Here is a 72,089-nt window from a genome sequence, read left to right on the forward strand (position 1 = left end):
GTGGGAATGGGCACAGTGGACAAGTACGGTTATACTAGCTGTAGCAGAATGACATGGTGGGAATGGGCACAGGGGACAAGTACGGTTATAATAGCTGTAGCAGCATGACATGGTGGGAATGGGCACAGGGGACAAGTACGGTTATACTAGCTGTAACAGAATGACATGGTGGGAATGGGCACAGGGGTCAAGTTTGATTATACTAGCTGTAGCAGCATGACATGGTGGGAATGGGCACAGGGGACAAGTACGGTTATACTAGATGTAGCAGCATGACATGGTGGGAATGGGCACAGGGGACAAGTACGGTTATACTAGATGTAGCAGCATGACATGGTGGGAATGGGCACAGGGGACAAGTATGGTTATACTAGATGTAGCAGCATGACATGGTGGGAATGGGCACAGGGGGATAAGTACGGTTATACTAGCCATAGCAGCATAACATGGTGGGAATGGGCACATGGGACAAGTACGGTTATACTAGCTGTAGCAGCATGAAATGGTGGGAATGGGCACAGGGGACAAGTACGGTTATACTAGCTGTAGCAGCATGACATGGTGGGAATGGGCACAGGGGACAAGTACGGTTATAATAGCTGTAGCAGCATGACATGGTGGGAATGGGCACATGGGACAAGTACGGTTATACTAGCTGTAGCAGCATGACATGGTGGGAATGGGCACAGGGGACAAGTACGGTTATAATAGCTGTAGCAGCATGACATGGAGGGAATGGGCACAGGAGACAAGTACGGTTATACTAGCTGTAGCAGCATGACATGGTGGGAATGGGCACAGGGGACAAGTACGGTTATACTAGCTGTAGCAGCATGCCATGGTGGGAATGGGCACAGGGGACAAGTACGGTTATACTAGCTGTAGCAGCATGACATGACGGGAATGGGCACATGGGACAAGTACGGTTATACTAGCTGTAGCAGCGTGACATGGCGGGAATGGGCACAGGGGAGTAGTACGGTTATACTAGCTGTAGCAGCATGACAGGGTGGGAATGGGCACAGGGGACAAGTACGGTTATACTAGCTGTAGCAGCATGACATGGAGGGAATGGGCACAGGGGACAAGTACGGTTCTACTAGCTGTAGCAGCATGACATGGTGGGAATGGGCACAGGGGACAAGTACGGTTATACTAGCTGTAGCAGCATGACATGGTGGGAATGTGCACATGGGACAAGTACGGTTATACTAGCTGTAGCAGCATGACATGGTGGGAATGGGCACAGGGGACAAGTACGGTTATAATAGCTGTAGCAGCATGACTCGGAGGGAATGGGCACAGGGGACAAGTACGGTTATACTAGCTGTAGCAGCATGACATGGTGGGAATGGGCACAGGGGACAAGTACGGTTGTTATAGCTGTAGCAGCATGACATGGAGGGAATGGGCACAGGGGACAAGTACGGTTATACTAGCTGTAGCAGCATGACATGGTGGGAATGGGCACAGGGTACAAGTACGGTTATACTAGCTGTAGCAGCATGACATGGTGGGAATGGGCACAGGGGACAAGTACGGTTATACTAGCTGTAGCAGCATGACATGACGGGAATGGGAACATGGGACAAGTACAGTTATACTAGCTGTAGCAGCATGACATGGTGGGAATGAGCACAGGGGACAAGTACGATTATACTAGCTGTAGCAGCATGACATGGTGGGAATGGGCACAGAGAACAAGTACGGTTATACTAGCTGTAGCAGCATGACATTGTGGGAATGGGCACAGGGGGACAAGTACGGTTATACTAGCTGTAGCAGCATGACATGGTGGGAATGGGCACAGGGGACAAGTACGGTTATACTAGCTGTAGCAACATGACATGGTGGGAATGGGCACAGGGGACAAGTGCGGTTATAATAGCTGTAGCAGCATGACATGGTGGGAATGGGCACCGGGGACAAGTACAGTTATACTAGCTGTAGCAGCATGACATGGTGGGAATGGGCACAGGGGACAAGTACGGTTATACTAGCTGTAGCAGCATGACATGGTGGGAATGGGCACAGGGAACAAGTACGGTTATACTAGCTGTAGCAACATGATATGGTGGGAATGGGCACAGTGGACAAGTACGGTTATACTAGCTGTAGTAGCATGACATGGTGGGAATGGGCACAGGGGACAAGTACGGTTATACTAGCTGTAGCAGCATGACATGGTGGGAATGGGCACAGTGGACAAGTACGGTTATACTAGCTGTAGTAGCATGACATGGTGGGAATGTGCACAGGGGACAAGTACGGTTATACTAGCTGTAGCAGCATGACATGGTGGGAATGGGCACAGTGGACAAGTACGGTTATACTAGCTGTAGCAGCATGACATGGTGGGAATGGGCACAGGGGACAAGTACGGTTATACTAGCTGTAGCAGCATGACATGGTGGGAATTGGCACAGGGCACAGGTACGGTTATACTAGCTGTAGCAGCATGACATGGTGGGAATGGACGCAGGGGACAAGTACGGTTATACTAGCTGTAGCAGCATGACATGGTGGGAATGGGCACAGGGGACAAGTACGGTTATACTAGCTGTAGCAGCATGACATGGTGGGAATGGGCACAGAGGACAAGTACGGTTATACTAGCTGTAGCAGCATGACATGGCGGGAATGGGCACATGGGACAAGTACGATAATACTAGCTGTAGCAGCATGACATGGCGGGAATGGGCACAGGGGACAAGTACGGTTATACTAGCTGTAGCAGCATAACATGGAGGGAATGGGCACAGAGGACAAGTACGGTTATACTAGCTGTAGCAGCATGACATGGTGGGAATGGGCACATGGGAAAAGTACGGTTATACTAGCTGTAGCAGCATGACATGGTGGGAATGGGCACAGTGGACAAGTACGGTTAAACTAGCTGTAGCAGCATGACATGGTGGGAATGGGCACAGGGGACAAGTACGGTTATACTAGCTGTAGCAGCATGACATGGTGGGAATGGGCACAGGGGACAAGTACGGTTATACTAGCTGTAGCAGCATAACATGGAGGGAATGGGCACAGAGGACAAGTACGGTTATACTAGCTGTAGCAGCATGACATGGTGGGAATGGGCACATGGGAAAAGTACGGTTATACTAGCTGTAGCAGCATGACATGGTGGGAATGGGCACAGTGGACAAGTACGGTTATACTAGCTGTAGCAGAATGACATGGTGGGAATGGGCACAGGGGACAAGTACGGTTATAATAGCTGTAGCAGCATGACATGGTGGGAATGGGCACAGGGGACAAGTACGGTTATACTAGCTGTAGCAGCATGACATGGTGGGAATGGGCACAGAGGACAAGTACGGTTATACTAGCTGTAGCAGCATGACATGGTGGGAATGGGCACCGGGGACAAGAACGGTTATACTAGCTGTAACAGAATGACATGGTGGGAATGGGCACAGGGGTCAAGTTTGATTATACTAGCTGTAGCAGCATGACATGGTGGGAATGGGCACAGGGGACAAGTACGGCTATACTAGCTGTAGCAGCATGACATGTGGGAATGGGCACAGGGGACAAGTACGGTTATACTAGATGTAGCAGCATGACATGGTGGGAATGGGCACAGGGGGATAAGTACGGTTATACTAGCCATAGCAGCATGACATGGTGGGAATGGGCACATGGGACAAGTACGGTTATAATAGCTGTAGCAGCATGACATGGTGGGAATGGGCACAGGGGACAAGTACGGTTATACTAGCTGTAGCAGCATAACATGGAGGGAATGGGCACAGAGGACAAGTACGGTTATACTAGCTGTAGCAGCATGACATGGTGGGAATGGGCACAGGGGACAAGTACGGTTATAATAGCTGTAGCAGCATGACATGGAGGGAATGGGCACAGAGGACAAGTACGGTTATACTAGCTGTAGCAGCATGACATGGTGGGAATGGGCACATGGGACAAGTACGGTTATACTAGCTGTAGCAGCATGACATGGTGGGAATGGGCACAGAGGACAAGTACGGTTATACTAGCTGTAGCAGCATGACATGGTGGGAATGGGCACATGGGACAAGTACGGTTATACTAGCTGTAGCAGCATGACATTGTGGGAATGGGCACAGGGGGACAAGTACGGTTATACTAGCTGTAGCAGCATGACATGGTGGGAATGGGCACAGGGGACAAGTACGGTTATACTAGCTGTAGCAACATGACATGGTGGGAATGGGCACAGGGGACAAGTGCGGTTATAATAGCTGTAGCAGCATGACATGGTGGGAATGGGCACCGGGGACAAGTACAGTTATACTAGCTGTAGCAGCATGACATGGTGGGAATGGGCACAGGGGACAAGTACGGTTATACTAGCTGTAGCAGCATGACATGGTGGGAATGGGCACAGGGAACAAGTACGGTTATACTAGCTGTAGCAACATGATATGGTGGGAATGGGCACAGTGGACAAGTACGGTTATACTAGCTGTAGTAGCATGACATGGTGGGAATGGGCACAGGGGACAAGTATGGTTATACTAGCTGTAGCAGCATGACATGGTGGGAATGGGCACAGTGGACAAGTACGGTTATACTAGCTGTAGCAGCATGACATGGTGGGAATGGGCACAGGGGACAAGTACGGTTATACTAGCTGTAGCAGCATGACATGGTGGGAATTGGCACAGGGCACAGGTACGGTTATACTAGCTGTAGCAGCATGACATGGTGGGAATGGGCGCAGGGGACAAGTACGGTTATACTAGCTGTAGCAGCATGACATGGTGGGAATGGGCACAGGGGACAAGTACGGTTATACTAGCTGTAGCAGCATGACATGGTGGGAATGGGCACAGAGGACAAGTACGGTTATACTAGCTGTAGCAGCATGACATGGCGGGAATGGGCACATGGGACAAGTACGATAATACTAGCTGTAGCAGCATGACATGGCGGGAATGGGCACAGGGGACAAGTACGGTTATACTAGCTGTAGCAGCATAACATGGAGGGAATGGGCACAGAGGACAAGTACGGTTATACTAGCTGTAGCAGCATGACATGGTGGGAATGGGCACATGGGAAAAGTACGGTTATACTAGCTGTAGCAGCATGACATGGTGGGAATGGGCACAGTGGACAAGTACGGTTAAACTAGCTGTAGCAGCATGACATGGTGGGAATGGGCACAGGGGACAAGTACGGTTATACTAGCTGTAGCAGCATGACATGGTGGGAATGGGCACAGGGGACAAGTACGGTTATACTAGCTGTAGCAGCATAACATGGAGGGAATGGGCACAGAGGACAAGTACGGTTATACTAGCTGTAGCAGCATGACATGGTGGGAATGGGCACATGGGAAAAGTACGGTTATACTAGCTGTAGCAGCATGACATGGTGGGAATGGGCACAGTGGACAAGTACGGTTATACTAGCTGTAGCAGAATGACATGGTGGGAATGGGCACAGGGGACAAGTACGGTTATAATAGCTGTAGCAGCATGACATGGTGGGAATGGGCACAGGGGACAAGTACGGTTATACTAGCTGTAGCAGCATGACATGGTGGGAATGGGCACAGAGGACAAGTACGGTTATACTAGCTGTAGCAGCATGACATGGTGGGAATGGGCACCGGGGACAAGTACGGTTATACTAGCTGTAACAGAATGACATGGTGGGAATGGGCACAGGGGTCAAGTTTGATTATACTAGCTGTAGCAGCATGACATGGTGGGAATGGGCACAGGGGACAAGTACGGCTATACTAGCTGTAGCAGCATGACATGTGGGAATGGGCACAGGGGACAAGTACGGTTATACTAGATGTAGCAGCATGACATGGTGGGAATGGGCACAGGGGGATAAGTACGGTTATACTAGCCATAGCAGCATGACATGGTGGGAATGGGCACATGGGACAAGTACGGTTATAATAGCTGTAGCAGCATGACATGGTGGGAATGGGCACAGGGGACAAGTACGGTTATACTAGCTGTAGCAGCATAACATGGAGGGAATGGGCACAGAGGACAAGTACGGTTATACTAGCTGTAGCAGCATGACATGGTGGGAATGGGCACAGGGGACAAGTACGGTTATAATAGCTGTAGCAGCATGACATGGAGGGAATGGGCACAGAGGACAAGTACGGTTATACTAGCTGTAGCAGCATGACATGGTGGGAATGGGCACATGGGACAAGTACGGTTATACTAGCTGTAGCAGCATGACATGGTGGGAATGGGCACAGAGGACAAGTACGGTTATACTAGCTGTAGCAGCATGACATGGTGGGAATGGGCACATGGGACAAGTACGGTTATACTAGCTGTAGCAGCATGACATGGTGGGAATGGGCACAGGGGACAAGTACGGTTATACTAGCTGTAGCAGCATGACATGGTGGGAATGGGCACATGGGAAAAGTACGGTTATACTAGCTGTAGCAGCATGACATGGAGGGAATGGGACCAGGGGACATGTACGGTTATACTAGCTGTAGCAGCATGACATGGTGGGAATGGGCACAGGGGACAAGTACGGTTATACTAGCTGTAGCAGCATGACATGGTGGGAATGGGCACATGGGACAAGTACGGTTATACTAGCTGTAGCAGCATGACATGGTGGGAATGGGCACAGTGGACAAGTATGGTTATACTAGCTGTAGCAGAATGACATGGTGGGAATGGGCACAGGGGACAAGTACGGTTATACTAGCTGTAGCAGCATGACATGGTGGGAATGGGCACATGGGAAAAGTACGGTTATACTAGCTGTAGCAGCATGACATGGTGGGAATGGGCACAGTGGACAAGTACGGTTAAACTAGCTGTAGCAGCATGACATGGTGGGAATGGGCACAGGGGACAAGTACGGTTATACTAGCTGTAGCAGCATGACATGGTGGGAATGGGCACAGGGGACAAGTACGGTTATACTAGCTGTAGCAGCATAACATGGAGGGAATGGGCACAGAGGACAAGTACGGTTATACTAGCTGTAGCAGCATGACATGGTGGGAATGGGCACATGGGAAAAGTACGGTTATACTAGCTGTAGCAGCATGACATGGTGGGAATGGGCACAGTGGACAAGTACGGTTATACTAGCTGTAGCAGAATGACATGGTGGGAATGGGCACAGGGGACAAGTACGGTTATAATAGCTGTAGCAGCATGACATGGTGGGAATGGGCACAGGGGACAAGTACGGTTATACTAGCTGTAGCAGCATGACATGGTGGGAATGGGCACAGAGGACAAGTACGGTTATACTAGCTGTAGCAGCATGACATGGTGGGAATGGGCACCGGGGACAAGTACGGTTATACTAGCTGTAACAGAATGACATGGTGGGAATGGGCACAGGGGTCAAGTTTGATTATACTAGCTGTAGCAGCATGACATGGTGGGAATGGGCACAGGGGACAAGTACGGCTATACTAGCTGTAGCAGCATGACATGTGGGAATGGGCACAGGGGACAAGTACGGTTATACTAGATGTAGCAGCATGACATGGTGGGAATGGGCACAGGGGGATAAGTACGGTTATACTAGCCATAGCAGCATGACATGGTGGGAATGGGCACATGGGACAAGTACGGTTATAATAGCTGTAGCAGCATGACATGGTGGGAATGGGCACAGGGGACAAGTACGGTTATACTAGCTGTAGCAGCATAACATGGAGGGAATGGGCACAGAGGACAAGTACGGTTATACTAGCTGTAGCAGCATGACATGGTGGGAATGGGCACAGGGGACAAGTACGGTTATAATAGCTGTAGCAGCATGACATGGAGGGAATGGGCACAGAGGACAAGTACGGTTATACTAGCTGTAGCAGCATGACATGGTGGGAATGGGCACATGGGACAAGTACGGTTATACTAGCTGTAGCAGCATGACATGGTGGGAATGGGCACAGAGGACAAGTACGGTTATACTAGCTGTAGCAGCATGACATGGTGGGAATGGGCACATGGGACAAGTACGGTTATACTAGCTGTAGCAGCATGACATGGTGGGAATGGGCACAGGGGACAAGTACGGTTATACTAGCTGTAGCAGCATGACATGGTGGGAATGGGCACATGGGAAAAGTACGGTTATACTAGCTGTAGCAGCATGACATGGAGGGAATGGGACCAGGGGACATGTACGGTTATACTAGCTGTAGCAGCATGACATGGTGGGAATGGGCACAGGGGACAAGTACGGTTATACTAGCTGTAGCAGCATGACATGGTGGGAATGGGCACATGGGACAAGTACGGTTATACTAGCTGTAGCAGCATGACATGGTGGGAATGGGCACAGTGGACAAGTATGGTTATACTAGCTGTAGCAGAATGACATGGTGGGAATGGGCACAGGGGACAAGTACGGTTATACTAGCTGTAGCAGCATGACATGGTGGGAATGGGCACAGGGGACAAGTACGGCTATACTAGCTGTAGCAGCATGACATGTGGGAATGGGCACAGGGGACAAGTACGTTTTTTACTAGATGTAGCAGCATGACATGGTGGGAATGGGCACAGGGGGATAAGTACGGTTATACTAGCCATAGCAGCATGACATGGTGGGAATGGGCACATGGGACAAGTACGGTTATAATAGCTGTAGCAGCATGACATGGTGGGAATGGGCACAGGGGACAAGTACGGTTATACTAGCTGTAGCAGCATGACATGGTGGGAATGGGCACAGGGGACAAGTACGGTTATACTAGCTGTAGCAGCATGACATGGTGGGAATGGGCACAGGGGACAAGTACAGTTATACTAGCTGTAGCAGCATGACATGGTGGGAATGGGCACATGGGACAAGTACGGTTATACTAGCTGTAGCAGCATGACATGATGGGAATGGGCACAGGGGACAAGTACGGTTATACTAGCTGTAGCAGCATGACATGGTGGGAATGGGCACAGGGGACAAGTACGGTTATACTAGCTGTAGCAGCATGACATGGTGGGAATGGGTACCGGGGACAAGTACGGTTATACTAGCTGTAGCAGCATGACATGGAGGGAATGGGCACAGAGGACAAGTACGGTTATACTAGCTGTAGCAGCATGACATGGTGGGAATGGGCACATGGGACAAGTACGGTTACACTAGCTGTAGCATCATGACATGGTGGGAATGGGCACAGGGGACAAGTACGGTTATAATAGCTGTAGCAGCATGACATGGAGGGAATGGGCACAGGGGACAAGTACGGTTATACTAGCTGTAGCAGCATGACATGGTGGGAATGGGCACAGGGGACAAGTACGGTTATACTAGCTGTAGCAGCATGCCATGGTGGGAATGGGCACAGGGGACAAGTACGGTTATACTAGCTGTAGCAGCATGACATGACGGGAATGGGCACATGGGACAAGTACGGTTATACTAGCTGTAGCAGCGTGACATGGCGGGAATGGGCACAGGGGACAAGTACGGTTATACTAGCTGTAGCAGCATGACATGGTGGGAATGTGCACATGGGACAAGTACGGTTAGACTAGCTGTAGCAGCATGACATGGTGGGAATGGGCACATGGGACAAGTACGGTTATACTAGCTGTAGCAGCATGACATGGTGGGAATGGGCACAGGGGACAAGTACGGTTATACTAGCTGTAGCAGCATGACATGGTGGGAATGGGCACAGGGGACAAGTACGGTTATACTAGCTGTAGCAGCATGACATGGTGGGAATGGGCACATGGGACAAGTACGGTTATACTAGCTGTAGCAGCATGACATGGTGGGAATGGGCACAGGGGACAAGTACGGTTATAATAGCTGTAGCAGCATGACTCGGAGGGAATGGGCACAGGGGACAAGTACGGTTATACTAGCTGTAGCAGCATGACATGGTGGGAATGGGCACAGGGGACAAGTACGGTTATACTAGCTGTAGCAACATGATATGGTGGGAATGGGCACAGGGGACAACTACGGTTATACTAGCTGTAGTAGCATGACATGGTGGGAATGGGCACAGGGGACAAGTATGGTTATACTAGCTGTAGCAGCATGACATGGTGGGAATGGGCACAGTGGACAAGTACGGTTATACTAGCTGTAGCAGCATGACATGGTGGGAATGGGCACAGGGGACAAGTACGGTTATACTAGCTGTAGCAGCATGACATGGTGGGAATTGGCACAGGGCACAGGTACGGTTATACTAGCTGTAGCAGCATGACATGGTGGGAATGGGCGCAGGGGACAAGTACGGTTATACAAGCTGTAGCAGCATGACATGACGGGAATGGGCACATGGGACAAGTACGGTTATACTAGCTGTAGCAGCATGACATGGTGGGAATGGGCACAGGGGACAAGTACGGTTATACTAGCTGTAGCAGCATGACATGGTGGGAATGGGCACAGGGGACAAGTACGGTTATACTAGCTGTAGCAGCATGACATGGTGGGAATGGGCACCGGGGACAAGTACGGTTCTACTAGCTGTAGCAGCATGACATGGTAGGAATGGGCACAGGGGACAAGTGCGGTTATACTAGCTGTAGCAGCATGACATGGTGGGAATGTGCACATGGGACTAGTATGGTTATACTAGCTGTAGCAGCATGACATGGTGGGAATGGGCACAGGGGACAAGTACGGTTATAATAGCTGTAGCAGCATGACATGGAGGGAATGGGCACAGGGGACAAGTACGGTTATACTAGCTGTAGCAGCATGACATGGTGGGAATGGGCACAGGGGACAAGTACAGTTATACTAGCTGTAGCAGCATGACATGGTGGGAATGGGCACAGAGAACAAGTACGGTTATACTAGCTGTAGCAGCATGACATGGTGGGAATGGGCACAGGGGACAAGTACGGTTATAATAGCTGTAGCAGCATGACATGGAGGGAATGGGCACAGGGGACAAGTACGGTTATACTAGCTGTAGCAGCATGACATGGTGGGAATGGGCACAGGGGGACAAGTACGGTTATACTAGCTGTAGCAGCATGACATGGTAAGAATGGGCACAGGGGACAAGTACGGTTATACTAGCTGTAGCAACATGACATGGTGGGAATGGGCACAGGGGACAAGTGCCGTTATAATAGCTGTAGCAGCATGACATGGTGGGAATGGGCACAGGGGACAAGTACGGTTATACTAGCTGTAGCAGCATGACATGGTGGGAATGGGCACATGGGAAAAGTACGGTTATACTAGCTGTAGCAGCATGACATGGTGGGAATGGGCACAGTGGACAAGTACGGTTAAACTAGCTGTAGCAGCATGACATGGTGGGAATGGGCACAGGGGACAAGTACGGTTATACTAGCTGTAGCAGCATGACATGGTGGGAATGGGCACAGGGGACAAGTACGGTTATACTAGCTGTAGCAGCATGACATGGTGGGAATGGGCACAGGGGACAAGTACGGTTATACTAGCTGTAGCAGCATGACATGGTGGGAATGGGCACAGAGGACAAGTACGGTTATACTAGCTGTAGCAGCATGACATGGCGGGAATGGGCACATGGGACAAGTACGATAATACTAGCTGTAGCAGCATGACATGGCGGGAATGGGCACAGGGGACAAGTACGGTTATACTAGCTGTAGCAGCATAACATGGAGGGAATGGGCACAGAGGACAAGTACGGTTATACTAGCTGTAGCAGCATGACATGGTGGGAATGGGCACATGGGAAAAGTACGGTTATACTAGCTGTAGCAGCATGACATGGTGGGAATGGGCACAGTGGACAAGTACGGTTATACTAGCTGTAGCAGAATGACATGGTGGGAATGGGCACAGGGGACAAGTACGGTTATAATAGCTGTAGCAGCATGACATGGTGGGAATGGGCACAGGGGACAAGTACGGTTATACTAGCTGTAGCAGCATGACATGGTGGGAATGGGCACAGAGGACAAGTACGGTTATACTAGCTGTAGCAGCATGACATGGTGGGAATGGGCACCGGGGACAAGTACGGTTATATTAGCTGTAACAGAATGACATGGTGGGAATGGGCACAGGGGTCAAGTTTGATTATACTAGCTGTAGCAGCATGACATGGTGGGAATGGGCACAGGGGACAAGTACGGCTATACTAGCTGTAGCAGCATGACATGTGGGAATGGGCACAGGGGACAAGTACGGTTATACTAGATGTAGCAGCATGACATGGTGGGAATGGGCACAGGGGGATAAGTACGGTTATACTAGCCATAGCAGCATGACATGGTGGGAATGGGCACATGGGACAAGTACGGTTATAATAGCTGTAGCAGCATGACATGGTGGGAATGGGCACAGGGGACAAGTACGGTTATACTAGCTGTAGCAGCATAACATGGAGGGAATGGGCACAGAGGACAAGTACGGTTATACTAGCTGTAGCAGCATGACATGGTGGGAATGGGCACAGGGGACAAGTACGGTTATAATAGCTGTAGCAGCATGACATGGAGGGAATGGGCACAGAGGACAAGTACGGTTATACTAGCTGTAGCAGCATGACATGGTGGGAATGGGCACATGGGAAAAGTACGGTTATACTAGCTGTAGCAGCATGACATGGTGGGAATGGGCACAGAGGACAAGTACGGTTATACTAGCTGTAGCAGCATGACATGGTGGGAATGGGCACATGGGACAAGTACGGTTATACTAGCTGTAGCAGCATGACATGGTGGGAATGGGCACAGGGGACAAGTACGGTTATACTAGCTGTAGCAGCATGACATGGTGGGAATGGGCACATGGGAAAAGTACGGTTATACTAGCTGTAGCAGCATGACATGGAGGGAATGGGACCAGGGGACATGTACGGTTATACTAGCTGTAGCAGCATGACATGGTGGGAATGGGCACAGGGGACAAGTACGGTTATACTAGCTGTAGCAGCATGACATGGTGGGAATGGGCACATGGGACAAGTACGGTTATACTAGCTGTAGCAGCATGACATGGTGGGAATGGGCACATGGGACAAGTACGGTTATACTAGCTGTAGCAGCATGACATGGTGGGAATGGGCACAGGGGACAAGTACGGCTATACTAGCTGTAGCAGCATGACATGTGGGAATGGGCACAGGGGACAAGTACGTTTATACTAGATGTAGCAGCATGACATGGTGGGAATGGGCACAGGGGGATAAGTACGGTTATACTAGCCATAGCAGCATGACATGGTGGGAATGGGCACATAGGACAAGTACGGTTATAATAGCTGTAGCAGCATGACATGGTGGGAATGGGCACAGGGGACAAGTACGGTTATACTAGCTGTAGCAGCATGACATGGTGGGAATGGGCACAGGGGACAAGTACGGTTATACTAGCTGTAGCAGCATGACATGGTGGGAATGGGCACAGGGGACAAGTACAGTTATACTAGCTGTAGCAGCATGACATGGTGGGAATGGGCACATGGGACAAGTACGGTTATACTAGCTGTAGCAGCATGACATGATGGGAATGGGCACAGGGGACAAGTACGGTTATACTAGCTGTAGCAGCATGACATGGTGGGAATGGGTACCGGGGACAAGTACGGTTATACTAGCTGTAGCAGCATGACATGGAGGGAATGGGCACAGAGGACAAGTACGGTTATACTAGCTGTAGCAGCATGACATGGTGGGAATGGGCACATGGGACAAGTACGGTTACACTAGCTGTAGCATCATGACATGGTGGGAATGGGCACAGGGGACAAGTACGGTTATAATAGCTGTAGCAGCATGACATGGAGGGAATGGGCACAGGGGACAAGTACGGTTATACTAGCTGTAGCAGCATGACATGGTGGGAATGGGCACAGGGGACAAGTACGGTTATACTAGCTGTAGCAGCATGCCATGGTGGGAATGGGCACAGGGGACAAGTACGGTTATACTAGCTGTAGCAGCATGACATGGTGGGAATGGGCACAGGGGACAAGTACAGTTATACTAGCTGTAGCAGCATGACATGACGGGAATGGGCACATGGGACAAGTACGGTTATACTAGCTGTAGCAGCGTGACATGGCGGGAATGGGCACAGGGGACAAGTACGGTTATACTAGCTGTAGCAGCATGACATGGTGGGAATGTGCACATGGGACAAGTACGGTTATACTAGCTGTAGCAGCATGACATGGTGGGAATGGGCACATGGGACAAGTACGGTTATACTAGCTGTAGCAGCATGACATGGTGGGAATGGGCACAGGGGACAAGTACGGTTATACTAGCTGTAGCAGCATGACATGGTGGGAATGGGCACAGGGGACAAGTACGGTTATACTAGCTGTAGCAGCATGACATGGTGGGAATGGGCACATGGGACAAGTACGGTTATACTAGCTGTAGCAGCATGACATGGTGGGAATGGGCACAGGGGACAAGTACGGTTATAATAGCTGTAGCAGCATGACTCGGAGGGAATGGGCACAGGGGACAAGTACGGTTATACTAGCTGTAGCAGCATGACATGGTGGGAATGGGCACAGGGGACAAGTACGGTTATACTAGCTGTAGCAACATGATATGGTGGGAATGGGCACAGGGGACAAGTACGGTTATACTAGCTGTAGTAGCATGACATGGTGGGAATGGGCACAGGGGACAAGTATGGTTATACTAGCTGTAGCAGCATGACATGGTGGGAATGGGCACAGTGGACAAGTACGGTTATACTAGCTGTAGCAGCATGACATGGTGGGAATGGGCACAGGGGACAAGTACGGTTATACTAGCTGTAGCAGCATGACATGGTGGGAATTGGCACAGGGCACAGGTACGGTTATACTAGCTGTAGCAGCATGACATGGTGGGAATGGGCGCAGGGGACAAGTACGGTTATACTAGCTGTAGCAGCATGACATGACGGGAATGGGCACATGGGACAAGTACGGTTATACTAGCTGTAGCAGCGTGACATGGCGGGAATGGGCACAGGGGACAAGTACGGTTATACTAGCTGTAGCAGCATGACAGGGTGGGAATGGACACAGGGGACAAGTACGGTTATACTAGCTGTAGCAGCATGACATGGTGGGAATGGGCACAGGGGACAAGTACGGTTATACTAGCTGTAGCAGCATGACATGGTGGGAATGGGCACAGGGGACAAGTACGGTTATACTAGCTGTAGCAGCATGACATGGTGGGAATGGGCACCGGGGACAAGTACGGTTCTACTAGCTGTAGCAGCATGACATGGTAGGAATGGGCACAGGGGACAAGTGCGGTTATACTAGCTGTAGCAGCATGACATGGTGGGAATGTGCACATGGGACAAGTATGGTTATACTAGCTGTAGCAGCATGACATGGTGGGAATGGGCACAGGGGACAAGTACGGTTATAATAGCTGTAGCAGCATGACATGGAGGGAATGGGCACAGGGGACAAGTACGGTTATACTAGCTGTAGCAGCATGACATGGTGGGAATGGGCACAGGGGACAAGTACAGTTATACTAGCTGTAGCAGCATGACATGGAGGGAATGGGCACAGGGGACAAGTACGTTTATACTAGCTGTAGCAGCATGACATGGTGGGAATGGGCACAGAGAACAAGTACGGTTATACTAGCTGTAGCAGCATGACATGGTGGGAATGGGCACAGGGGACAAGTACGGTTATACTAGCTGTAGCAGCATGACATGGTGGGAATGGGCACAGGGGGACAAGTACGGTTATACTAGCTGTAGCAGCATGACATGGTAAGAATGGGCACAGGGGACAAGTACGGTTATACTAGCTGTAGCAACATGACATGGTGGGAATGGGCACAGGGGACAAGTGCCGTTATAATAGCTGTAGCAGCATGACATGGTGGGAATGGGCACAGGGGACAAGTACGGTTATACTAGCTGTAGCAGGATGACATGGTGGGAATGGGCACAGGGGACAAGTACGGTTATACTAGCTGTAGCAGCATGACATGGTGGGAATGGGCACAGTGGACAAGTACGGTTATACTAGCTGTAGTAGCATGACATGGTGGGAATGGGCACAGGGGACAAGTACGGTTATACTAGCTGTAGCAACATGATATGGTGGGAATGGGCACAGTGGACAAGTACGGTTATACTAGCTGTAGTAGCATGACATGGTGGGAATGGGCACAGGGGACAAGTATAGTTATACTAGCTGTAGCAGCATGACATGGTGGGAATGGGCACAGTGGACAAGTACGGTTATACTAGCTGTAGCAGCATGACATGGTGGGAATGGGCACAGGGGACAAGTACGGTTATACTAGCTGTAGCAGCATGACATGGTGGGAATTGGCACAGGGCACAGGTACGGTTATACTAGCTGTAGCAGCATGACATGGTGGGAATGGGCGCAGGGGACAAGTACGGCTATACTAGCTGTAGCAGCATGACATGGTGGGAATGGGCACAGAGGACAAGTACGGTTATACTAGCTGTAGCAGCATGACATGGTGGGAATGGGCACAGGGGACAAGTACGGTTATACTAGCTGTAGCAGCGTGACATGGCGGGAATGGGCACACGGGACAAGTACGGTTATACTAGCTGTAGCAGCATGACATGGTGGGAATGGGCACAGGGGACAAGTACGGTTATACTAGCTGTAACAGCATGACATGGTGGGAATGGGCACAGGGGACAAGTACAGTTATACTAGCTGTAGCAGCATGACATGGAGGGAATGGGCACAGGGGACAAGTACGGTTATAATAGCTGTAGCAGCATGACATGGTGGGAATGGGGACAGGGGACAAGTACGGTTATACTAGCTGTAGCAGCATGACATGGTGGGAATGGGCTCCGGGGACAAGTACGGTTCTACTAGCTGTAGCAGCATGACATGGTGGGAATGGGGACAGGGGACAAGTACAGTTATACTAGCTGTAGCAGCATGACATGGTGGGAATGGGCACAGGGGACAAGTACGGTTATACTAGCTGTAGCAGCATGACATGGTGGGAATGGGCACCGGGGACAAGTACGGTTCTACTAGCTGTAGCAGCATGACATGGTGGGAATGGGCACAGGGGACAAGTACGATAATAATAGCTGTAGCAGCATGACATGGTGGGAATGGGCACAGGGGACAAGTACGGTTAAACTAGCTGTAGCAGCATGACATGGTGGGAATGGGCACAGAGGACAAGTACGGTTATACTAGCTGTAGCAGCATGACCTGGTGGGAATGGGCACAGGGGACAAGTACGGTTATACTAGCTGTAGCAGCATGACATGGTGGGAATGGGCACAGGGGACAAGTACGGTTATACTAGCTGTAGCAGCATGACATGGTGGGAATAGGCACATGGGACAAGTACGGTTATACTAGCTGTAGCAGCATGACATGGAGGGAATGGGCACAGGGGACAAGTACGTTTATACTAGCTGTAGCAGCATGACATGGTGGGAATGGGCACAGGGGACAAGTACGGTTATACTAGCTGTAGCAGCATGACATGGTGGGTATGGGCACAGGGGACAAGTACGGTTATACTAGCTGTAGCAGCATGACATGGTTGGAATGGGCACCGGAGACAAGTACGGTTATACTAGCTGTAGCAGCATGACATGGTGGGAATGGGGACAGGGTACAAGTACGGTTATACTAGCTGTAGCAGCATGACATGGAGGGAATGGGCACAGGGGACAAGTACGGTTATACTAGCTGTAGCAGCATGATATGGTGGGAATGGGCACAGGGGACAAGTACGGTTATACTAGCTGTAGCAGCATGACATGGTGGGAATGGGCACCGGGGACAAGTACGGTTCTACTAGCTGTAGCAGCATGACATGGTAGGAATGGGCACAGGGGACAAGTGCGGTTATACTAGCTGTAGCAGCATGACATGGTGGGAATGTGCACATGGGACAAGTATGGTTATACTAGCTGTAGCAGCATGACATGGTGGGAATGGGCACAGGGGACAAGTACGGTTATAATAGCTGTAGCAGCATGACATGGAGGGAATGGGCACAGGGGACAAGTACGGTTATACTAGCTGTAGCAGCATGACATGGTGGGAATGGGCACAGGGGACAAGTACAGTTATACTAGCTGTAGCAGCATGACATGGTGGGAATGGGCACAGAGAACAAGTACGGTTATACTAGCTGTAGCAGCATGACATGGAGGGAATGGGCACAGGGGACAAGTACAGTTATACTAGCTGTAGCAGCATGACATGGTGGGAATGGGCACAGAGAACAAGTACGGTTATACTAGCTGTAGCAGCATGACATGGTGGGAATGGGCACAGGGGACAAGTACGGTTATAATAGCTGTAGCAGCATGACATGGAGGGAATGGGCACAGGGGACAAGTACGGTTATACTAGCTGTAGCAGCATGACATGGTGGGAATGGGCACAGGGGGACAAGTACGGTTATACTAGCTGTAGCAGCATGACATGGTAAGAATGGGCACAGGGGACAAGTACGGTTATACTAGCTGTAGCAACATGACATGGTGGGAATGGGCACAGGGGACAAGTGCCGTTATAATAGCTGTAGCAGCATGACATGGTGGGAATGGGCACATGGGACAAGTACGGTTATACTAGCTGTAGCAGGATGACATGGTGGGAATGGGCACAGGGGACAAGTACGGTTATACTAGCTGTAGCAGCATGACATGGTGGGAATGGGCACAGGGAACAAGTACGGTTATACTAGCTGTAGCAACATGATATGGTGGGAATGGGCACAGTGGACAAGTACGGTTATACTAGCTGTAGTAGCATGACATGGTGGGAATGGGCACAGGGGACAAGTATAGTTATACTAGCTGTAGCAGCATGACATGGTGGGAATGGGCACAGTGGACAAGTACGGTTATACTAGCTGTAGCAGCATGACATGGTGGGAATGGGCACAGGGGACAAGTACGGTTATACTAGCTGTAGCAGCATGACATGGTGGGAATTGGCACAGGGCACAGGTACGGTTATACTAGCTGTAGCAGCATGACATGGTGGGAATGGGCGCAGGGGACAAGTACGGCTATACTAGCTGTAGCAGCATGACATGGTGGGAATGGGCACAGAGGACAAGTACGGTTATACTAGCTGTAGCAGCATGACATGGTGGGAATGGGCACAGGGGACAAGTACGGTTATACTAGCTGTAGCAGCGTGACATGGCGGGAATGGGCACACGGGACAAGTACGGTTATACTAGCTGTAGCAGCATGACATGGTGGGAATGGGCACAGGGGACAAGTACGGTTATACTAGCTGTAACAGCATGACATGGTGGGAATGGGCACAGGGGACAAGTACAGTTATACTAGCTGTAGCAGCATGACATGGTGGGAATGGGGACAGGGGACAAGTACGGTTATACTAGCTGTAGCAGCATGACATGGTGGGAATGGGCACCGGGGACAAGTACGGTTCTACTAGCTGTAGCAGCATGACATGGTGGGAATGGGGACAGGGGACAAGTACGGTTATACTAGCTGTAGCAGCATGACATGGTGGGAATGGGCACAGGGGACAAGTACGGTTATACTAGCTGTAGCAGCATGACATGGTGGGAATGGGCACCGGGGACAAGTACGGTTCTACTAGCTGTAGCAGCATGACATGGTGGGAATGGGCACAGGGGACAAGTACGATAATAATAGCTGTAGCAGCATGACATGGTGGGAATGGGCACAGGGGACAAGTACGGTTAAACTAGCTGTAGCAGCATGACATGGTGGGAATGGGCACAGAGGACAAGTACGGTTATACTAGCTGTAGCAGCATGACCTGGTGGGAATGGGCACAGGGGACAAGTACGGTTATACTAGCTGTAGCAGCATGACATGGTGGGAATGGGCACAGGGGACAAGTACGGTTATACTAGCTGTAGCAGCATGACATGGTGGGAATAGGCACATGGGACAAGTACGGTTATACTAGCTGTAGCAGCATGACATGGAGGGAATGGGCACAGGGGACAAGTACGTTTATACTAGCTGTAGCAGCATGACATGGTGGGAATGGGCACAGGGGACAAGTACGGTTATACTAGCTGTAGCAGAATGACATGGTGGGAATGGGCACCGGAGACAAGTACGGTTATACTAGCTGTAGCAGCATGACATGGTGGGAATGGGCACAGGGGACAAGTACGGTTATACTATCTGTAGCAGCATGACATGGTTGGAATGGGCACCGGAGACAAGTACGGTTATACTAGCTGTAGCAGCATGACATGGTGGGAATGGGGACAGGGTACAAGTACGGTTATACTAGCTGTAGCAGCATGACATGGAGGGAATGGGCACAGGGGACAAGTACGGTTTTAAAAGCTGTTTTTCTTTTTGTTCTGATCCCCCCTGTTCCTGAATAATGATGCTCCGGCTTTAGGCGACCAATATGGTAATTCTCTGTAGTTAGCCAACAAGGCGTGAAATACAGTGAATCTCCATGAGTGGAGCCAACTTCACAGCCTCTGATGCTGTCCAATCAGCGTGAAGTATCTTATGACAAGCCTTGTCCAATCACCACGCAGGGAGAAGTCTTCTAATCAAACGCATTTGTTCTAAATTGCCTCGCTCTGGAAACGGGGAGGGAGCGGGTAAAGGTAATATATGTAAACGGGATGTTAGGACTTGGTGACAGCTACTCCTTAAAAATGAATTCTGTCCCTTAAATAAATTCAGAGACAACAAAAAGACACCTAAATATTAGATACTCAGAAAAGACGCCCCCATCCCCCCCCCCATTTACCACTCACACGTCTCACACACAGACGGTACAAACACTTCACCGCATAAGCACTAGATACACACACACACTACTCACAACACAACTCTAAACAAGTATCCCACAGCGTCCCATGTATACCCCTCCTCATATACTGCTCCCCATTTACCCCCCCTCCTCACACACCGCTCCCCAAGTACCCCCCTCCTCACACACTGCTCCCCATGTGACCCCCTCCTTACACACTGCTCCCCATTTGCCCCCCACCTCACACACTGCTCCCCATGCACACCCCATGCTTACACACACCGCTCCCCATGTACACAACCTCCTCACACACTGCTCCCCATGTGCACCCCCTCCTCACACCTCCTCACACACTGCTCCCCATGTACACCCCCTCCTCACACACTGCTCCCCATGTGCCCCCCCACCTCACACACTGCTTCCCATGTACACCCCCTCCTCAAACACACCACTCCCCATGTACACAACCTCCTCACACACTGCTCCCCATGTACACCCCCTCCTCACACCTCCTCCCACACTACTCCCCATGTACACCCCCTCCTCACACACTGCTCCCCATGTACACCCCCTCCTCACACACTGCTCCCCATGTACCCCCTCCTCACACACTGCTCCCCATGTACCCCCTCCTCACACACCGCTCCCCATGTGCCCCCCTCCTCACACTCTGCTCCCCATGTGCCCCCCACCTCACACATTGCTCCCCATGTAAAACCCCTCCGCACACACACCGCTCCCCATGTACACAACCTCCTCACACACTTCTCCCCATGTACACCCCCTCCTCACACACTGCTCCCCATGTACACCCCCTCCTCACACACTGCTCCCCATGTGCCCCCCACCGCACACACTGCTCCCCATGTACACCCGCTCCTAACACACTGCTCCCCATGTACCCCCTCCTCACACACTGCTCCCCATGTACCCCCCTCCTCACACACCGTTCCCCATGTACACCCCCTCCTCACATACACCACTCCCCATGTACCCCCCTCCTCACACACTGCTCCCATGTACCCCCCTCCTCACACACACCGCTCCCCATGTACACCCCCTCCTCTCACACTGCTCCCCATGTACACCCCCTCTTCACACACCGCTCCCCATGTACACCCCCTCCTCATACTCCACTCCCCGTGTACCCCCTCCTCACACACCGCTCCCCGTGTACACCCCACCTCACACACTGCTCCCCGTGTATCCCCCACCTCAAACAATGCTCCCCGTGTACACCACCTCCTCACAAACTGCTCCCCATGTACACCCCCTCCTCACACACTGCTCCCCATGTACACCCCTCCTCACACACTGATCCCCATGTACACCCCTTCCTCACACACTGCTCCTCATGTACCCCCCACCTCATACACTGCTCCCCATGTACACCCCCTCCTCACACACTGCTCCCCATGTACCCCCCTCCTCACAAACACTGCTCCCCATGTACCCCCCTCCTCACACACACCGCTCCCCATGTACACCCCCTCCTCTCACACTGCTCCCCATGTACACCCCCTCTTCACACACCGCTCCCCATGTACACCCCCTCCTCATACTCCACTCCCCGTGTACCCCCTCCTCACACACCGCTCCCCGTGTACACCCCACCTCACACACTGCTCCCCGTGTATCCCCCACCTCAAACAATGCTCCCCGTGTACACCACCTCCTCACAAACTGCTCCCCATGTACACCCCCTCCTCACACACTGCTCCCCATGTACACCCCTCCTCACACACTGATCCCCATGTACACCCCTTCCTCACACACTGCTCCTCATGTACCCCCCACCTCATACACTGCTCCCCATGTACACCCCCTCCTCACACACTGCTCCCCATGTACCCCCCTCCTCACAAACACTGCTCCCCATGTACCCGCCTCCTCACACACAGACACACACTGCTCCCCATGTACCCCCTCCTCACACAAACTGCTCCCCATGTACACCCCCTCCTCACACACTGCTCCCCATGTACACCCCTTCCTCACACACTGCTCCTCATGTACCCCCCACCTCATACACTGCTCCCCATGTACACCCCCTCCTCACACACTGCTCCCCATGTACACCCCCTCCTCACACACTGCTCCCCATGTGCCCCCCACCGCACACACTGCTCCCCATGTACACCCGCTCCTAACACACTGCTCCCCATGTACCCCCTCCTCACACACTGCTCCCCATGTACCCCCCTCCTCACACACCGTTCCCCATGTACACCCCCTCCTCACATACACCACTCCCCATGTACCCCCCTCCTCACACACTGCTCCCATGTACCCCCCTCCTCACACACACCGCTCCCCATGTACACCCCCTCCTCTCACACTGCTCCCCATGTACACCCCCTCTTCACACACCGCTCCCCATGTACACCCCCTCCTCATACTCCACTCCCCGTGTACGCCCTCCTCACACACCGCTCCCCGTGTACACCCCACCTCACACACTGCTCCCCGTATACCCCCCTCCTCACATACTGCTCCCCGTGTATCCCCCACCTCACACAATGCTCCCCGTGTACACCACCTCCTCACAAACTGCTCCCCATGTACACCCCCTCCTCACACACTGCTCCCCATGTACACCCCTCCTCACACACTGATCCCCATGTACACCCCTTCCTCACACACACTGCTCCCCATGTACACCCCCTCCTCACACACTGCTCCCCATGTACACCCCTTCCTCACACACTGCTCCTCATGTACCCCCCACCTCATACACTGCTCCCCATGTACACCCCCTCCTCACACACTGCTCCCCATGTACCCCCCTCCTCACACACACTGCTCCCCATGTACCCGCCTCCTCACACATAGACACACACTGCTCCCCATGTACCCCCTCCTCACACACACTGCTCCCCATGTACTCCCCCTATTCACACACCCCACCCCGTGTACCCCCTCCTCACACACCGCTCCCTGTGTACCCCCCTCATCACACAATGCTCCCCGTGTATCCCCCTCCTCACAGACCGCTCCCTGTGTACCCCCATCGTCACACACCACTCCCCGAGTATCCCTCTCCTCACACAACACTCCCCATGTATCCCCTTCCTCACACACTGCTCTCCATGTACCCCCCTCCTCACACACACTGCTCCCCATGTACCCCCTCCTCACATACTGCTCTGCCTGTACCCCCGTCCTCACACACTGCTCCCCATGTATCTCCCTCCTCACACAGTGCTCTCCATGTACCCGCCTCCTCACACACACTGCTCCCCATGTATCCCCCTCCTCACACATTGCTCTCCATGTACTCCCCTCCTCACACACTGCTCCCCATATACCCCCCTCCTCACACACACACTGCTTCCCATGTAGCCCCCTCCTCACACACTGCTCCCATGTACCCCCTCCTCAAATACACTGCTCTCCATGTACCCCCTCCTCACACACTGCTCCCCATGTACCCCCTTCCTCACACACTGCTCCCCATGTGCCCCCCTCCTCACACACTGCTCTCCATGTATCCCCCTCCTCACACACTGCTCCCCATGTATCCCCCTCCTCATACACTGCTCCCCATGTACCTCCCTCTTCACACACTCTGTTCCCATGTACCCCCCTCCTCACACATTGCTCCCCATGTACACCCCCCTCACACACTGCTCCCCATGTACACCCCCTCCTCACACACTGCTCCCAATGTACACCCCCTCCTACAACCCTGCTCCCCATATACACCCATTCCTCACACACTGCTCCCCATGTATCCCCCTCCTCACACACTGCTCCCCATGTATCCCCCTCCTCACACACTGCTACACCATATACCACCCGTCCTCTCACACTGCTCCCCATGTACCCCCTCCTCACACACTGCTCCCCATGTACCCCCTCCTCACACACACTGCTCCCATGTACCCCCCTCCTCATACACATTGCTCCCATGTACCCCCCTCCTCATACACTGCTCCCCATGTACCCCCTCTCCTCACACACTGCTCCCAATGTACACCCCCTCCTCACACACCGCTCCCCATGTACCCCCCTCCTCACACACGGCTCCCCATGTATCCCCCTTCTCACACACACTGTTCCCCATGTATCCCCCTCCTCACACACACTGCTCTCCATGTACCCCCTCCTCACACACACTGCTCTCCATGTACACCCCTCCTCACACACTGCTCTCCATGTACACCCCCTCCTCACACACTGCTCTCCATGTACCCCCTCCTCACACACACTGCTCTCCATGTACACCCCTCCTCACACACTGCTCTCCATGTACACCCCCTCCTCACACACTGCTCCCCATGTACCCCCTCCTCATACACTGCTCCCCATAAACCCCCCTCCTCACACACACTGCTCCCCATGTACACCTTCTCCTCACACACTGCTCCCCATGTATCCCCCTCCTCACACACACACTGCTCTCCATGTACCTCCCTCCTCACACACCCAGCTCCCCTTGTACCCCCCTCCTCACACACTGCTCTCCATTTACCCCCCCCCCTCACCCACACTGCTCCCCATGTACCCCCCTCCTCACACACACTGCTTCCCATGTACCCCCCTCCTCACACACCCTGCTCCCCATGTACCCCCCTCCTCACACTGCTCTATCTCCTTTTCAGACCACTCATTACCTCCCACCTCTCTGCAGCCATCTTTTATCTTTTCTCCCTGCATAGAGATGCATTAGGAGTAAGACCCTCCCCTTTCTGAGGTCACCAGACCTCCACTCTACCTTCTATCACTTTACTATCCTCCTCAGTGGTTAAGAACCTTTGTCATGTGACTATGATGTCACCAAAGGTCCTACTCCTCTCCTAGTTGCTGTTTTGGGGTCATATGCGCAAAATCGAGGCAAAAACGCAGCGTTTTTTTGTAAATGCGTAGAGACATTTAGAGACAATGCAGTTATGCACAAATCATGCTAAATTTGCAGCAGTTTTGAAGTAAAAATATAATAAAAAATATGCCTGGGGCCCCCCCTGAGTTAATCAGAGACTGGGGCCTGGAGCAGGTGCTCCAGGAGCACCAATGATAATCCGGCCCTGGCCACAGCCCTTTTTCAGATTTTCATTTTCGTTTTTTCCTCCCCACCTTCCAAAAGCCATAACGTCTTTATTTTTTCGTCGATATAGTGCTATGAGGGCTTGATTTTTGCGGGACGAGTTGTAGTTTTTCTTTGCACCATTTATTGTGCCGGATATTGTACTAGGAAACGGGGAAAAAATTATTTGTGGGGTAGACAAGGAAAGAAACAGTGATTCCTCCATTGATTTTTGTGCGTCGTTTTTCCGAAATTCACTGTGCAATTGAAACAACATGTTAACTTTATTCTGTGGGTCAATACGATTACGGCGATACCAAATATGTATGTTTATTTTCTGTATTTTATTACTTTTACAAGTAAAAACCTAAGTGTAAAAAATAAAATGTATTTTGTGTCGCCAAATTCCGAGAGCCATAACTTTTTTATTTTTCTGTCGATTATGTAGTATGAGGGCTTATTTTTTGTGGGATAAGCTGTAGTTTTTAATTATGCCATTTTGGGGTACATGTGACGTTTTGATCACCTTTTATTTCATTTTTTGTGGGAGATTAGGTGACCAAAAAATAGAGATTCTGGTGTTACAATTTTCTTTTTTTTCCGTTCACCGTGCGTGTTAAATAATGATATAATGTAATAGTTCAGACTTTATTCAGAATTATTATTTTTTTACATAAAAAAAACCTTTATTTTACTCATTTTTACTTTTTTTTATTAGTCCCCGTAGGGGACTTCAACCAGCGATACTAAGGTATTGCAGTATATCGTGATTCTGGCCGGAGGCAGGGCTTAATAAGAGCACAAAGAAGGTGGACCTGGGGGCCTTCATTAGGCCCCCAGGCAGCCATAGCAACCATCGCTCCCCTGCGATTGCATTGCGGGGGGCGCGATGAACTGTTAGAGTGTGTCGCCCCCCTCTTTCTAACGATTTAAATGCTGTGGTCGCTATTGACCCCGGCATGGAGCGTGTTCACTCCGTGAGCCCGTTCCATACTTCCCCTACCCGACTTTGGTGTATGGATACGTCAAATGTCGGGAAGGGGTTAAAGATTATTTTAATAATCAATTAACGGTAATATTTAGAGATACGTACGATTTATTGATCGTATTTGGATTGTTGATATGACAGGTTACGTGTGCAACCCTGCACTTTGACCCTGTGTGACGTCTGCTCTTCTGATTATATAAATAATTGTCAACGTGAATTATAATTTTCCATGCCTGAAAAAGGACCTGGAGCGGTCCGAAAGTTTGCATTGGCCTATGCCTAATTGTATTAATCTGCCTATATGACACATTAAACAAATTTCATTACTTCAAGTACTGGGAAGGAATCGCTTTGTACTGCTTTTTATATATATATATATATATATATATATATATATATATATATATCCCAAAAGAAAGTCCAGCAGCACTCCGATAATGCTTGAAAAAGGTCCCAAGGTGGGACGGGAACGTTGCACTTGCCATGTTGGCGCAATAAATTTCACTTTTTTTCATCTTGATTATCGGAGTGCTGCTGGACTTTCTTTTGGGATATCTGTATGGTCTTTGGATCGGGACTATCAGCTGGCACCCTTTACTATTGGATCTCTCACTTGGAAACAGAGTGCTGCTGCTTTTCTACTGGTGTATATATATATATATATATACATTTTGTATCATTTAGTTGGAATGTGCTGTTCAACTTTTTGTTGTGTTTATGTGATCCATATATGTGGGGTTAGTGACTGCCTCCACTTGTTGTTCTTGCACTCCTCCCATTCTGCCCTGGGTGATTTTAATCAGTTCAATGCTGGATCCTACCATCCCCAGGTATATATGTAGGCTTAGTCCCAGTTCTGGGTGTATGTGCAGCGTAGGTTCCCACCTTACAGAGGTCGCCTTGTCGTGGCAGGTGGGCTAACACTTTTTGATCAAAATGTGCACTAAGAACCTCCCTATTTGTAAGTAGATTTAGCTTTAGTGCATATTTATTTATATTTAGTGGTTTAGGTGGCATTAGTGTTCGCAGGGTGCTGTCGCCATTTTTTGTCTGCTGTATTTCTGCAGTCACAGGTGTTCTTGCACCTGCATACATTTTGTATCATTTAGTTGGAATGTGCTGTTCAACTTTTTGTTGTGTTTATGTGATCCATATATGTGGGGTTAGTGACTGCCTCCACTTGTTGTTCTTGCACTCCTCCCATTCTGCCCTGGGTGATTTTAATCAGTTCAATGCTGGATCCTACCATCCCCAGGTATATATGTAGGCTTAGTCCCAGTTCTGGGTGTATGTGCAGCGTAGGTTCCCACCTTACAGAGGTCGCCTTGTCGTGGCAGGTGGGCTAACACTTTTTGATCAAAATGTGCACTAAGAACCTCCCTATTTGTAAGTAGATTTAGCTTTAGTGCATATTTATTTATATTTAGTGGTTTAGGTGGCATTAGTGTTCGCAGGGTGCTGTCGCCATTTTTTGTCTGCTGTATTTCTGCAGTCACAGGTGTTCTTGCACCTGCATACATTTTGTATCATTTAGTTGGAATGTGCTGTTCAACTTTTTGTTGTGTTTATGTGATCCATATATGTGGGGTTAGTGACTGCCTCCACTTGTTGTTCTTGCACTCCTCCCATTCTGCCCTGGGTGATTTTAATCAGTTCAATGCTGGATCCTACCATCCCCAGGTATATATGTAGGCTTAGTCCCAGTTCTGGGTGTATGTGCAGCGTAGGTTCCCACCTTACAGAGGTCGCCTTGTCGTGGCAGGTGGGCTAACACTTTTTGATCAAAATGTGCACTAAGAACCTCCCTATTTGTAAGTAGATTTAGCTTTAGTGCATATTTATTTATATTTAGTGGTTTAGGTGGCATTAGTGTTCGCAGGGTGCTGTCGCCATTTTTTGTCTGCTGTATTTCTGCAGTCACAGGTGTTCTTGCACCTGCATACATTTTGTATCATTTAGTTGGAATGTGCTGTTCAACTTTTTGTTGTGTTTATGTGATCCATATATGTGGGGTTAGTGACTGCCTCCACTTGTTGTTCTTGCACTCCTCCCATTCTGCCCTGGGTGATTTTAATCAGTTCAATGCTGGATCCTACCATCCCCAGGTATATATGTAGGCTTAGTCCCAGTTCTGGGTGTATGTGCAGCGTAGGTTCCCACCTTACAGAGGTCGCCTTGTCGTGGCAGGTGGGCTAACACTTTTTGATCAAAATGTGCACTAAGAACCTCCCTATTTGTAAGTAGATTTAGCTTTAGTGCATATTTATTTATATTTAGTGGTTTAGGTGGCATTAGTGTTCGCAGGGTGCTGTCGCCATTTTTTGTCTGCTGTATTTCTGCAGTCACAGGTGTTCTTGCACCTGCATACATTTTGTATCATTTAGTTGGAATGTGCTGTTCAACTTTGTGTTGTGTTTATGTGATCCATATATGTGGGGTTAGTGACTGCCTCCACTTGTTGTTCTTGCACTCCTCCCATTCTGCCCTGGGTGATTTTAATCAGTTCAATGCTGGATCCTACCATCCCCAGGTATATATGTAGGCTTAGTCCCAGTTCTGGGTGTATGTGCAGCGTAGGTTCCCACCTTACAGAGGTCGCCTTGTCGTGGCAGGTGGGCTAACACTTTTTGATCAAAATGTGCACTAAGAACCTCCCTATTTGTAAGTATTTAGCTTTAGTGCATATTTATTTATATTTAGTGGTTTAGGTGGCATTAGTGTTCGCAGGGTGCTGTCGCCATTTTTTGTCTGCTATATATATATATATATATATATATAGTTCAAATAGATGCAAAAAACACAGCACTGATAAGTGCTGTGTTTTTTGCATCTATTTGAACTGTATGAATCCCAACACATGCACCTCTATTTGAATATGCTGGGAGAAGGAGATTTTGATTGTGTTGGTAACCCACCACAGGTGTTTGCCTACACTCAGGAGGATGCTGATCGTATCCTACAGGGACTCACTGGAAATGTTGCTTTCTTGAGTATACCCACGATTGAAAATGTGAGAAAAAAGTGGGAAGCTGACGCTAAGAGGCAAATTGCTTTGGAATTACACCTCTCTACGCTGGGGGAATATTTTAAATGTCAACGTATACCACGTGGGATGAGATCTCATTTGAGACCTAATCTATTTCCAACTAACTCCAGCTTTAAGGAAAGATTTGAAGGTATCTCCAACAAATACTCTCAAGATTTGTTACTTCTAAATATCGAATATCTTCAAAAAGAAATTGAGATCATCAATTAATTGAGAGGAATGATCAACTCAAAGAGATGATGGCAATATCTGATTACGAAATATATCAAAACAAAATGTCCGAATTTTTCAAAAAGTTTCGGAATGATATTGAAAAAACAAAACGCCAGAAATGGCAGCGTGATCTGGACGATTACACATCAGGAAAAATATACTGCTGGCAGGGGGATGATACAGAATATAGAGGTCCAGCGAAGAAGGACAGAAATGTTCGGAGGCGTCAGAAGATGACAGATGCCTTTATTACCGATTCAGAGTTGTCGGATGATCCATACAGTGTTCCTTTTTTAGGGGACAACATCGAAACACCAGGAGAAAGCGCTCTCGCAGGGGCGGCAGGAGGCATGAGAGATCCGGCAATCAATATCAAATCGAGGGGGAGGATAACCCCAATACGAGGGAATCGCCACTACCAGACGAGGAAGAAGAATCCGTAAATCTTGTGGTTAATATTTCATCTTTTTCTCTTAATCAGTTACAGTTAAAAATTCTTAATCGTGGGTTATCATTCTGTCCCACTAATGTTGTCAACTGGTTTGAATTAGATCTTGATTTGAAACGCTTTTTCAGAATGTTGAGATTAAAAGCACATTTTTCAGATCAACCAGTGTTTGGTTCTTCTGACATAAATGTACCCCTGTCTAATGAGTACATGTTTGATTTGAAAAGTCTAGATCTTACTATAAAGAGTAAGTTTCAGCCACCCCAAAATTCACATGAAGTTGAGGCATATAGCTCATTGGTTGATAAGCACATTCAAACATTTCGAAATAAGCAAAATAAAAGGGAGAACTATCATAGAAACATTACACGGTTGGAACAGATGGCTTTAAATGAATTGATTGATAATACTTCCGTCACGGTTAAACCTGCAGATAAGGGGGGTGCCATTGTTGTGATGGACACGTCCCTTTATCTGCAGGAATTGGAGATGAAATTGAATGACCATGATGTATATACTGAATTATCAGGTGATCCAAAATTCTCCTTTATGAATGAATTGAAATCACTTGTTGATGAGGCTTTTTTATCTAAAATCATTGATAAGAACCTTTGTGAATTTTTGAAGGTGAGGCATCCGGTCACTCCGGTGCTTTACCTTCTTCCTAAGATTCACAAGGACCCATGTAAACCCCCTGGCCGCCCCATTGTGTCGGGTAGTGATTCGCTATTTGTTCCAGCAGCTATCTTTATTGACAAAATTTTGAGACAGTTTGCTATGGGGGCTGACTCCTACATCAAGGATACCACTGATTTTCTCGTCAGGATTGTCTCTCTCAGGGTCCCTGGCCAGTCTATCCTTGCTACCCTTGATGTGGGAAGTCTGTACACCTCCATAGATCACTCCTTAGGCATTGAAGCTGCTCTTCACTACCTGACACGTTTGGATTTTTCAAATAGAAAAATTTAATTTGTTAAAACATTACTTGAGTTTATACTCACAAAAAATTATTTCATGGTTGGTGATAAATTCTACCTTCAAAAAAGGGGTACGGCTATGGGGTCTAATATGGCCCCGACATATGCCAATATTTTCATGCGGCGGATTGAGGAGGATCTTGTCTATGTGTCCCACCACTTCAGAAATGTTTTGCGGTGGTGGCGATACATAGACGATGTCTTCCTCATCTGGACCGGTTCAGAGGATGAATTGAAACTATTTCACTCTTTTCTAAATGATATGTGTCAGGGGATCAAATTTACTATGATCCATTCTGACTCTTCAGTTGAATTTTTGGTTACTAAGATTTACATACAGGATGGCATTCTAACTACCGATATATTTTGTAAAAAAAACGATAGGAACAGTCTGTTGCACTATAATAGTGGACACCCTAGGGCTATGGTAAGATCATTGCCTTTCAGCCAACTTCTTAGAGTTAGAAGAATTGTTAGTAATGAAGATCAGCTGTCCAAGAGAGTGGACGAGATGTGCAACAAATTTAAATGTAGGGGATATCCAACTGACATGCTCAATTTATATAAAAGACAGACGATAAAAATGGATAGACAACAACTTTTAGACAAACAGACAGTGGTGCATAAGAAAAATGTTCGTATACCATTTGTGTCAACTTTTTCTACATCAAGCCCAGAAATTGGCAATATTCTGAGAAGAGAATGGGGTCTATTAACTAGGGCTTTTCCAATGATTAATTCCAAGAGCCACCATTATTAGCATACCGTAAAGGTAAAACGATCAAAAATAGGCTAGTAAAGGCAGATATTGGATCTAAAATTAAGATGTCACAGAGTGTTTTAGCCCCCACAAAATATGGATGCTTCCCGTGCCTGGGATGTAATATGTGTAATCATATGATTAAGGGAGATAGTTTTTGTCATCCACGAACAGGTAAAACTTTTAAAATTCAGGGCTTCTATACCTGTAAAACCACCTTTGCAATCTACCTATTGATTTGTCCATGTGGCCTATATTATGTGGGTGAGACCACTACGGAAGTAACGCTTAGAATGAGGAACCACAAATCTAGTATTAACACCAAGAGACGAGATCTACCAGTCTCTAGACATTTTGTAGACTGTAGACATAATGTATCCCAAATGCGCTTTAAAATTATTGATTCAGTACCCCTAAACAGACGAGGAGGTGATAGAGAGCTGGCCCTCAAACGTAAAGAACTTGAGTGGATTTTTACTCTTGAAACTATGTCCCCAAAGGGACTTAATGTAGAATATACATATTTCCCACATATTTGAAAGCTCATGTATATATGACATGATCTATTATGAGTCCGATATATTTATATACGATCCATTCTTTTGAGTGTAGGTGGGATTTTTTTGACATTGTTTTTAAATTTATATAACTACAGGTGTATTTTTATGTATACTCATTTTTGAATATTTTCTCACCTTAAATAAAACATTTTTTCTATTCATAGATACCAACTTATATGAAGGGATGTACATCATGGGAGCGGAGGTCACGTTTCCTCATCAATTTTTGTTTCAAGGATTATATATAGATTTTCTTTGATGTATATCAGAAACTTTCTATGTGTATTACATGCTCTCTGTGGAAATCATGTGGAATAAATTATAATCAATATATGAAATAAATCATTACTTTTCGATTTATGTCTATAATGTGGTCCTTAATTCAAAAAAGACATGAGTGGGTGGTTGAGACTATGTTGTCTCTGTGAGATACGGCCGCCTATTCATAGATATAGCCGTTCTCTCCATTTATGTTGTGATCCGTGGCCATTTCCTTTAGACTATATAAATGAATCTTTTCTATTATAGACATTTAAATATATCTCCCATATATATAATATGGGCTATCTATCTATATATCAAAAACTATAGATTGTTGGTTATATACTCTTTTGAGTTTTTTTCCATATTGATGTAAACATACGTCGAGACAGAATTCACTGTCTGCGCATGCGCGGCTATACTGCGTTTCAGATATGCGTTCCACGTGACGCATTTCCGGCAGTTCGCCATTTTGCACATGCGCTTTATCGACTGCGGGACGCCATGGTTTATTCCATGCATCACCGAGAGCTGACACTGTAAGTTTTATAATATAATATTACTTTTTCTACTACAATTGCGTTGGGACATTCCCTCTGCTCCTCCCCCTTCATTATGAGCTGGTGCTTTTGATTAGGGTAATTATAATATTACCTTATTTTCTTTGTATTATTTTTCACATATTATGAGATGTTGTTTCTTAAACACATTTATTGGACACACATATTGGTATATGTCTACTTGTGTATAACTATATGTTGTATATTTATGTATTTTTTACGTATATATTATTAATTGCACTGTTGAATGTATATGCTTTGTATCCCTATTTATATGTGGCACTATGCACTGTTGTAATTAGCTTGAGAAAGGTTCAGGTGTGAACCGAAACGCCGCTCATTCTTTCCACCTGGTGGTGAATAAACCAACATCTCCCCAACACTGAAGTCCTGGTGCCGTTACTCGCTCTTTATTCCTGATATATATATATATATATATATATATATATATATATATATATAATATAAAAATAAACTTCGCAGCACTCCAAGTTGAAAGAAATGGTGGTTTATTCAATCCAAATATAACAGCAACGTTTCAATCCTACAATAGGATCTTTCTCAAGCTCCTAACAACAGGAGATGTGGTAAGACAGCCCTGGGGTCCGTCAATAGACCCTGGGCTGTCTGCCCATATATGGTATGGCCCTCGATCGCGTCACAGGAATTCCCTGTGACGCGATCCAGGGGCGTCCCCCCTTCTCATTTTCTCCTGAATGCTGCAGTCCGCTGTGATCGCAGCATTCAGGGGAATAGGGGCGGAGATGAGAGGTTTCTCTGATCTCTGCCGTTATAGAGCGGGGCAGCGGCTGTGTAATACAACCATTGCCCCACTCCTGACAGGAAGTGCGCGCGTGGTCAGCATGAGGAGGTGCGGCCGGCGCTGCACTAATGAGCGGCAGTTCAGGCACTGGAGACAGAACATGGGGGTGTTTTGTAGTGCGCCCTCCATGTTCTGTCTTCAGTGCCGCCGCTCATTAGTGCAGCGCCGGCCGCATCGCATCATCCTGACCCCGCGCACTTATCATGACTCAGGAGCGGGGCTGTGGCTGAATCACACAGCTGCAGCCCCGCTCTCATACATTCATGTATTACTATACTGAGCTGTGCGGCTGCGCAGCTCAGTATCGAAATACAGGAAATAGCGGTATCGAACCGTTTAGGGATGCACAGTATCGAAACAGTATCGAAGTTTCGATGCACCGTGCATCCCTAATATATATATATATATATATATATATATATATATATCAATAAATAAGAAGGGAAAGAAGTGCAAATCCTACAAGGACTCCTGGCTTAGTGTCCCATCAAAATGTAAAAAATTTGAGGCAGCGCTCAAATGGACGGTGAAAAATAAGGAGCATTATTCACCTAAATGTGCAACGCTTCCTCCTCAATTGAGTTGGTCTAAAACGTCGCACATGTGGGTGATACAATACTATTTCTCATTTGAACACATTAGCTTTTCTTTGTTATTACTTTTCTAGTCACCCTGTATTTATATATCCCCCCTCTTATACTATGGTATCTTCTTTGTACACCATGGTGCCATAATGTGATGACTTCATAAAGCAGATATGTCATCCACCTTCTTGACCAATCATGGTATGTTCTTCCATTGTGTCATAGTGTGATGACATCATAAAGCAGTCATAGGTTAACTTATCACTTTCTCCTTGATTTGACCTCTCTGATTATGGCGAGTGTACTGAGCAGAATGCTTATTTTCTGGCTTATCTTTGCTTTATTTGTTGCTGAAACAGCAGCATCTGAGAATGACCGACCATCCAGGTCTTCTCCCATCCCAGCTTATGCTGAAGGTAAGAACAATGTACTTTATTATATGTAATATGGAAGCTTGTAGATAGAAATGCCGCAGTTGTGGATTCTCTAGTGTGAAGAACTCCCTTTTATTACATGTGTTTTATACATAGGGGGGATGTAAAGTGGGTGACCTCTTAAAAGCAGATCTCCAGGACCCCCCGTTATTACGGCTCATTTGTCTCAGTACATTGGAGGCCGTTACCTTACTGTAATATACATGTTATGTGCACATAGTATATACATATCTCTGGTATTGATGGAAATGTAATGATAAAGGAGGTGAACCCTTTACCAGTGACTACAGATGTACAATGTAGGACCCTCCAGTAATCCACAATCTGCTATTACATATCACTACGATGTTTGGCCCCAGATGTCACCAATGATAATAAAAGGTCATGTGTTTCATTCTTTTCTTATAGGAGAAACACAACGTGATTTTCTCAGGGGTTTGAGACAACTCAAACAAATCATGGATGAATTTCAGTCCGTACAAGGTAAGTTTATTTATTGCCACCATTTTATTCTACAATTGTCCTCCCATCTTAAAGGGGATAAAATCTCTGTTATGTCAATCACATAGTGATCACAGTGACCGGACCCCCAACTAATCTAAGAACAAGGGGGTCCTGTCCCCATACTGTAAATTATAAGGAATATTAGAAATCATGTAGAAATGTCCTCAGCCGGCAGCCTGTTATATGTCATACAGCTCCCTGGTGACCTCTAATATTCTTCTCAGTTACAGTAGAAGATACATAATCACATATATAATAATAACAAATTGATACTATAAACATATGATGTATATTATACTCAGGATAGATAATACAGGAAACATAAATAACCAATAAATGGAATGTCCTTCACATAGGAACATCTGATGTACAAACTGAAAAACCTAAAACACGTCTGAGGAAAATTGTGGTGACTCTTCCTCCGACCATCGATGGTAAGTGTCTTCTGGACGTCTTCTGTGTCTTCAATGGCAGAAAACTCATTATATTCATCATTTACATTGTTTATTTGATTTTTCTATAATATATTGTTTTATTATTTACAGAAAAGACGTCTGGCGAGATAATAAAACCATCGTCCATCGCTGTGCCAACATCCCCTGCAGGTAATATAATAACACATTATAGAACAGACTCATCTCTATCCATAGAGGACATAGTCCCATACTGTAAATTATAAGGAATATTAGAAGTCATGTAGAAATGTCCTCAGCCGGCAGCCTGTTATATGTCATTCAGCTCCCTGGTGACCTCTAATGTTCTTCTCAGTTACAGTAGAAGATACATAATCCCATATATAATAATAACAGATTGGTACTATAAACATATGATGCATATTATACTCAGGATAGATAATACAGGAAACATAAATAACCAATAAATGGAATGTCCTTCACATAGGAACATCTGATGTACAAACTGAAAAACCTAAAACACGTCTGAGGAAAATTGTGGTGACTCTTCCTCCGACCATCGATGGTAAGTGTCTTCTGGACGTCTTCTGTGTCTTCAATGGCAGAAAACTCATTATATTCATCATTTACATTGTTTATTTGATTTTTCTATAATATATTGTTTTATTATTTACAGAAAAGACGTCTGGCGAGATAATAAAACCATCGTCCATCGCTGTGCCAACATCCCCTGCAGGTAATATAATAACACATTATAGAACAGACTCATCTCTATCCATAGAGGACATAGTCCCATACTGTAAATTATAAGGAATATTAGAAGTCATGTAGAAATGTCCTCAGCCGGCAGCCTGTTATATGTCATTCAGCTCCCTGGTGACCTCTAATGTTCTTCTCAGTTACAGTAGAAGATACATAATCCCATATATAATAATAACAGATTGGTACTATAAACATATGATGCATATTATACTCAGGATAGATAATACAGGAAACATAAATAACCAATAAATGGAATGTCCTTCACATAGGAACATCTGATGTACAAACTGAAAAACCTAAAACACGTCTGAGGAAAATTGTGGTGACTCTTCCTCCGACCATCGATGGTAAGTGTCTTCTGGACGTCTTCTGTGTCTTCAATGGCAGAAAACTCATTATATTCATCATTTACATTGTTTATTTGATTTTTCTATAATATATTGTTTTATTATTTACAGAAAAGACGTCTGGCGAGATAATAAAACCATTGTCCATCGCCGTGCCAACATCCCCTGCAGGTAATATAATAACACATTATAGAACAGACTCATCTCTATCCATAGAGGACATAATGGCTCCGCTTATACATGCAGCAGTCAGGGACAGAAGATACAAGTCTCCATCCCGCACATTGTCTTCTGAGTCCACACTCAACATCCAGGAGGAGGCACCTGAAGACACTTGTGGTCAGCAATGTATAGAAGGACGTCCAGTCAGGAGGAGGAATCCTGGAGACATTTCAGTAGACTAGAACCCCATTACTTCACCATATAGAGTCATGTATTACACTAGAACATGTTCCCTAATGATCCCCCAATGCAGATATATAAGGAGAGTAGAGAACAATAAGGCGTCTACTACATGTGGAGAAGGTGGGCTCCTCCATTATATTGTCTCCATAACAATGTTGTATGTGAATGACTCTCTGCTCTGTGCAGCACATCAGAATGGATTAGGATTATTAGGATTAGATCAACAATTTCTCTGTATTTTCTTCCAGGTCCAACAAGTGCATTAACAACAAGCACAACACAGGGGTTTACATCCCCGACTGCTTCTGATCTACAGGGGATCGGTGAGTTCTCTAGATACATATATTGTCTGTTCTAGTACGAGGCTGATACTGGAATAAGATTCTCCATATATTGGGGTCACTTATTGTTATTTCTTTGTGAATAATTATAATATGTTCTTGTTTATTATAGTAAAGACGTCTGCTGCAACTGAACAACCGTTGCCGACCACCACGACCACATCCCCTGCAGGTAATATAATAACACATTATAGAACAGACTCATATCTATCCATAGAGGACATAACGGCTCAGTTTATCATGCAGCAGTCAGGGACAGAAGATACAAGTTTCCATCCCGCACATTGTCTTCTGAGTCCACACTCAACATCCAGGAAGAGGAACCTGAAGACACTTGTGGTCAGCAATGTATAGAAGGACGTCCAGTCAGGAGGAGGAATCCTGGAGACATTCCAGTAGACTAGAACCCCATTACTTCACCACATATAGTCATGTATTACAGTGTTAATGGATTAGGATTATTGGGATTAGATCAACAATTTCTCTGTATTTTCTTCCAGGTCCAACAAGTGCAGTAATAACAAGCACAACACAGGGGTTTACATCCCCGACTGCTTCTGATCTACAGGGGATCGGTGAGTTCTCTAGATACATATATTGTCTGTTCTAGTACGAGGCTGATATATTGTACTAATTATCTATATATAAAGTAGATGATTAATAATGCAGTTTAATGACTTCTATGTAATAGAATAGGCTGGACAAGCTATGAATATATAGTTATGGAGGGTAATTCAAGTACTTTTCTCACATAGGACTCTCCAATGGAATTTCCACCAAAAAACATCTAAAATCCATCATTGTTCCACGTGGAATCCTCCATGGTAAGTTTATCTTGATCTTCTTGTTGTTCTCAGCTTCATATCTTGTTCTTCATGTGGAATCTATAATTAATAAAAATGTAACATCTCCAAATGTCCCAGTGTAGAAGAAGCGGAGATGTAGAGGGGACTGGAAATCATGGAAATATTACAGGAAATATATATGACGCTCTCATCTGGAAATAATAATTCTGAATAATAAGTCTGAATACTCAGTTACATCCCTGTAGTCTATTTGGTAGAAATGAAATCTTCAATAATAAAAGTGCATGTGAATTTTTATCATACAGGAGAAATCGGTTTTACCACAACAATTCAACCAAAGAAAATCCGGGTTGTATTTAGGAGAAAGCTTGGTAAGTTCTGTCTGAGGAATATCTTTATAACCATTGAGACAATTAATCTCCTGAAAATTACATGTAACCATGACCCAATGTATTTCTACAGACAGTAATTGTCATGAGGCAGTTGTAATTGGAGCTGTTACTATATATATATATATACACATATACATACATACATTTATAGTGCATGTAGCTCTGGCCTTATACCTACAATTTAATAAAGTATCTCATACAAAGAAGGACAATATGGTGGTAGATCCACCGCTATGTACAAAGACATACTGCACCCTTTTCCAGACTGGCACGCCACTCACCAGTATTATTTATATATGACCCATTAGAATAACATGAAAGGGTTTGGCCCTTTGCTCTACATGACGCTTTATTCCACTATCAATGAAGGAAATATCTCCTGATGGAGCTCACACTCATATTCTACATTGACTGACAATATACACCAGGATCTCATCCAGTCCACTATACCCCATAGCTTTCCTGTGATAAATGGGTTCAATAATCTGTTTGAGTAGAAAGCACAGAACCTACACAGTGGCCATATATAAACACTAATACACTGCAGAGTTATACATTAGGAGGAAACATCTGCAATGGATTGAAGAAGGTGTAAGGAAATACATGTTGAGTGTTATGTTAATGCCCACTAATGCCACAGCCTGTTACCAGTAGATGTGTCAGTCATTAGGAGAGTAGATATACTGTATACCAGTCAGTCATATTTTGCCGTTACCTGGGCACAGACCGTTATGTCTCTTATCTTATGATTACAAGTTCTAAGTATTCCACTATTAGAAGCATCAGACACTCATATCTATAATATCACAATATCAGGATTCATACTTGCTTTGCTTTAATCTCATGGCCTTTATTATTTTGTTTCTGATTTTCAGGTCGTAAAATTAATGAGGACATAGAAACATCCGACCATGCAGGTAACGCCTTCTCCGGTCTATTACATCATTCATATTATATATATATATATAAACTTGTAAGGAAGGACCCTCACAGATGTAATAAATAACACTGTACATAGGAATACATTTATTAATGGACTAACAAGTTAGTGGCTCTACAGGGGTTAAAATCATGTATTTCTCACACTTGACCCTGCAGGGTGACTATATTATTAATCAGGGAAATGAAATCCCCAGTGAACACAATGTCCCCTCCATGTCACTGGCAGGTACACGGTTAACTATAAGACCCTGTGATTGTGACATGGGTAGAATAGGGATATTGGGGTCTATTGCAGTCACCAGGGAATTTTTAGGTTTTGGGTGTAGTTAGGTCTTGAATAGTAAATAAGTTGCGGTAAAATATTTGCACCTCAGCAGCAGGATATTTGTTACATCCATGATTTTAGTTTCAGGAGAAAGCCGACACTTTATAGTAGAAATCTAACTTCTCCAAATAATACAATACAAACCAAGCAGAACTGTAGATGCAAATCAATGAAAGATTTCTAAGAAAATTGTAGACAATCGTTCTTAATAAAGTGTAAATAATGAGGTAGATATTGTACCAGATCTGGACAACCTACCTCTAGAATAATAAAGGTTAATGGCTGGAATTTTATCATGTAGGTGAAACCGATATACAGAAAGAGCTAAAAATATTAAAGAAGATGATGGCTGGGACTAAAAAGAAGCGCGGTAAGTTCTATGTGAGGTAATTCTTTATAGACACTGAGATAATAACACTTATAATATAACATCGTATCTCATATAAACAGGGAGGCTATGGCTGTAGATCCACCTCTATATACAAAGACACAGCAGATCACACAGTAACACATGTAACTCTGAGACTGGTTAGGGAACAGTTTTCTGATTAACATAATATCCATTTAATGACATTTCTAACAAGTAAATGATTATAAGATGTCGTTGAGTAAGATAAGATAAGTCACATACACTGGAATGATATAATAGAATTAGTGTTTTTGTCAGGACGGGCTGGTCCAGTGTCATGGTAATGCCCACTAATGTCACAGCCTGTTACCAGTGGATGTCTCAGTCATTATGAGAGTAGATATTCTACATACCAGTCACTGTCAGTCATATTTGGTCTGGACCTGGGCACAGACTGTTATGTCTCTTATCTTATGATGACAAGTTCGTCTATATATCCCAATATTAGGAGCATCACACAGTTATAGCTATAATATCACAATATCAGGATTTGTATGACTTATTTTATTTTAGCTTCATGGAATTTTAATTGATTTCATTTTTAATTTTTAGCTCGTAAAATCAATGCAGGAAAAACATCTCCTGAGAAGGCAGAAACCATCTACCGTGCAGGTAACGTTTACTTCAGTCTTTAAGATCATTCTTGTCATTGATATAAATGTTATATACACAGATATGGGGCTCATGTACAGCATCATGTTATGCCTCTATACCACCTCCGAGTTATACAGAGTCGTAATATGGCGCCCATAGACATGTGGAGTGTTTTCGGTCTGATTGCATATTAATCTGACATAGAGCACCTATAGCTCCATAGTACGGAGCTGCAGGAATTGTGTTCTCCTCTGTACAGGCTCCGTGCACACGCCATATACTGACATTTATACATAACATTCACACCAGAAATAAGTAGTGACCAGAAGAAAACATTTACTAATGATGAACTGTGTGACACGTCTTATTTCCAGAATTATCACCAGCGCCACCAGATTATGACGAGGAGTCCTATCCCTGGCTGGAAGAAACAACAACTGAACGTAAGCTTCTCTACTCTCCCAGATCTCTCATCTCTGTAATACAGTTCTGATAATCAATTATTGATTTTCTAATCATTTTCTTGTTTTCCAACAGCCTCTTATCAAACAACCATAAAAACAACACCAGCCCCAGCAGCAATCCAGAAACTAAAAGTGCGTCTAGCAGCAGCAAGAAAAATGGCTGCAAAAACTAAAACAACGGCGCATATAGCAGCCGCAATAAGAGCGCCAACCATCCGTACAACAACAGCGCATACAGCAGCCGCAATAACAGCGTCTCCAGCCACACAACAAGATCTTGCAGCCACTGCCAGCATTACAGACGACAGCCTGAGAAAAATCCTGATCATCAGCGGTGCTGTCGGCGTTCCACTCCTGCTGGTCGCTGCCCTGTTAGTGCTGCTACTAGTGAAGCTGCACAACATTCAGAAATTGCTGGAAAGAGAAAGTGTCTGATGAGCGCTGCTGCTTGTAGAATATCGCTTGTTCTGGCTCTGGCACATGACATCTTGGCTGGTAAAGTAGGTCAACATCTGGATTGAACATAATGGCGGCTGTGAAGGGTTTCGTTGAGAAGACTCCTCCATCTCTTCAGTGGTGATCCATCATCAGAGGCGTAACTTGAAGCTCCTGTGTCCCAATGTAAAATCTACAACAGGGCCCCGACCTACCATATATAATTTATAATACTGGTGTCTTCTTATGCGGCCAAGGGGCTTTTGGGCCCCTCAGACTCCAGGGCCCGGGTGCACCCCCTATAGCTACGCCCCTGTCCATCATTATCGTAACTATGAGGACAGTATTCGGGAGTCCTGGTGATTGCCGGTGTGATAGTGAATGTGCGTGTTTCCACCATTATGTCAGTGTAGTGATATCATAGACTGACAATGGCGCACTATTAATTCATCACAGATTCTCTGGTAGAAGCAGCTACGAGACTTTCCATTCTTGGTGTGAGGAAAGTGCGATAACAACTGCACAGATATTCATTACTATCAATAAACTTCTACCACTCATCTGTGTCTGTGGAGCGTTGTATTAATAATATTCCTACTGTGAGTGAAAAGCGACTTCACATATACAAAGGCTTGCTCGGAGGGGGCTACCGGGGCACTTGCCCAAGAAGCAGAATGTGGGGTGTGCGCAACATGGGCCCCCTCCAGATTTAAAAAGAAATGATAAATATCGTCCGTTATCTATTGGTCTAATCCTATAGATAGCAGCATGTATACTTCTCTCCTCACTCTTCTTCAGCTCCGGGCACAGCTACACTGGGTCCCTATGCTGGTTAGCGTTAGCACACATTCTGTACCGCTCGGAGCTGAACAAAATACGGAAGAAAGGTGGGTAAGTATATAGTTTGGGGTCTGAATGTGTATTTATGTCATGTCAGGAGTCAGATGTTAATATAGAGGCCCAGTCTGGTTTGTGAATTAATACAGAGTTCTGTTCTATATTAATAAATAAATATATTTATGTATGTCTGAAACTAATATAGTAGTTTGATATTAATATAGGGATTGGGTCTAGGGTCTGATATTAGCCCATTCTGACATTTAACGTGATAGATCCTTTTTATATATCTATATATATACCGTATATATCGGCGTACAAGACGACTTTCTACACCCTTAAAAAAATGTCAAAAGTGTGGGGTCGTCTTATATGCCGGATATTGTCGGATATTAGGGATGCACGTTGCAGCCGCACAGCTCAGTATAGTACACATGACTATGAGAGCGGGGCTGCGGCTGTGTAATTCAGCCACAGCCCCGCTCCTGAGTCCTGACATATGCGCGCGGGGTCAGCATCATGTGATGCGGCCGGCGCTGCACTAATGATCTGCGGCATTGAAGACAGAACATGGCGGGCGCGCTACAAAGCACCCCCATGTTGTCTTCAGTGCCTGAACTGCCGCTCATTAGTGCAGCGCCGGCCGCATCTCCTCATGCTGACCGCGCGCGCACTTCCTGTCAGGAGCGGGGCAATGGCTGTATTACACAGCCGCAGCCCCGCTCTATAACGCCGGAGATCAGAGAACCTCTCATCTCCGCCGTTATTCCCGTGAATGCTGCGATCACAGCTGACTGCAGCATTCAGGGGAAAGTGAGAAGGGGGGATGCCCCTGGATCGCGTCACAGGGAATTCCTGTGACGCGATCGAGGGCCATACCATATATGGGCAGACAGCCCAGGGTCTATTGACGGACCCCAGGGCTGTCTGACCATATCTCTTGTTGTTAGGATATACCCAAGTATGTCCTAACAACTGCCTGTGTGCTATCCGTCCACAGGCTAATGTACTGGCACATATCTGATATATGTCAGTACATTAAAGTTTAAAAATAAAGTAAAAACAAAGTATGGTTACATTTTAAAAAAAATACACCTTCACCTTTTTTACAATAAACATTAAAATAAGTCTCAATACATAAAATACACACATTCAGTAATGGCGCGGACAACAATGTTTTTGCATCATTTATGATGTGTACGCTGTAAAAAAATGAAATAAACACGGCTTTCATTCACTTATTAATGTGAGGCGCGAGGTGCGATGAATTTACCCTCCATGTTCCTCACATTAATAGTAATTAACCCCATCATGTACCTCGCCTATCTGCGCATGCGCGAGTTCAAAGAGACAGAGTCCTGGGTCCTGCCGCCGATGGCCATAGTGAAGCGCTCCTGCACGAAATGGTGAGTATATCTTAAATTCTATATTTTAAGGGTAAAAGTTGGGGGTCGTCTTATACGCCCAGTCGTCTTATACGCCGACATATACGGTATACTCAGGTGAAAAAAATTCAGGTGAAAAAAATCTTGCAGCACTCCAACAGGATGAATGAAAAAAAACTGTGATTTATTCAAGCCAACATACAGAGATGCGACGTTTCAGTCCAACATTAGGACTTTTTTCAAGCATAATGGTGTGTACAACAGTCATGGTGTATACAGTGTGTGTCGAAGAAACCCCTTCCAGGTAGCACCTTTTGGGATGGGTGCTCTAATGGGCTCCCTCTGCTTTGTCAGGTGGTATTCAAATATGGTAATTGAAGTATCAGCAGTGCACCGGGAGATCAATAAAGACAATAGCAATCTGTCGTCTCAATCAATATTCTCATTTATTATCAAGATACATAGGTTAATATACACTCAGGGCGTACCCTCTAACCAGGGTGTTACCTCTCATGGAACAACCAATCATAACATTTTACACGTAGACTGAAAATACGTCATAGGGTACCTTCCCACTGAGGTCACGTGATCTTTCTAACACCTGCAAATCCTGGCCTACAAACAATAGAAATGTAGGAGGTTTTCATAAGTGTAGGTGATGATTTCATATATGTGTGTGAAATACTGAGATAAAGAATGAATTGGAAATATAATGATTATTTCAGGTCTAGGCGTTCTGCCAGACTCCTATCTACCAGTATTGAAGGCCACACGAAGAAATAACTTATTCCCTTGTGATTCAAACAGAACCAGAAGGAGATCATTATAAAATGGAGAATACATATCTTCATAATCCGGCATCCTGCTTGATAATTCATAGTGTAGTTTAATACAGAGAACATAAGCAATTTGACCATCCATCACAAACCCCCCTTTTTCTCATATTAAAATACAGAGATTAAGAATTATGTGATTATAAACTTCAAACAAAATAATGAATAGGGCCACTACTAATAATATAATGCAATCACCAAGTTCAGGTTTGGGTATAGGGTCCCGTCAGTGCATTGACAAGTCCCGTAGTTGCTAGTCTGCACGGCTGCTTGGATTTATTGGACTCTACCTTTGTTAATATTTTTTCCTCAAATATAAATTTATATGGTGATAACAATAACAGCATGCCCTGTATAAAAGTCCTAACATGTATATAAGATATAAATGGCAAAGCTTTAATAAATGAACACACACTTAGTGTTACATGGGGGGGTGTTCACCCATTCACCAGGTTCTGGCCTTGTGCATAAAATCCCTGTGACATAGGGTATTGTTGATTAAAAGGTTTCGGCTTATGATAGACAATTTTCTTAGCCTTCTTACATAGCATAGGTATCAGACATGCTACTAATTTAACAAAAACGTATATAATGAATATTATGAGTAATATATGTAAAGCGCCTTGCATGAGTCCTGCAGCCCATCCTCCAATGCCTCTGAACCATGAGGCCGGGTTCAGCCATGACAACCAGTCTGGCCAATCTAGGTTCCAATCTTCTTCAGAATTGGCTTTCCTAAATTCCTCCTTTAATTGCTTTGCTTGTTCAATATCATGTTTAATCTGTACTGTCCCTTGGGGATCTATATAATGACAGTGTAACGGCAGGGGGTAGGGAGACGGACAAGTGAGCCCTAATCTACCCGCCACTCTGTCCCTGCCTACTTGCAACGACCCGCCCTAGGCGACGGGGTACAACTGGGCGGCGGTCCCTGCGCTCAGTAAGTGCACGACAAACACGACAAACATACAAGGAACACAAGCAAGGAAAAGGGGCCGTTGCCCACGGCAACACCGTGAGCAACCAGAGTGGTGAACGAGCCGAGTCAAGCCAGGAGTGTGCGAGGTACAAAACGAAAAGCAGAAGAGTAGTCGGTAAGCCAGGGTCGGTATGGAGCAGGTTCAAAAATAGCAGGAGCTGTAGCTGGGCCAGGAAACCACAAGGAGGGAAACACAAGCAATAACAAGCACCGAGGGACAGGAAGTGCAGGCTTAAATAGACCGAGGGCGGGAGCTAGCTGAGTCTGGCCAGGTTACGATAGGCTCTCCCACTCCTAAGCCTGCCAGCCTGAATGGTGGAAGCAGGAGTCAGTCTCAGGGATGTATTCTCAGGTGCTGACTGATTAGTTCTGGGAGTTAACCCCGCAGTGCCTGGCAGATTCTTTACAGTACCCCCCCTTTTATGAGGGGCCACCGGACCCTTTCTAAGTGGACCTGGCTTACTGGGGAAACGCAGGTGGAACCTCCTGACCAATACCCCAGCATGAACATCCCGGGCGGGTACCCAAGTCCTCTCCTCGGGCCCGTATCCTCTCCAATGGACCAGGTACTGGAGGGAGCCTTGGACCATCTTGCTGTCCACAATCCTGGCCACCTCGAATTCCACCCCCTCCGGGGTGAGGATGGGAACAGGAGGTCTCCTCGAGGGAGCCAAGGACGGGGAGCAGCGTTTGAGGAGGGAGGCATGAAACACGTCGTGTATCCGAAAAGACGGGGGTAACTCCAGCCGGAAGGAGACAGGATTGAGGACCTCAATGACCTTATACGGCCCAATAAACCGGGGAGCAAACTTCTTGGACGGAACCTTGAGACGCAAGTTCCTAGACGACAACCACACCAGATCCCCGACCATAAACAGGGGGTTAGCAGAACGTTTTTTATCAGCCTGAGTTTTTTGTACGCTCTGGGACACCTCTAGGTTTTTCTGAACCTGGGCCCAGACTGTGCACAGTTCCCGATGAACGACCTCTACCTCAGGATTGTTGGAACTACCAGGTGAAACGGAGGAGAACCGTGGATTAAACCCAAAATTACAAAAAAAAGGAGAGACCCCAGACGAGTTACTGACCCGGTTATTAAGGGAAAATTCGGCGAGGGGAATGAAAGAGACCCAATCAAATTGACAGTCAGAGACAAAACACCTTAAGTATTGTTCTAGAGACTGATTAGTCCTCTCCGTTTGGCCATTGGTTTCAGGATGGAAGGCAGAGGAGAAGGACAGATCAATCCCCAACTTCATACAGAAGGCTCTCCAAAACAATGAAACAAATTGTACCCCTCTGTCCGAAACAATATTGACAGGGACCCCATGGAGACGCAGGATGTGTTTGACAAACAAGGTAGCCAACGTTTTGGCGTTGGGTAGTTTCTTGAGGGGCACAAAGTGGCACATCTTACTGAAGCGGTCCACCACCACCCACACCACCGACTTGCCTTGGGATGGAGGCAAATCGGTGATAAAATCCATGGAGATATGGGTCCAAGGTCTCTGGGGAATGGGCAACGAACACAGTAAGCCCGCTGGTCGGGACCTGGGAGTCTTGGACCTAGCACAAACCTCACAAGCGGCGACGTAGGCCTTAACGTCTTTAGGCAACCCAGGCCACCAATAATTTCTGGTAATGAGGTGTTTGGTACCCAGGATGCCTGGATGGCCAGATAGTGCGGAGTCATGATTTTCCCTAAGTACCCTTAGCCGGAATTGCAGGGGAACAAACAGCTTGTTCTCAGGAAGGTTCCCGGGAGCTGCACCTTGATCAGCAGCAATTTCAGAGACTAAATCAGAATCGATCGAGGAAATGATTATACCTGGAGGCAAAATACAAGCAGGATCTTCCTCCGAAGGAGGGCTGGCCATGAAGCTACGCGACAGTGCATCAGCCTTAATATTTTTAGACCCAGCCCTATAGGTAACCAAAAAATTGAATCTGGTAAAAAATAACGCCCATCGAGCTTGTCTCGGGTTTAGCCTCCGGGCAGATTCTAGGAACACCAGATTCTTGTGGTCGGTAAGGACCGTTACCTGGTGCCTAGCCCCCTCCAGGAAGTGGCGCCACTCTTCAAATGCCCATTTAATGGCTAAGAGTTCGCGGTTGCCAATATCATAGTTACTTTCAGTTGGCGAAAACTTCCTGGAGAAGTAGGCACAGGGGCGGAGATGGGTGAGGGACCTGGTACCCTGGGACAAGACAGCCCCCACTCCCACCTCAGATGCGTCAACTTCCACGATAAATGGCTCCATTTGGTTGGGCTGAACCAGCACCGGGGCCGAGACAAAGCACTTCTTAAGGACCTCAAAAGCCTGGACAGCCTCAGGAGGCCAGTGGAGGAGATCAGCACCTTTGCGAGTGAGGTCCGTAAGGGGCTTAGCGATGACCGAGAAGTTAGCAATAAATCTCCTGTAATAATTAGCAAACCCCAAAAAACACTGTAACGCCTTCAGGGAGGCAGGTTGGACCCATTCCGCCACAGCCTGAACCTTGGCGGGGTCCATGCGGAATTCATGAGGAGTGAGGATTTGACCCAAAAATGGAATCTCCTGTACCCCAAACACACATTTTTCGGTTTTGCCAAACAGTTTATTTTCCCGAAGGACCTGGAGCACCTTCCTGACATGCTCCACGTGGGAGGACCAGTCCTTGGAAAACACCAGTATGTCATCAAGGTACACTACCAGAAAAATCCCCAGGTAATTTCTCAAAATCTCATTTATGAAATTCTGGAAGACCGCAGGGGCATTACACAACCCAAAGGGCATGACGAGGTATTCGAAATGGCCTTCGGGCGTGTTAAACGCAGTCTTCCACTCATCCCCCTCTTTGATGCGAATAAGGTTATACGCCCCCCGTAGATCCAATTTAGAAAACCATTGGGCCCCCTGAACCTGATTAAAGAGATCAGGAATCAAAGGAAGGGGATACTGGTTCCTTACCGTGACCTTATTCAGGCTACGGTAGTCAATGCATGGCCTAAGACCACCATCCTTCTTCCCCACGAAGAAGAAGCCAGCACCTACCGGAGAAGAAGAGGGACGAATGTAACCCTTGGCCAGGGATTCCTGGATATACACTCTCATAGCTTCACGTTCGGGACAAGAAAGATTAAATATCCTACCCTTAGGAAGCTTAGCTCCTGGTACCAATTCGATAGCGCAATCGTATTCTCTATGAGGAGGTAACACTTCGGAGGCCTCCCTAGAGAAAACATCAGCGAAGTCCTGAACAAACTCGGGTAGCGTATTCGCCTCCTTAGGGGGAGAAATAGAATTAACAGAAAAACATGACGTACAACATTCATTACCCCATTTGGTTAGCTCCCCAGTATTCCAGTCAAACGTAGGATTATGCAACTGCAACCAGGGAAGACCTAGCACCAAATCGTACGATAATCCCTGCATCAACAGTACAGAGCATTGCTCCAAATGCATGGAGCCAACAAGGAGTTCAAAAACAGGGGTATGCTGTGTAAAATAACCATTAGCAAGAGGAGTGGCGTCGATACCCACTACCGGGACAGGTTTAGGCAAATCAATAAGAGGCATAGCAAGGGACATAGCAAATTCCACAGACATGATATTAGTAGAGGACCCTGAATCCACGAAAGCACTGCCGGTAGCAGACCTACCACCAAAAGAGACCTGAAAGGGAAGCAAGATCTTAGTACGTTTCATATTTACGGGAAATACCTGTGCGCCCAAGTGACCTCCCCGATGATCACTTAGACGCGGAAGTTCTCTGGCTGCAACCTTACGCTTAGGACAGTTGTTCACTTGATGCTTGTCGTCCCCACAGTAGAAGCAGAGACCATTCTTCCTGCGGAATTCTCTACGTTGTTGGGGGGACACGGAGGCCCCGAGTTGCATAGGTATCTCTGAATCTTTCGGGGAGGAACGAAGCAACGGAGCTTCGGGAGGCATCATGGGGGAGTCGGAGGAGAAAACACATAAACGTTCACGTTGTCGTTCCCTGAGACGTCGGTCAAGTCGTATCGCTAAAGCCATAACCTGGTCTAGGGAGTCAGAAGAGGGATAGCTAACTAGCAGGTCTTTCAGGGCATTCGACAGACCCAACCTAAACTGGCACCTTAAGGCAGGGTCATTCCACCGAGAAGCTACGCACCACTTCCGAAAGTCAGAGCAATACTCCTCAACAGGTCTCTTACCCTGACTTAAGGTCACCAGCTGACTCTCGGCAAAGGCAGTCCTGTCAGTCTCGTCATAAATAAGTCCGAGAGCAGAAAAGAAACAATCAACGGAGGAAAGTTCAGGGGCGTCAGGAGCCAAGGAGAAGGCCCACTCTTGGGGCCCTTCCTGGAGCCGGGACATAATTATACCCACCCGCTGGCTCTCAGAACCTGAGGAATGAGGCTTTAAACGAAAGTAAAGCCTACAACTCTCCCGAAAGGAGAGAAAAGTCCTCCGGTCCCCTGAGAACCGGTCGGGCAACTTGAGGTGGGGTTCAAGAGGTGCGGTGCGGGGAACTACCAGGGTAGCATCAGGCTGGTTGACCCTCTGAGCCAGGGCCTGGACCTGTAGGGAGAGACCCTGCATTTGCTGAGCCAGGGTCTCACGGGGATCCATAGTGGTGTCAGGGACCAGGGGTAGACTAGGTATGGGCTTGTTATTATGTAACGGCAGGGGTAGGGAGACGGACAAGTGAGCCCTAATCTACCCGCCACTCTGTCCCTGCCTACTTGCAACGACCCGCCCTAGGCGACGGGGTACAACTGGGCGGCGGTCCCTGCGCTCAGTAAGTGCACGACAAACACGACAAACATACAAGGAACACAAGCAAGGAAAAGGGGCCGTTGCCCACGGCAACACCGTGAGCAACCAGAGTGGTGAACGAGCCGAGTCAAGCCAGGAGTGTGCGAGGTACAAAACGAAAAGCAGAAGAGTAGTCGGTAAGCCAGGGTCGGTATGGAGCAGGTTCAAAAATAGCAGGAGCTGTAGCTGGGCCAGGAAACCACAAGGAGGGAAACACAAGCAATAACAAGCACCGAGGGACAGGAAGTGCAGGCTTAAATAGACCGAGGGCGGGAGCTAGCTGAGTCTGGCCAGGTTACGATAGGCTCTCCCACTCCTAAGCCTGCCAGCCTGAATGGTGGAAGCAGGAGTCAGTCTCAGGGATGTATTCTCAGGTGCTGACTGATTAGTTCTGGGAGTTAACCCCGCAGTGCCTGGCAGATTCTTTACAGACAGCATGCAGGACCCACTATCTGGCACATACCCCCTTGACTTGCAGTTAAGTAATCTAGCACAAGTGTATGTTGGTTAGTAACAGTAATAAACTGCCGGGTAAGTACTGAAGTAACATTTAAAGCATCAAATATTAATTCGGTAATATTGTCAAACAACTCTGCTAGTTTTTCTATGTTATGTGCATTTCTAATTGGTCCTCCAAAGATAGATAGAGCATATCCTAACTTGGTGTACCAAGGTAAGTGTACCAATGGGTGGGCTTTTTGCTTTCTCTCCGTTTTGTACAGCATATGTTTTGGTACTTTATCATAAGGAAGTGCATCCTTGTCCCATGTCCAGGTAGCAGACTGTAACCTAGCTAGGGTACAGGTACCTGTGGTAGTCTGCGGGATCCATTTATATGCATTATGTCCGCACACTATATATATATCATTGGGAAGGTCAAACCATTGCATACTTCTTAGGGTTAACATATGAGCAAAATGAACTAAGGGAAAAGACTGCTGTAATACACACCAAGGACAATTTGTTCCCAAAGACCCATGGTATACTCCTGTGCATCCACAATACATAGTTTCATTCCCTTGTAAGTCTGTTTCTTCCATATACCCTGGATAACGTTTACAATCAGTCTTACTTCCTGAAGGGAAGAAATGGCCATATTCCCAACTACCATTATGTATGTACCATTCTACAAGACTTGGTCTAAATACATCTGAGGTCTGTTGGGTTTTATTGAAGCTTATCTTTATGCCTTTTATGGGGATCTCACCTAGTGTCAGTGTTTTAGTGACATTTTTAGGGACCCATTTTCCATTTTCCTTTTGTGTGAGAATCAGTGCCTTACCAGGTATCAGGGTTAGATTTACCTGCCACCAGGGATCCTCCATCCATCCTGCTATGGGTAAGGGCACACTGGTATTAGACCATGTATACCTTTTTGTGTTATCCTTTACCTTTGAGGGATCCCAACATGTAGTGTTAAGAAGTTCTTTCTCACTAAGGGGCACAGCCACGTATGGCATGGATTTTGAACTTATAGGACTGTGTGTACATATCCAACAATCAGATAAGTTTGTTAATGCTGTTATAATTTGTTGATGTTTTATGAATTTATTGTCCACTTCCTCCTTGAGAACTTGAGTCATCGTCCCCACGAGGGGCAACATCAACACCAACCCTGCCAAGGGCAACATCATCGATCGAGGCGACGTCATCTGGGCTGATAACCTTTTTGCATTAGCTTGCATGTATCCAATTGGCTCGTCCTTGGAGCTTCACTGATGTGGCGGTGACCAGCTCTACTTATACTGGTTGGCTGTACCTTGGTTCCAGACTGCTCCTGTTGTGTATCTTTGTTACCACCCAGTCTCCAGGTTGTAGTGAGTGGGTACCTGAAAGAAAGTTTGGATCTGGAATAGAAGAAAGGATTAGTTTGTGTGTCCTCTCCAGTTGCTTGTGTAGGGCAGCCAAGTATGTGGTCATTGTCATAATGCTTTTGTAACTGCTGAGGGAAGTACAGTCCTGTCTTTGGCATATTTCCAAACAATATTTCATAGGGAGAAAGTTTATCCTTCCCTCTTGGTGTGGTTCTTACATAGTATAAAGCCAGGGGTAGACATTGTGTCCACGGTAAAGAAGTTTCATTCATGGCCTTTTGGATTTTTAATTTCAAAGTTCCATTTAGTTTTTCTACCTTACCACTGCTTTGTGGGTGATCGGGAGTGTGAAATGCTTGTTCTATCCCAAGGCTTTTTAATATGTTCCTCAATAGTTCTTGTGTAAAGTGAGTACCTCTGTCACTTTCAATTGTCTCTGGTACTCCATAGCGGCACACGACCTCAGCTATCAGTTTCTTTGCTGTGATATCTGCATTTGCTTTAGCCACTGGAAAAGCTTCTGACCATCCTGAAAATAAATCAGTGCAAACAAGTACATATTGATAAATTCCCACCTTAGGTAGTTGTATGTAGTCCACCTGTAATCGCTGAAAGGGGTAGTAGGACTTATGAGTGTGTTTAGCTGGTGTTTTGGTGCTTTTACCAGGGTTGTGTTGTGCACATGTCATGCAGCCCTCTGTATATTTGGCGGCTGGAGCATGCCATGTCTGTAACACTAGCTGGCTCATAGCTCCCTTTGAACAGTGTGTTTTCCCATGGGCTAGGGCACACATCATTGGATATAGTGCTCTTGGTAGGCAAACCTTAGAATTAAGATGCCTCAACTGTCCTAGACCTATTGCTGCACCTCTCTCCTCCCATTCTGCTTGCTCTTGAGGGGGTGCTTGGTCCTGGAAAGCACGCAACAGGGTCTCTGTGATGGGTTGTAAAACAGGCTTCACAATCATCAGAGGGAGAGCAGCAGCGTCCTTTGCCGCTGCATCCGCAGCCTCATTCCCTTTTGATAGGAGATCACTGTTATTAGTGTGTGCCTGTATTTGACTATAGCTGCTTGGTCTGGCATGTGCAGTGATTCTAAAAGTTCTTCTACTGCTTTTGCATTCTTTATAGGTTTACCTGCCGAGGTCAAGAACCCTCTGGCTCTCCATATTGTCCCAAAGTCATGTGCAACTCCAAAGGCATATCTGGAGTCAGGGTATATGTTGACACGCTGTCCCTTACCCAATTTACACGCCCCAGCGAGTGCTTTTAGTTCTGCTTCCTGAGCTGAGCTGCTGGAGGGGGGACTGTTGTATGACGGCCTTACCATTGTGGACCCCTGCATACCCGGTGAGGAAATGTCCTTTGTCTTCGCTCCAATATCGAGATCCATCTACAAAATACTCAGCAACAGAGTTAATCAGAGCAATATCAAATATACTGTTTATGCCGTTTGATTCCATATCCACTAGGCTTTGACAGTCATGTTCATATTCAAAATTAAATAGTTAATCATCAGTGGATAGTTGAAAAATAAGGGGGTTTCCATGTCCCTGTCCCCCCACTCCAATAAGGGGGTGTCCATGTCCCTGTCCCCCCACTCCTCCCTCCTTTTGTTCAGAATCTAGGGGCAGGAGTGTAGCTGGATTCAGAACAACACAACGTTTGATAGTCACATTAGGGGACAGAAGAGTAAGTTCAATTTTAGTAAGTCTTGCAACTGATAAGTGTTTTGTCTTGACTGTGTTCATCATTTCTTGCACTGCGTGTGGGACTTGCACAATAATGTCATGTTGGAGTACAATATCTCTTGCTTTATCAACTAAAGCTGCTGCTGCTGCTGCTGCTGAGACAGCGCGTATACAGGCCGGGGATCCTAGTACAATGGGATCCAGAGCAAGGGAGTAATAAGCAAGAGGTCGCATCTTGCCTCCATGATCTTGGGCTAATACTCCAGAGGCATGGCCTGCCTGTTCATGGCAGAACAGAGTAAATGGCTTATTGTAGTCAGGAAGTCCCAGTGCTGGCCTTGTAGTCAGGGACAGTTTCAGGGAGTGAAAATTGTCAATTGCCTCAGGTGACAGTACAAATGGGTCAGAGGTGAGACAGTCATATAATGGTTGCATCATAGCAGAGGCCTCCCTGATCCAGGCTCTGCAGGACCCTATTAAACCCAGGAAAGTCCTCAATTGTTTAGGGTTTCTAGGGACTGGGTGTTTCTGTATGATTTCCAGCCTGTCAGGAGTTAAGTGTTTCATACCTTGGGAAATACAGTGACCAAGGAAAACAACTGTTTTGGCACATAATTGCAGCTTGTGCTTGCTCGCTTTACAGCCAACTTCTTCTAGGAACATTAATAGTGATTTAGAATCTGTTTCACTGTTCTCCAGACTCTCACTACAAAGTAACAAATCATCTACATATTGTAGTAGAACTGAGGACTGATTGGGGGGCTGCCAGGTGTCCAGAATATCTTTCATGGTACGTGAGAAGATATCAGGGGAGTTTGCGGCACCCTGTGGCAGCACTACCCAAGCATACTGTCTTCCCCTATGTGTAAATGCAAAATACTGCTGGCACTCTTTATCCAGCGGGATGGAGAAGAAAGCATTGGCTAAGTCTATAACTGTGAAATAGACTGCAGTGCCGGGGACCTGGTTGAGCAATGTATGTGGGTTAGGCACTTGTGGTGTATAAATTATTGTCACAGCATTCACAGCCCGTAGGTCATGTACCATCCGGTACTGTACAGGTTGACCGGGCAGTGTCTTTTTCTTTACTGGGTAAAGAGGAGTGTTGAAAGGCGAGATTATGGGCACTATGAGATTGTTTTCCAGTAAGGAGTTAATATCCTTTTCTATAGCAGCGTCTTGCTGTGGACTCAGAGGATATTGCTTTATACATACAGGACGGTTCTGCATGTCTGGTTTTAAATTTACTTGTACAGGCGGCACATTTAAAACTCCTACATCCATCTTATCTTGTGCCCATAGTTTTTCTGGGATGTCTGCCAACCAAAGGGGAGGGGTACTGGGGGCTTTTTCAGTGTCCGGCATACTTGCCATACTAAGGAGTTTCATCAAAACCACAAAAAAGGCCATACTTACTAGGTAGGTGGGTGGGTGGGTGAAAACCCGTTCCCATCAGGACGCAGACGGGTCAAAGAATGCTGCAGAAGGAGTGTGCATTAAATAGTGATAGCCCCTCCCACTAGTCTTGAGGGGAGTGGCAAACTAAGTGCTCAAAGGTGTGCGATAAATGAGTGTCAGTGTAGTGCTAGGGTGTGAATGGATGGTAAAAAATAAATATGTATGTATGAAAGTGTCAGAACTGTGTAATAATGTAATAAAAATAAATAAATAAATAAATGTGATGAATAGGGGTCAGTGCTGTGAATAGTACATGGGGTGTCAGTACTATGTGTAATACGTGGAGGGATAATGTGCTGGTCGTCAGGCATGGTGTATCTTGCCGAATAACAGCCTATTTGTAACGCCGCTAGTGTTAGCTAAAGCGGGCTGCTCTGCATTCCAAACCAAACGCCAGCACATCATGCCCTCCCAGCATATAAGACCCGGCTGCGTCCTGAAAAAAAGTGTAGTATACGTAGTAAGAAATATCCATGAAACATGGGGTATTAGTTGTTATTTTGGCCAAAATACGCAAAGCTCGCAACCCAACGTCAAGGGTCCCCAGTGCCTTGCGAGTCCCTAACCAGAACTTTTCGTTCCTAATTTAAAAACACAAACAGAAAAAATGGGACATAGATATCATCAAAACCACAAAAAAGGCCATACTTACTAGGTAGGTGGGTGGGTGAAAACCCGTTCCCATCAGGACGCAGACGGGTCAAAGAATGCTGCAGAAGGAGTGTGCATTAAATAGTGATAGCCCCTCCCACTAGTCTTGAGGGGAGTGGCAAACTAAGTGCTCAAAGGTGTGCGATAAATGAGTGTCAGTGTAGTGCTAGGGTGTGAATGGATGGTAAAAAATAAATATGTATGTATGAAAGTGTCAGAACTGTGTAATAATGTAATAAAAATAAATAAATAAATAAATGTGATGAATAGGGGTCAGTGCTGTGAATAGTACATGGGGTGTCAGTACTATGTGTAATATGTGGAGGGATAATGTGCTGGTCGTCAGGCATGGTGTATCTTGCCGAATAACAGCCTATTTGTAACGCCGCTAGTGTTAGCTAAAGCGGGCTGCTCTGCATTCCAAACCAAACGCCAGCACATCATGCCCTCCCAGCATATAAGACCCGGCTGCGTCCTGAAAAAAAGTGTAGTATACGTAGTAAGAAATATCCATGAAACATGGGGTATTAGTTGTTATTTTGGCCAAAATACGCAAAGCTCGCAACCCAACGTCAAGGGTCCCCAGTGCCTTGCGAGTCCCTAACCAGAACTTTTCGTTCCTAATTTAAAAACACAAACAGAAAAAATGGGACATAGATATCATCAAAACCACAAAAAAGGCCATACTTACTAGGTAGGTGGGTGGGTGAAAACCCGTTCCCATCAGGACGCAGACGGGTCAAAGAATGCTGCAGAAGGAGTGTGCACTAGCGGCGTTACAAATAGGCTGTTATTCGGCAAGATACACCATGCCTGACGGCCAGCACATTATCCCTCCACGTATTACACATAGTACTGACACCCCATGTACTATTCACAGCACTGACCCCTATTCATCACATTTATTTATTTATTTATTTTTATTACATTATTACACAGTTCTGACACTTTCATACATACATATTTATTTTTTACCATCCATTCACACCCTAGCACTACACTGACACTCATTTATCGCACACTTTTGAACACTTAGTTTGCCACTCCCCTCAAGACTAGTGGGAGGGGCTATCACTATTTAATGCACACTCCTTCTGCAGCATTCTTTGACCCGTCTGCGTCCTGATGGGAACGGGTTTTCACCCACCCACCTACCTAGTAAGTATGGCCTTTTTTGTGGTTTTGATGATATCTATGTCCCATTTTTTCTGTTTGTGTTTTTAAATTAGGAACGAAAAGTTCTGGTTAGGGACTCGCAAGGCACTGGGGACCCTTGACGTTGGGTTGCGAGCTTTGCGTATTTTGGCCAAAATAACAACTAATACCCCATGTTTCATGGATATTTCTTACTACGTATACTACACTTTTTTTCAGGACGCAGCCGGGTCTTATATGCTGGGAGGGCATGATGTGCTGGCGTTTGGTTTGGAATGCAGAGCAGCCCGCTTTAGCTAACACTAGCGGCGTTACAAATAGGCTGTTATTCGGCAAGATACACCATGCCTGACGACCAGCACATTATCCCTCCACGTATTACACATAGTACTGACACCCCATGTACTATTCACAGCACTGACCCCTATTCATCACATTTATTTATTTATTTATTTTTATTACATTATTACACAGTTCTGACACTTTCATACATACATATTTATTTTTTACCATCCATTCACACCCTAGCACCACACTGACACTCATTTATCGCACACCTTTGAGCACTTAGTTTGCCACTCCCCTCAAGACTAGTGGGAGGGGCTATCACTATTTAATGCACACTCCTTCTGCAGCATTCTTTGACCCGTCTGCATCCTGATGGGAACGGGTTTTCACCCACCCACCTACCTAGTAAGTATGGCCTTTTTTGTGGTTTTGATGATATCTATGTCCCATTTTTTCTGTTTGTGTATACTAAGGAGTTTGCATAGCAGGGACTCTGGAATGGCAGAGGTTAATGTAGGTGTGCCAGAAGAAAAGTCCAATGCTGCTCCCAGGGCACTGAGTACATCTGTCCCCAATAAATTGTAGGGAGTGTGTGGTGACACTAACACACGGGAGACAATTGGTTGTGTGTCATGTATATTCAGTCGCATTGGTTTTGTTAACTGTAACTGAAATGATGTTCCCTCCACCCCTTCACAATCTATATAGTCTGGTGATAGCAACTCTGCCGGTACATATTTGGTTTGTAATACAGTTCTGGCTGCCCCTGTGTCTACTAGAAAAGAGGTATTTTCCCCTGTGGGTAAAGTAACAGGCACCATCAATGATGGACCTGTCGGGGGGAGCACTGGGCAGAGGGAGACATCAGGGTTGCCAGTTTCCTATGCAGCAATCAAAGAATTGGGAGGCTCAACTGGACGGGAGGGACATCGGGCTGAATAATGACCCTTCTTATCACAATTCCAGCATGTAATCTGGCTAAGATCCCTTCTCTGGGTTCTCAAAGTGTCTTTTTGTTCCCTGCCTCTTCCTCTATAGCCCCCCTTTTGTTGCATTGGGGCGAGACGGGTTCTTTTAGGAGCTAAATCTAACTCTGCACCTTTTGCAATGCTTACTAAATCATTAAACTGGCATGTACGCCAGTCGGGGCGGGATCTTTTAACAGCTTCTTGTACTGCCGGCTTAAGACCGGACATAAAAGTTATTTTTAGTAGGCGCAAGTCTTTTGCATCACCTTCTTCATACCAGTGATCTAACCACTGCTGCTGTAAAGTTGTGGCATAATCAGGGACTGACTGTTTAACATCTTGGGAAAATGACATAAAACTATCAGTTCGATCCTGTTGAGTAGAATCTACCCAGGGCTGCATAGCGTTCAGGTATTCTAGTCCTGATTGCTCATTGGTTTTATTTGCTGGTACGGGATTTGTAATAGCAGCTTGAATTTGATTTTTGAGTACTTCCCCTCCCTTTGTTTCTACCAGGCTCTCCATATCTGACCATGTAGCACGGTAAGCTAGATGTACTGCTCGCAGCTTTCTATGAAAAGTGCTGGGTGTTTTCCGTGGGTCTGGGAGTGTGCCACATACAGCTAGTAAATCAGCCGGGCTCCAGGGGCGATACACAGTGGCTTCATGTGACTGGATTTCCCCTACTGCCCCAGGTACTGGTTGCCCGTCTACATCTACTGGTTTTGGTCCCCTGTGTGTATGGATACTTGATACTAACGGAAACAATCTAGTGGGGCGCTGCGTACCACAACTGACACAATATCCTGCAGTGAGGGGGTTCTGCTGCCCACAGTGTGGACATGTCCAGCAGCTGCCTTTCTTGCTATTTTCAGGATAAGGAGATGGCGCAGTTGCGGCTGTGGGGCTGTTTGGCAGTTGTAAACGGGTTAACACATTAGTGAGGAGCTTTTCACTTAAAGGGTCATATAAATCATACATTATTCCATGATTTGCTTCCATACTCTTATGTTCTGTGTTACTCACTCTCTGTGCTACCTCATACCACATTTGGGCTTTTTCCACCATGTTATTGTCTTTCAACCATCCAACACAATTTGTCATAAATCTTTTCCAATCACATTCTGCTAATGTTCCATAGGACCCAACTCCCATCATTTTAAACATTCTTTTACAATCCTTCACAGCCTCAGATCCTTTTGCTCTTTCTACTATTTTGATGGCAGAGACCCACGTCTCAGGGCTGTCCCGCATTTTTGTCTTACTATTTTCTGACCCCATGGTCAGAGGGCGTAGGGTAGTCTCCGGAAAACTCCCCAGCTCCAAACAGACAGGCTGTTGACAGATATCTCAGACAATCTATCTTACAGTTTCAGAAAGACTATCAATATCAAAAGTCGTTCCTTCAGACAATTCTAGCAGTGGGATATCCTTTTCTCTGATCCCTCACTGTTTTGAACATCAAGAACAGACAAAATGCTGCCAATCCACAAATTACAAGAGCAAATCCTTCAACACAATCTACATTCATGAACTTCCATTGATTCAAGCAGGAGTTGGTCACATTCATTTCAACCTTCTACAAACCCTTCGTCTCTTTCACTTATGCAGAACACTTGCTGCCGGGGGGTGTCTTTCAGTTCATACAGCCTGTGATGTAGCATATATCCCAAACTCTTTCCTCTAGCACTTTGCAATGGTTTCACATGCAAATTATATTTGGTAACATATATGTTATCCTCCCCGCTCAGCCGTTCACTCTGTGGGTTGTAGTTTAGGGGCCTGTTATGTATGTTGGTGATGATTTCTTTACGGGCTCTGGGTCTGAGCCAATACCAATGTTCTTCACTGTAATTAGTCTGGGTAGTTATACTACTCCGACACAGGTGGCACCTGGGATAAGTGTCAGAGTCATTCAATGAATACAGGATGTTATATTACAACGGTATTCAATCCAGCGGTCTGATGTTATACTACTACAGACTTAATTACTTGGATGTTATTTTACATCAAAGTGTATATGCCGGATTATCATGTGCTAGAAATCAGTCTGTACTGATTCCCACCTTATGCCAGTCTGGCAATGCATACAACTGGTTTATGGACCCTTACACACAATATCACTGTTTGGCAGTGAATTTAGGAAAATATGAATGATTTTCTAATACAGTATTCAAAGTTTTCCCTATTGTACTGGGTAATGGTATTGAGTGCAAATTCAATATAGACACAATTGCTCCTCCTTGCACTGAGTGTATATCGTCTTCTATGAAGTGGATATTACTTCTGGGCTGGGAGCCATACAGTTTCAACAATTTGATATGTATGTCTTCTCACAGATGTATTCAACATCACACTACACACACATTTATCACACTTGTCACATACACCCCAATGTAAATCCATTTAACCACACTACCATCCTGACAAAGGACCTGATTATTACGGGACCCCTTTGTAGAGACTTACATATACAAAGTACGTTTCCAGGGACTTAACAGAGTGGCTGAAACAAATGGTGTAACATAAAGTCTGTTACTTACCGCGCGGTTTTGGTTTCAGTGACTCCCCAGGTCCTTCCAGATTAGTGGACTTTGCACAAAATTCTCATTAGGAGGTCCCGGGCTGTTCGGCACCATAACTGTCGAAGAAACCCCTTCCAGGTAGCACCTTTTGGTATGGGTGCTCTAATGGGCTCCCTCTGCTTTGTCAGGTGGTATTCAAATATGGTAATTGAAGTATCAGCAGTGCACCGGGAGATCAATAAAGACAATAGCAATCTGTCGTCTCAATCAATATTCTCATTTATTATCAAGATACATAGGTTAATATACCCTCAGGGCGTACCCTCTAACCAGGGTGTTACCTCTCATGGAACAACCAATCATAACATTTTACACGTAGACTGAAAATACGTCATAGGGTACCTTCCCACTGAGGTCATGTGATCTTTCTAACACCTGCAAATCCTGGCCTACAAACAATAGAAATGTAGGAGGTTTTCATAAGTGTAGGTGATGATTTCATATATGTGTGTGTGAAATACTGAGATAAAGAATTAATTGGAAATATAATGATTATTTCAGGTCTAGGCGTTCTGCCAGTCTCCTATCTACCAGTATTGAAGGCCACACGAAGAAATAACTTATTCCCTTGTGATTCAAGCAGTACCAGAAAGAGATCATTACAAAATGGAGAATACATATCTTCATAATCCGGCATCCTGCTTGATAATTCATAGTGTAGTTTAATACAGAGAACATAAGCAATTTGACCATCCATCACATGTACATCAAATACAAGCAATCAAGTTCATTAGAATAGTATCAAAAATACAAACAGCATTTAGTTACGTGTAAAGCAAAAGTTACGGTATCAAAAAATAAAACATTGATACAGAAAGTGACAAGTGACATTAAAAACATCTAAAAACGTCTATATATTAGAACAACTTACTATAGCCCTAGTTACAATTTAATCAAATATTCAACAAGATGTGTATCAAGTTACGGCTCTCAGACCACTGACCAATCAAAAGACTGATATTTATTTTATGCAAAGTGCTCGTATGTGTTTGACTCAAGTCCTCCCTATCAGGCATTTATTGTTAGCAGGTGCGCATGCGTCAGGCTGACAGCACCAGGAAGTGACGTCTATAGTATGTTGCCTGGTTACAGGTAATCAACAAACTCCTGACGCCATTGTGCACACATTCGACTAGCGAGAACCGGAAAGAAGTTCCGGAACACGTTGCCAAGTGACAGGTAACAATCAATATTATTGTAAATAGCTTATCAAGCAAAATTTTTCACAAATACATATAGACACAAAATAAATCGAACCACGGAATGACAGAATTTATAAATATTCAGGACATATATATGTCCGAAGATGTCCAGGATCAGTATCAAGAAAAGGTAAAAAACCTGTATATACAAATGTATATGTATGAGAGGGAAGCAGCAACAAAAACGAAGTGCAGCAAATAAATCCATTCATAAAAATGTAATAGAAATTCTATATAATCGATGCCAGTTATAAGGTATATTAAAAGGATTCACACGAAAGGGGAGGGATCAGGGTCACAGTTATGTTCTCCATGAAAACCTACACCAAGGTTAGTAGAACGACAGTATCACACTCCCGTGTGCCAAGTCCAACCACAATAACCAGCAATCATGTATCGAACCCATGAGATCTCCACAGTAGTTTATTAGATCAGTCAGTTTATACACTAATATTTAAATTATTGTTGCGCCCCTTTCACATACATTTAAATAAATATTTTCCAAAACATTAATACATGAAAACTATTCACAGGACATCAAAATTTGAATATCCAATTTCCATCTTCCATTTATTCTTGGTCAATTTTGTATCTTGTGGTCTGAAGTGGTCTACATTCACCTTATGATCTAAAAAATAAAAAAAATAAAGTGTCAAAGATCAAGGTATATATATATATATATACATCTCATATAAAAAAATACAAAACCCCCCAAAAAAATATAATAATAATAGACAAAAGAAGAACATTGCTAGAGGATGAATGCAGATGTCAGAGATTAGACTCAGAGAGTAGCCCTAGCGACATTAAATTCAACATTGAGACCTTTCGGTCTCAATGTTTCCAAAAGGAAAATCCACTTTAATTCACATTTATATAGTAATACATTCCTATCACCCCCACTCTGGGGAAGAGGAATATGTTCCAAAATCATACATTTTAAATCTCTTTCGGTATGTCCTAGTTCAAAAAATTGTTTTGCTACAGGCAAATCTCGTTTATGTTTCCTAATGGAATACCGATGGTTATTCAACCTAGTTTTGAAGTCGCAGTGGTTTCACCAACATATAATAACTGGCAGGGGCACCATAACACGTAAATTATCCAATCACAATCGCACGTAAAGTGCTGTCTAATGTTGTACTTTCTGTGTGTTTGAGGGTGCTCAAATACATTGCCCCTACACATGAGTGGACAATTGATACATTTATAGCAGGGAACATTCCCTGGTTTTAACTATCTCAATAAGGTCTGTTTACCACTACTGGATATCTTACTTGTCTTGGATTTAACCAGTTTGTCACGTAGATTTCGAGGTCTCCTAAATGACATAAGAGGTGGGCTGTTAAGCTCACCAATATGTTCATAACTGTTACTAATAATTCGCCAATGTTTATTCAGAATTTGTGAAATGTCCCGCTCAAATCATTATAGGTGGAAATAAATGTTATCCGATGTTTGTCCACTTTTTTAGTAGTTTTTATTAACTTATCCCTGGGTATACCATCAACTCTTGTTTTATGAGCATATAGTAACCGTTTAGGATATCCTCTTTCTACAAAATTAGATACCAAACGATCTAAGGATGAATCCAATTCAGTAGGGTCATCAACAATACGTTTAAGTCTAACCATCTGACTATATGGTAATGATCTTATCATATTTTTGGGATGGCTACTTTCAAATCTTAAGAGAGTGTTTTGATCTGTATCCTTGGTATATAGCCCAGTAATTAGAACATTATCAACCAATTTTACACAAACATCTAGGAATTCTATTTTCTCAACTGAATAAGTCATTGTGAACTGTAAATTGTCATCGATCTCATTAAGGAATTGATGAAAGGACTGAAGAGAAGCCTCACTATCTGTCCAGATGAGGAAGATGTCATCTATGTATCTGCATGCATGCAGTCAAAATTATAATTTTTAACAAGAAGTAGTCACCCACATATCACGTTTTCTCCTGGCTGGTGGAAGTCATCCTTTTGCCGGAGCTCATTCATGTAGGATGGAGCTCAGTCTGTTATTCTATGTGTCCATATGATAACTCAACATGTTCTAAAAGCTTATGTAACTTAAAACGTCCTGGGCTCATCTCTTTGAAGCACAATTAGTCAGGAGTATAATTGAATTTCAGAAGATGTAACACACATTGGTAGATCAAGAAAAGTTCTGAGCACTCACTGGTGGATGTAGAAAGGATCTTGTGACCCTTCTTCACATGTCCAGGGTGCCATAAATATGGACTTAGCCACATTGTTTCCAGGCATCTTTATACAGGAGCCAAAAGATAGGCAGAAGGGCTCTGGTTTTTTAGTAAGTATGCTTTATTAACATATGCGTTTAGGGTATTCACCTGGATTTCTCATGAAAACATGTGTGTAAATGTAATCCAAAAGCGTACAACCCCTTAAAGCAATGGTGTCAAATAATGTATGAATTTAAGAAACAAGTTAAGAGTAACATGCTAGAAGCATTGCTGAAAGCACAACATTTTATTAGTGGATCCTGTGATAAGAAATAAGAACACAGTGTTTACAGGAAAAAGACACAAGACTTATCTCTGCTATTTAAGATATCGGAGAGAGCACATTTTCATTCTAGACACATTAATTTGCATAAGCACAACATCTCCTGCAATCAGGAACACAGCCACAAATCCCAGAATGGGTTAAAAACTGGTTAAATGGAACAGCTACCCTGCAATGTCAGCACCAGGGTCCCCTCTGAACACCCTACACCCACATCGATTGCAACATTTGGCATTCTCGGCAGGAGGTTTTCGATGTTATAGCTTTAGTCTTGCATTAAAGGTCTTTCTGAGCAACATATTTGTCTTGGATAGTTGATAAGTACCGATGAAGTAATGTAAGAACCTTGACTACACTTGCGATAAAATCAATAAATAAAATTAAAAGATTTAACTATTGGTGAATTGTATTGACGTCATTGTTTAGTAGATGGTCGTCATGATGAAAAAGAAATGTCTTCTTCTAAGCACTGATTTATTTTCTCACAGAGATGTATAATCCTAAATCCATGACCCTGAATGTAGCAAGACCGAGATGTTTCTATAAGGTGACCTTTCACTGAAGTACAAAAAAACGACCTGGGTGTCGAGTTAAAGAGGGGCGTGAATGGTCGCTAGAAAGGACAGGTCTTGTGGAGCATTCTAATTCAACCCGAGTATGCCCAAACACATGCAAACATACCAACTGGCACCTATGAATGATTTACATATGAGTATATGTACCAAAGTACAAATACATACATACATACATACATACATACATACATACATACATACATACATACATACATACATACATACATACATACATACATATAGGTGTGTATGAGCGATGTAACCCTCTGTGTTTCCTAAACTGTTGGTATCTTCTCCTAGAAAAAGTCACTGCCCCCGAAATTCTAAAAAAAAAAACAAAAACCCCAGGAATCGGTAAATCTTTCGGAAATAATTCATCTTGGAGGAGGAACGCAAACCAGGGGCAGGAGAATTAGTTTGGGTCTAGCCTAGGCTGGTGATGTTGGCACGGCTACCGGGAGGCGCCACAATGCGCTGAGTAGTGTGACGGGAAATATTGTCATCAACCTGTGCCCCTGCAAGAACAAGTCAATAAAAGGTAAGACACAAATTGTCTAGAATATTTGCAGAAGAGGAAACAGCAAAATGGAAAATCAGAGATGTTTCCTGTTTATAAACGCACGTGTAACGCCTTGTAGACACAACCAATTTTCTTTCTTTTCTTTTTGTTTTTTCCTTGTTGTATTCCAAGAGCCATAACTTTTTATTTTTCCATCATTATAGCCATATGGGGGCTTGTTTTTTATCTGGTTAAGTTGTACTTTTTAATGGCACCATTTAATGTACTATATAATGTACTGGGAAACGGAAAAATTCTTTGTGGGATGGCGTTCACCGTGCGGTAAAAACAACATGTTAACATTTTTCTGCAGGGCCAGATTACGGCGATACCAAGTTTATTTTGTTTTCATTATGATTTACTATTTACAAAGAAAAAATTATTTGTTAAAAAATTAAATTTTTGCGTCTTGATATTCTGAATGTCATAACTTTTTTATTTTTCTGTTGACAGAGTGGTGTGAGAGCCTTTTTTTTGCCGGGGTGAGCTGTAGTTTTTATTGGCATTGACAAAGCATGAGTATACGTGAAACGGCCGTAGGCTTGTGCTCCACATCCATACTGCCTTTGTTTGCCACAACATTAAATGAAAATTCAACTGAATGGTGAGTGCCGTGGATCTCTTCTACTTTTATTACTGCACTTGTGCTTGTCTCATCACACCACTGATCACCACCTGTTGTGGATCCAATTGAATCCGTTTAGACCTATATGGTCGTCTGATTATTGAGACTTATAGCGCTCCACGAGCCAAAGCAGTGCCGATCTTTTTATCTCTTTGAACATTAGTGTAGTTTTTATTGTTACAACTTTGGGTTACATACATCATTTTTATCACTTTTTATTATATTTTTTTTGGGGGGGGAGTGAAATAATAACAAAGCAATGCTGTTTATTTTTTACTAGTTCAGACTTTTACGGATGTATTACGTTTAATTTTTTTATTGTTTCAATAATTTTTTGTGTAAAATGGGAAATGGGGGATTTTTTAACTTTATATATTTTTTAAAATGTTATTAAAGGGTACCAAACTTTAAAAAAAAACTTTTCACATGTGATGGTGACATGTCAGAAGTTTTGATCTGTGGGTTTCTGAGCACTGAGACCTCCACCGATAGCTAAAATAAAGCGGCAGTAGCACTCGGGTGAGCGCTTTTATGTCTGATCGGCCTTCCTCTGAAAGTCGAGAAAGCGGTGTATGGACTCATAATTGAGCCTGTACACTGCTCCGAGGAAAGCCGATCAGAAATACCAAAGCACTACTGCCACCTTGTTTTAGCCATCAGTGCTCGGACCCCCACCTATCAAAACTTCTGACATGTCACTATGACATGTCAAATGTTTTTTAAAAGTTTAGCTACTTTTTTTTTTGTCATTTGGCAAGGCTTAATTGTAGGGCACTGATGAGAGACCTGGATGCTTTCAATAGGTCTCTGGCTGTCATTGCAACCGTTGTGGGGGTGATTGGGGGACAGAGGTAGCCTACTCCATCTGCCACGGTCACTATTGACAACGGCATCTATCGGAGGGGGAAAATTGCCAGGATCGGAGTTATCGCCAATTTGTTTCCTACCATTAGAGTAAGAATATGAGCAGAAACACATCTCAACACCCCCTTTGCCTATGCACCATTTTTCGACTCGTAACCCGAATGTCTACTGGCATCTGGATCGCGGAGATTTTCGGTCTCTTCAGATTTCATGACTGTAAAGACTCTGCCAGGCACAACTTCTGTGTATACTCCCATTGGTAATCAGTCTGCACCTGAGTCTGTGTCTCTGAGACTGACTCCATCTTCCACCACTCAGGATGGCAGGCTTAGGAGTGGGAGAGCCTATCGCAGCCTGGCCAGACGGAGCTAGCTCCCGCCCTCTGTCTATTTATGCCTGCCTTTCCTGTTCCTCCTTTGCTTGTGATTCTTCTCGTGTGGTTTCCTGGCCCAGCTACAGCTTCTGACTATTTGATCCTGCTCCATACTGACCCTGGCTTACTGACTAATCTCCTGCTCTGCGTTTGGTACCTTGTGCACTTCTGATTTTGACTCGGCTCGTTCACCATTCTTGTTGCTCACGTTTCATATGGGAGCTCCAGACACCCTTGACAAACAGCTGATTTAGTTAGGGGATTGTCCTGACCAGTTAGACATTTCCTCTGCAGTGGAAATGTAGTATTACTTGGCGGCCATTCAGATGAATGCAATAAATTGACAGCTCGTGTCCGCCGGAGCTTCTTCATTGATGGTATATCTTTATTATAGACTATCGATGTATGATCAGTGGAAATCCGGTCATGTGAACCTGCCAATCATGTGTACCAGGAAGCCTAGTCTTTCAAGTGAATGGGCTGAGCTGCAGTACCAAGCACAGCCAAACCTGTATATACATCGCTGTGTCTAAATAAACAATAAAGGGACCACGAACCCTTAGGATAGATGGGGTTGGACCCTCACGCTCATACATTGACAACCTATTATTCCACAATATTATTTACGTCCACATTAGGGTTCACGCTTTTCTTAATATGAAAGAAAAAACTGATTCTGTCTGATTTAAAGGCATACACTGTGTTCCAAATTATTATGCACGTTGGATTTAATTGTCATAAACATTTAATTATTAGTTTTTCAATTAAACTCATGGATGGTATTGTGTCTTAGGGCTCTTTGGATCATTGTAATCAATCTCAGACACCTGTGATAATTAGTTTTCCAGGTGTGTCCAATCAAAGGATGTTCCAAATTATTAAGGTTTCAAGCCACAGGTTTCAAGCAATATGGGAAAGAAAAAGGATCTCTCTGCTGCCGAAAAGCGTGAAATAGTGCAATACCTTGGACAAGGTATGAAAACAATGGATATTTCAAGAAAACTTAGGCGTGATCATCGTACTGTGAAAAGATTTGTGGCTGATTCAGAGCACAGACGGGTTCGTTCAGATAAAGGCATAATGAGGAAGGTTTCTGCAGACAATTTAATAGGATTAGGAGAGCAGCTGCTAAAATGCCATTGCAAAGCAGCAAACAGGTATTTGAAGCCGCTGGTGCCTCTGGAGTCCCGCGAACCTCAAGGTGTAGGATCCTCCAGGTTTGCAAGTGTGCATAAAGCTATTATTCGGCCACCCCTAAACAATGCTCACAAGCAGAAACGGTTGCAGTGGGCTCAGAAATACATGAAGACTAATTTTCAAACCGTGTTGTTTACTGATGAGTGCCGTGCAACCCTGGATGGTCCAGATGTATGGAGTAGTGGATGGTTGGTGAATGGCCACCATGTCCCAACAAGGCTGTGACATCAGCAAGGAGGTGGCGGAGTCATGTTTTGGACTGGAATCATGGGCAGAGAGCTGGTAGGCCCCTTTAGTGTCCCTGACGGCGTGAAAATGACCTCTGCAAAGTACGTAGAGTTTATGACTGACCACTTTCTTCCGTGGTAAAAAAAGAAGAACCGTGCCTTCCGTTGCAAAATTATCTTCATGCATGACAATGCACCATATCATTCTGCAAAGAATACCTCTGTGTCATTGGCTGCTATGGGCATAAAAGGAGAGAAACTCATGGTGTGGCCCCCATGTTCCCCTGACCTCAACCCTATTGAGAACGTTTGGAACATCCTCAAGTAAAATATCTATGAGGGTGGGAGGCAGTTCACATCAAAACAGAAGCTCTGGGAGGTTATTCTGACATCCTGCAAAGATATTCAAGCAGAAACTGTCCAAATACTCACAAATTCAATGGATGCAAGAATTGTGAAGGTGATATCAAAGAAGGTGTCCTATGTTAATATGTAACTTGGCCTGTTAAGTTTTTTTTTATTGAGAGAGCTTTTGATTTCTGTAAATTTGACATCCTGATGCTGCAAATTCAACAAATTACCATTTTAGTTCTCTTTACAACCTTTAAAATGTTTTGATCTCTGTTGTGCATAATAATTTGAAACAGTGCATTTTGAGTTTTTTACTTCTAAAAAAAAATCTGTTATCATTAGGAGATTTGTTCAATAAAATTCGCATTATACTTCAATGGTTGATGGCTTGAAGATTATACTGACTGTCATTTGCATCGACTATTTAGGAAAATCAGCGAAAAATAACATTTGCATAATAATTTGGAACGCGGTGTATGTACTACATGTATATTTTGCTCCAATGCATCTAAAATAAAAAGTTAAACAACTTTGAAAATAGTCATGATTACAAATATCCTACCGGTGTGTACAGCTCCTATGCAGACCTATATGTTTACATGTTTACAGATTGCAAACACACCCTGTAAAGTCTGATCCTGTAGTCACATGCTACTCTCTTCTATCCGTACCCTACTTCTTGATCATGTACTTTTGGTAGGTTTCAAGAATTAGGGCACAGATGGAAAATAGTAAAACATGACTACAGTATCAGACTACACAGAATGGGTTTGTAGTCTGTAACCATGGAAACACAGAGGAATGCATAGGAAATGTAGACAGAAAACAGTGGGACGTCCGTAATTGAGACTATTTGCAAAATTGCTTCATTTTTTATTTTAGATGTATTGGAGCAATAAACAAAATTGGTTGCAAAGGTGTACATGGTTTTTATGTATTAATACCCTGAGTGCTGATGTCATCTTTTTTCTTGTGCAGGGGGAAAGTATTGTTTCTGGTAAGCACTCAATAGCTAAAGGTCCATATTCTCTTAAATGCGTACATGCTTATCATATGAAGATCATTTTGCAGATTACAGAGGAGGACATTGAATGGAGGGGTGGTCAACCATGCGCGCTGCCGCTCCATTCAATGTCTTGGCTGTTTCAGTCAGTCCCATAGACATTGAATGAAGCAACGGGCGAATGCTTGACCTTCAATCTCTTTCTCACTGCGTTGGTGGCAGATCGTAGACCTTGCAGGAACCAGAGGCAGCAGCCAGCACCGCAACTTGGTCATTGAATCTGCTGTATAAAAGCAGCAGCTTCAGTGCAATGATTTTATTTATGTATCGCCCCTGCCCACCTGTCTCCCTCTTGGCCCTCCACAGAGCCCCTGTCAGGGGGCATGTCCACCTGGCCCCACTCCCGCCCATGCCACTTTCCACTCTCTTACCCACCCTGTCATACACCTTGCACTGAAAGAAAATCCAATATATATATATAAATATATATATTGTAGCATATCCACGTGGTGCGAATATTTTAGATCCACATTCAGGCAATAAGATACCAATTCGGTCACGATGTGACTGTAATACTATGTTTGTGGTGTTTATGTTGAAATGTCCTTGCGCATTGTATTATGTGGCAGAGACGGTATCTCCCACCAT

This window comes from Rhinoderma darwinii, chromosome 3 (genome assembly GCF_050947455.1).
Source record: "Rhinoderma darwinii isolate aRhiDar2 chromosome 3, aRhiDar2.hap1, whole genome shotgun sequence".
In the NCBI taxonomy this organism is placed as follows: Eukaryota; Metazoa; Chordata; class Amphibia; order Anura; family Rhinodermatidae; genus Rhinoderma; species Rhinoderma darwinii.